Source organism: Eschscholzia californica, unplaced genomic scaffold (genome assembly GCF_041429995.1).
Source record: "Eschscholzia californica isolate CP2 unplaced genomic scaffold, dmEscCali1.0.p SCAF_3, whole genome shotgun sequence".
Lineage (NCBI taxonomy): Eukaryota > Viridiplantae > Streptophyta > Magnoliopsida > Ranunculales > Papaveraceae > Eschscholzia > Eschscholzia californica.
Window position 1 is genome coordinate 42,324,163 of NW_028238420.1, and position 60,948 is coordinate 42,385,110.

General features: G+C 37.0%; 4 protein-coding genes across 4 annotated transcripts in view; 1 reads left to right on the forward strand and 3 right to left on the reverse strand.

Moving 5' to 3' along the window:
* The window catches only part of LOC147550478 (putative protein phosphatase 2C 27), a 2,734-nt gene extending 1,769 nt beyond the window's left edge, over positions 1-965 (reverse strand). Inside the window, exon 1 of the mRNA XM_086670970.1 lies at positions 543-965. Within this exon, the coding sequence (XP_086527096.1) occupies positions 543-734 (192 nt within the window). The 5' untranslated portion in view covers positions 735-965. The remainder of the gene's footprint in view (positions 1-542) is intronic.
* A 10,531-nt stretch (positions 966-11,496) lies between these two features.
* Positions 11,497-12,694, reverse strand: LOC147550479 (uncharacterized). The gene is made up of 3 exons (XM_086669397.1): positions 12,362-12,694; positions 12,127-12,194; positions 11,497-12,043 (listed from the first exon to the last, which is right to left on the reverse strand). The coding sequence occupies exons 1-3, from the start codon at positions 12,525-12,527 to the stop codon at positions 11,834-11,836; spliced, it is 444 nt and encodes a 147-aa protein (XP_086525523.1). The 5' UTR covers positions 12,528-12,694; the 3' UTR covers positions 11,497-11,833.
* A 13,459-nt stretch (positions 12,695-26,153) lies between these two features.
* Positions 26,154-27,853, reverse strand: CRR6 (chlororespiratory reduction 6). The gene is made up of 4 exons (XM_086671650.1): positions 27,554-27,853; positions 27,270-27,401; positions 26,985-27,193; positions 26,154-26,619 (listed from the first exon to the last, which is right to left on the reverse strand). Exons 1-4 carry the CDS (start codon positions 27,753-27,755, stop codon positions 26,410-26,412), a joined length of 753 nt encoding a protein of 250 aa, XP_086527776.1. The 5' UTR covers positions 27,756-27,853; the 3' UTR covers positions 26,154-26,409.
* A 7,036-nt stretch (positions 27,854-34,889) lies between these two features.
* LOC147550481 (F-box protein At5g07610-like) lies at positions 34,890-36,683 on the forward strand. The gene is made up of 2 exons (XM_086672583.1): positions 34,890-35,132; positions 35,246-36,683. Exons 1-2 carry the CDS (start codon positions 35,048-35,050, stop codon positions 36,472-36,474), a joined length of 1,314 nt encoding a protein of 437 aa, XP_086528709.1. The 5' UTR covers positions 34,890-35,047; the 3' UTR covers positions 36,475-36,683.
* The last annotated feature ends 24,265 nt before the right edge of the window (positions 36,684-60,948 follow it).

The window sequence follows — 60,948 nt, forward strand, 5'->3', positions numbered from 1 at the left end:
ATTGAATATGATGATTTGCCAATACATCAAAACACAATCTCAAACTCAATCCAGCTATCAAGTTATTACTTCCCAATCTAAGCTATATATATCAAAGCATGGTTATATCTTGACCCAGTAAATTGGTTTCAGATCCTACCCTAATCAATTCATTTAAAACTAAAATACTAATAAAGTTACCACCACAAAAATCCCAAAAGGGAAAGAAGAACAATTTATGAACTTTCTAGATCATTATCCTAAAATAACAACAAAAAAATCAGAGATAGTAATCATAATTTCTAGATTAGGGGAAAACCATTAAGAGTTCTAAATTCAACTAGAAAGGTAAAATCCTAGACTACCCATATAAAAAGATCTAAACTTTAGTTAAATGATGTCCAATTGAAACTTTCAACAATCAACAAATTAAAAGAAAACTCATGAAATAACTATAAAATCATCAAACCCCCAGAAAAATTAACTTGAACAATCATTTCTCAGATACCCAAACTTCAATTTCTACAGAAAATTAGTTTCCAGATCAAAATTGAACTACTTACAGGAGATGAATTGTTGATAACTGGTTGATTTGGGGAAAAATTTAGACCTACAGGATCATTAGGCAAATTGATATCTAAATTTTTGAATTGGGTATTGAGGAATTCTGAATCTAAAGTCCATGGCTTTCCTTTCTCACTTAGACCCATTTCATTCATTGTTTCCCCAGCTTGTTCTGATTCTTTAATACACATAATTTCAAGAAGTTGTTTGAGTAATAAAACAGAAGATTCCCAGAATCTGTGAACCTTTTAGAAGATAGAAATGGAGATAAATACTTTTATTTATATAAGAGAGAGAGAGAGAGAGAGAGAGAGAGAGAGAGAGGGAGAGAAGATTACAAGTTGCAGTAGAAGTCTAGATATTTCTTGGGTGGTAACAATGTAACAGTTTTGTGGGGTTGTGACGTTGGGGGCTGTGACGTTACGGGCGATATTCTAAGAATACGGTTAAGTCGGTGAAGAGAAAAAGTCAGTTTTTTATTCCACAATTTCTCTGGACTGTCCGTTTAGGACTACTCCCTAGACTGTTTATCAAATGAGTGATTTTTGGTTGAATTTTTTTTTATACAATAGAATTAGTCAATTAGAGGAGTACAAAAGACAACAATATGCTCACTAACTATTGAGCTAGTTGGGTGTGCATCTATTCTATGATGTCAGAGTTTCGATTCTCAAAGGAGTTAGAATCTATCGTTCATACACACTAAAATATAAAAAAATTACTTTGCAGGTCATTGATTATACTTTTAGTAATTCGGTTGTAATCGGTCATGGGTTTCCAACTCTAATGAGAGTCGCATTTGTGATCTCTTGATTTGTCAAAATGTGTGTTGTTGAAACGTCAACGATTGTGAAAATGTGATTTTACTTCAGTCGAGTAAACCTCATTTAGCCTCTATATCATGATAATTTGTCATTTGGTCATTAACTAATAAATTGATCGAATCTACAACTAACAACTTAATAAATTTTATTGAGTGATTCTATTTGAGTATTGATACAATTTCATAACATTTATACAACAATTTTTCTTTGCGTCCTTCAAACTTTTTCTAACTTAACAAGTTTTAGAATTACAAAAACAATGAATTCTAACGAGTCGAAAACTACATCAATAGAAAAATTTGTGTTTTACAACTGTAATTTAAATTCACGGATATCTTTTTAATATTTGTTTGTAGATGTATTGATTTTCTTCTTACTTAAAGAAACAAATAAAAGGGGAGATGGGACAATGGAAAGAGCGAGAGAAATAGAGAGGTCTAACCTACCCGTTCTTAATTTTCAAACAATTAATCATTACGATCTTTTTAGTATGTAATTGTCCTTAATAAATGAAAGGACAATGACTAATGGTATAGGGGTTTATACGATGTCTCTTAAACCACGTAATAAAATGTAAATTATTTTTTATTTGATTTAAAAATTTTGAAACCCATATAATTACTGAGTGGAACTCTAAGGTGTTAAAATTTCAAAATTAATCTATGACTTCAAAAAAACACATAACAAAGGGTAAAACATATTTAAGATAGTAGCACTTTCTTAATTGAAGTATTAAGTTTAGATGTCAAATAATCTACTAGCTTAGTGCATCTCCGATGCAAAACTCATAAAAATCTCTATTCATCTTAGGTGGCCTTAATAGAGATCCTCAATTTTTTTTTGTCTCCAATGCAAAACTCTAAACTTATCTTATTTACTTATGTAGCATAGTTATTTTTGTCAATAAATAATTAGTTATTTTAGAAAATATAGATGACTCGATTTCTACTGGTTGAAAATCAAATTGATGAGTTGGACAATTAGAGATATCTCAAGAGGACACTCTATTTCTAGAGTGTCCTCTTGAGATATCTCTATTCCACCCGCGAAACGTCATCTTAGAGATCCAAATAGAGTGTTGCTTTGGAGAAGAGTTTTAAGAAAAAACTCTAAAAATCCTAGGTGACACTCAGAGTTTCTAAGATTGAGTGTTGCATTGGAGATGCTCTTAACTAAAGAGGTCATCTGAATGAGTGATTTATATGGGAATTATTGCTTTTACTAGACACATTTAAGAAAAATTTCATCTTCATGATTGATTGATTTTCCTCCATAGGTGAATATTTCTTCTTATTCATCGTACAAGATGCAGAGTTTGCAAGTATATCTCATTTCCTCTGGCTTAGTGTGGTAGGCAAGAGCATCTCTGTTGGTGGCAGCCCACTTAGGGACAGACGTGAAAACGTCCCTATTGTTATTCTACTAGGGACAGATGTAATAAATTGTCCGTATTACTGATTTATTAGGACATATGTGAAAATGTGTGTTCCTATTGAACGTTTTTTTTTTATAGTGATAGTAATTTCACGTGTGTCCCTGTTGAGCGTTTTTTATAGTGATAGTACGAAAGAATTCTATGGCGAGGAAATATTTTCCAATATGAGATCTATCAAGACATGAGTAACACTCTGTTAAGATTAACTAAACTACAAAATAGTAGAATAAGAATTTGTATTGAGAAAATAGTACACTACTTTAAGTGGTCCATCCATAGCTAAGAACCCAAATCAAACAAGAAAGAGGGTTGCTAAGTAGCACTAGTCAACCTGTTTGCATGTGTCCCTCCTTTTTCAAGTTTGTATTTTTATTTTTATTTTTTTTTGTGTTGAAGATTCAAGTTTATATCTGGAATCCTACTTTAGGCTTGAACGATCAACCATCTCAAGTCCTTGATACCTAGAATCTTACTATAAACCCTCAATTAGCTCAAGCCATTTATGTCTAAAATATTACTTCATGTCTCAATTGGTTCAAGTCAAATTTGCCGATTTTGATATGGATTAAATTTGAGTTGATATATTAAAAACATTTGAATAAAACATAAAATAAATCTGAAAAGACTATTTTGCTCTTTAACTAAACCATGTCAAGTTCAAACAATTAAGATTTATATAAAATCATACACAAACATATTACAAAAACCAAACATCACCTTAGGTCCTTAATTTCACACATGAATCATGCTAATTTTTTTGGTTGCATCAACTTGGAGAGCTACTTTTTAGCAACCATTCTTCTCACATAGTGGATCATCTTAGAGAAACTTTTTGGTGGGTTGAACACCAAATCACTCAAACTAAAATAATATGAATATAAAATTAACCCACTAGTGTAGTACCCACTAGTGCAGTGAATAAGTTTGTAGTGGCGACAAAGAAAATACACCACCCGTGAGAAGTTAGAGAGAGAGAGAGAGAGAGAGAGAGAGAGAGAGAGAGAGAGAGAGAACCCTATGAGGAGAGGAAGGATGGTCTTTTGAGTGGCTACAAAGATGGGCCATTTGGTGGCTAATGGTTACCCACGTAACTAAACCAGGGACCACCAAAAGAATGTGACTCTCCAACCATCTAAGACAATAACATCTTTAATTGGAAAATGACTATTTGGGATCAAAAAATTATCATATTAACCAAAAAAGCTTACATTCTTTTCTATTGACTAAAAGGTGTGCAAATATTATAATTAATGATACATAAAGTCTAAAATAATATTAGTAATTATGATTAAGGTCATTTTTTATATTTTTTGTTCCCAAAATACCCTACCCATTAAAATTCTCATTCTTTTCCAAACAAAACACACCCACGATTTCCTTTAGGGTTTCTCTCTCTTCAACTTCTTCATGCTTCGTTATCGACTGTTCTCCGAATCCTTCTTCTTCTTCGATGTTTCTTCTTCAACTCTTCTTCTTCTTTTCGAATCTTCTCCAAGATCTGTTTTCTTTAGCCATCAATAGACGTTTTTAAGGACATGCTTCATGAATTTGAAATCACAAGAAGCGATCCAGATGGTGACCGATTTACATCGTTTCATCTTCCTCTTAGTCGAACAAAATGTGATGGTACTTATAGACTTCCATTAGGACATCAGATGGATGCTTCATATTACTGTAAGTAAATTTTGAGTATTTATAATTTGGAAGGAGCATGTTAGCAAACTCAATAGTTCTTCATTGTTTTAGGATTTGAAACTGTATCGGAGATCAACTTGTGGCCATAACAATGTTATCACCTTGTTTTTTTCATAATATTGTACATCACTCAATTTAGAATTTTTAAGTTATAAAGGATCAAGAGGCATTTGATTGTTTCTTATTTGGTGGGTATTGAATCAAAGGTGAGAATAGTAATCAGTTAGGTCTTCATATTCATCCACTTAGTAGGATTTTCATTATTTGTGCAATCTAATACTTTGAGTTATAAATTCTGGTTTGTTAGAGATTTAGGATTTAAGGTTTTGTTACTTCTATAATTTTACACAAATTAGAGTTAGAGCTTCCATATTTGTGCAGGTCTGATACTTTTAGACTATGTTTTTTGGTTTTGTTACTGCTAGAACACTATATAAATAACAAAAAATTTAATAAGAATTGCTATACATGTTCAATCTACTGGTTTTGGATTGTAAATTCTTGTTACGTTAAGGGTTTAGGGTGTTGTTCGTGCTATATAGACTTATTAGATTGTATAACATTAGTGATTTATAGTACAATAAGATGAATTATATCATTGTTGATTATAGGAATGTCGAAGGGTTTGATATGGGCAACGGTGGAAGACATGGCGAGAACAGAGGAAGAATTCTTTCGTTATATCGGCAATTGCTTCGAACCCTTAAGTTCTTGTAACTGCCTCTGAATTTAGCAGCAAGATTGACAAAGAAAGGAGAAGTTCGTTTAGTCTTTATGCTTAGTGTGCTAGAGGAAGGGAATCATGCTATCAATACTTCATTTCGTTTTTATCTGTTATCTAGGTTATTTAGTATTCTGAAATATTTATGAACCAAAAGCGTATCAAAAGGATGACAACTATGTTCGTAATATACAACAGTTAATGTTGACCTTTTTTCTTCTTCTTCTTTTCTTGATGCAATAAAAGTTGTTCAATTTGATTGCATGAGAAACTCATCACAGTTCAACCAGGTATAAATAGTTGTTCAATTTTCAGTATTGGGTAAGTGTAGTTCATGTCGATTTTACTAAATTTTTTATATTGTTTAGATATGAAGATGAAACATCCTCTGCAGATAGTAGCATCATGTGCGGCTGAACGTTGTAACTCGATGGTTCAAGGTAGTTCAAAGTTTGACATTTCATCTCGAGAAGTATGTTCGTGGGCATATTCGTGGTGGTGGTTCTAGTGATGTAAACAAACCAACAATATCGTCCAAGGTTGTAAATTGGTTTCGTTATGAATGAAATAGGGTTATCCGAAAAAAGAAAACGAAAGATATTGAGTGTTCTTTTCTAATATATTGTGGTTTCAACTCTTGTATCACACTTGAATTTGGTTTTATGTAAAATTGTGTTCATTAAGAATTCAATGCATTTCTTATGATTTGTTAGAATAATGTGTTATATCTCATATTCTTCTTTACTTTTTGATGCAGTATAGATGTTTGATAAAATGATTGAGAGAGAAAAACAAGTTCAGGTTGGACTCATATTGGTTTTGATGGAAATATGGGACAATTAAGTTGGTTAAGGTGTGGATTGTGCTTCTAAGAGGGTTCTGAATTTGATGAACTTATTATTTTGACCTATTTAGTTATTGTCTCGATAATTTCAATTTACAAATCGAGTTTGCAAGATATGCAATTCAAGATTATGTTCTGCAAATTGCAAACATGTTTGCAATCTATATTTTGCAAACACAGTTTGCAGTTTACATTATGCAAACACATGGGTGCAGTTACAGATTGTTGCAAACACGTTTGCATAACAGATTGTTGCAAACACGTTTGAAGAACATAACAGATTGTTGCAAACACGTTTGAAGAACATAACAGATTGTTGCAAACACGTTTGCATAACAGATTGTTGCAAACACGTTTGAAGAACATAACAGATTGCTGCAAACACGTTTGCATAACAGATTGATGCAAACACGTTTGCATAACAGATTGCTGCAAACACGTTTGCATAACAGATTGCTGCAAACACGTTTGCATAACATATTGCTGCAAACAAGTTTGCAGAAAAACGTAAAGGCCGAAAAAACGCCGTTTTTTTCTGGGGTTTTTTTTTTTTAGAAAAAAAGTATTGAAAGTGGATCTTGTTAGAAAGCTAATGAAAAATCATTTCTAAATATATAATTTTTATAGAAATCCGACATCTCAAACAAAAGTTATATCGATTTAAAGTTTAAAGAAAAATAAAAGAATTTAGTTACACAAAATGACAAAAAGGGGTATTTTAGTATTTGCACACTTTTTGACCTGAATAATAATTTTCAAATGTTTTGTGCTTTTCTACTCATTTTCAATATTATTTTGACCTTTTTAGAAATTACCTCTTTTTAATTTATTTTTGTTTTATACGTCTTCTCGCCCTGTGTCACTTGGGTCGGTCCCATATTTTAAGCTGTAACAATTACTGATTTCATTTTCGTTTTAGTCATTCAGGACGAAACACAACTATACAACATTTTTCATGGCAAATTCTCAGTGAGCTTACTTGAAAAACATGGATTGTTTGTTATTGCTTACGTCAAAAAAGAAAATCCCAAATAATGTCAAATAATTGCATCTTTACTCTTGAGACAAATCTGTTTTTTGTTTCATTCTTGTGGCCTGGAAAAGTGTGAAGAGAAATTATTGTGAATGGAATCCTACTTAGGAATCCTGCAACCAAACACACCATTAGTGTATTTTCGCCCTTTTGAAGTTTGTGGGGTTGAACTAATTTCGGTTCACAAAATCAGTTTGTCTCCAAAGCTTCTAACTCCATCAACTTGGAGAAGTTTATGGACTTGAAATAGGTGTAGTTGACCCGATATTGTGAACGGTTGAAGAACTGTCATCTGATTTCAACCAAAAACTCAAATGAAAATCATTGAAATTACCTAATTTTGAACTTGTCCAGTGACGAGTTTAGAGAGAAACATTTTTCTAGAGGCTACCTCAACTTTATTGACTTCAAAGATTTTGTCGAATAGATAGTCAAATCATGAGAGAAATAAGGTTTGTGATTTTAGTGTTTGTTCTATAGAAAGCTGACAAGAAGAAAAGACCAAAGCATTTCGCGTGCCTTTTATAGTGTTAGTAAGACTAAGACTAAGACTAATCCGATTTTGTGACCCAAAATGCTTTCAAACTCATTGTTTTGGGTCAGACACAAGTGTGAGAGAGCTTATTTGGGGAGGATGCTTTTAGCCAGTTTCTAGAAACGGGAAGTGCCACTAGAAGGAGGCGCTTTTAACAAAAATGAGTGTTTTCAAAAACTCCCCTCATATGTTTGATGGCGATGGGCCTATATAAAGTCGCGTTAAAGCCCAAGCTTATATCTTCAAGCTTGACTATAGGTCATCTTAAGAATAAGATCCAAGCTCATAGTTTCAAGCTTTAAGTAGAAAATGGAAGTGCTCAAAGTTCACCTTCTCTCAAACTTCCTTGCTCTTACCAAAACAGTCAATGGACTCTAGTTTCTTAACAATTTTTATCTTTGCCAAAAGGGTAAGGTTCGCCTTCTCTTATCATTGTATATACAGTAGAGATTAGAAATATATGTTACCATTCAACTAAAATGAATTTAATAAATTAGAAAGGACCACTTTATGAGAGACCGAAATTGAATTAAAAGTTAATCTTATTATGTCTGGACGTGGTGATTAGTTTTGTCATATGATAAAACATTTTCTTTTCATAATAAACTTCGAGGAGAGATGGTGTGTGTATTGTTTTTTCCATTATTACGGTAACTATCCCAAATTACTTACGAGATACTTTTTCAAATATAGGTAATACGTCTTCGAAGAAATTACATTTTACTTATAAATTTTGCCGACAAATCATTTTTAGCCTTGGCTAGGACCCACAGTTTAATCGTCGGGTGCTCTGAAACTAAATAGACGTGACTCAATAGTTGAGCGTAGGGCTCAAGAAAAGAATAGACAAGTGAACGAAAATTAATTAAAAATGTACCCATACAAAAACACAATGGGCCCGTATATGGGTAGTCTGCCTGTGCCGGTGGACCACCTTACACAAAATATACACATAATGTGGGTTAGGTCACCTTAATGGAATTCTGTCTAGTTAGTTAGCTACTATATTTATGATTTGGCAATTCATTTATTTCCTTGTTTCCTAAGTGTTATTCCAACTTAAATTCTTAATTGGATTTTCTTCTACTTAGACAGAGTATTTAAACCTAAAAGTAGAAAGAAAAAGGGCAAAACTATTGCTTCCCAATTACATAATTAATACTCCGTCCGTCTCAAAATGAAAAGAGTTAATTCCTATATGGTCCCCTACTTTGTGACCAGCTTCTTTTATGTCCCCCAAATTTCTGTAAATTTAAATATGGCCCCCTATTTTCATGGAAATGTCATAACTACCCTTCCCAATTAATATATTTTCAAAATAAAATAAAAAAACAAAATCCTAAATTCCACCTCACTTCCCTCTCTACCACTCATCTCTCTCCACGTCACCTATCTCTCCAACTCACCTCTCTCTCTCTCTCCAAGTCAGCACTCTCATGAAGGTCGTCGACCGACAAATTTTCCGGCCGGCGACCTTCAAACTTAAAATTTTTTTTTTCACTCACCTCTCTCTCTCTCTCTCCAAGTCAGCACTAACAATTTTCCGGCCGGCGACCTTCAAACTTAAAATTTTTTTTTTTTTTTTTTCACTCATCTCTCTCTCTCTCTAAAAATTCCAGCGAAGGGGGTTTCCCTTCGCCAGAATCTGGTCTGTTGAAGAACAGACCAGATCGGCCTGTTCTTCAACAGACCAGTTCGGTCTGTTCTTCAACAGACCAGTTCGGTCTGTTCTTCAACAGACCAGTTCGGTCTGTTCTTCAACAGACCAGTTCGGTCTGTTCTTCAACAGACCAGTTCGGTCTGTTCTTCAACAGCCCAGATTCCTGCGAAGGGAAACCCCCTTCGCCGGAATTTTTAGAGAGAGAGAGATGAGTGAAAAAAAAAAAAAAATTTTTTTTTTTTTTTTTGAAGTTTGAAGGTCGCCGGCCGGAAAATTTTCTGGCCGGCGACCTTCATGTGAGTGCTGACTTGGAGAGAGAGAGAGGTGAGTGAAATTATTTATTTTTTTTTTTTTTAAGTTCGAAGGTCGCCAGCCGGAAAATTTTCCGGCCGGCGACCTTCATGAGAGTGCTGACTTGGAGAGAGAGAGAGAGGTGAGTTGGAGAGATAGGTGACGTGGAGAGAGATGAGTGGTGGAGAGGGAAGTGAGGTGGAATTTAGGATTTTGTTTTTAATTTTATTTTGAAAATATATTAATGGGAAGGGTAGTTATGACATTTCCATGAAAATAGGGGGCTATATTTGAATTTACAGAAATTTGGGGGCCATAAAGGAAGCAAGCTGGTCACAAAGTAGGGGGCCATATAGGAATTAACTCAAATGAAAATCTATTATTCTTTTTTTGGTTGTCTCGAAATAAAAGTCCCATACCATACATAACCTATAATATCCAATAAAATTAACTGGATTGAATGACAATAAATATTAGCATTCTTATTTAACAAGAACAATATGGGAACACACAAAACGGAAATAAATTGGGTGAGTTTCGATGGACTATCAATATGAGACGGATAGAGTATTACATTAAGACCGAAATAATTTTCTTTAAAACAGCAAACTCTGAAGGGTGAACGATTGTAATGATTATGTCTAAGGTCAATGGTTTGTGGAAATAAGAAAAAATTTCGGAGAATAAAATATCAAAGGGTGGAAAACTGAAAATCTTCCACCAAACACATTCTCTATTTTATGTCGCCGGTATAGTCGTCAATTGACAAAACTCGCCGGAATCTCATATTCTCTTTGTTCTATGTCTTCTCCCTCTATCTCTCTCTCACTCTCTAACTTCTCTCTCTACTCTATTTCCATCTCCATCTCTATCTCTATCTCCGACGAAGGGAGGAGCCCCTTCGCCGGAGCTCGTCTGGTTTTGAAACTAGATGTGATCTGGTTCGAGACCAAATCTCGGCTCCAGCTAAGGGGCTCCTCCCCTTCGGCGGAGAAGAGAGAGAAAGAAAGAGAGGAGAAAAAAAAAAGGGAAGATAAGAAAAGAATGAGAGTCGCCGAAGATGGTGGAGGGGTCATCGAAATTGGTGGTGGAGGTAGCCGGAGTTGATGGTGGTAGTGGGAAAGGAAGAAGAGGAAAAAAGCTGAAAAGTATATGGGTTCGGGTGTTCGGAAGAAACAAAAGGTTCAAAATTACTTTTGTTTCCACCCAAAACTTTGCACCGCGGAAAATTTCTTTATTTCCCCGCAACTCCAACCATGTCTAATTTTTTTTTTTTAGCAATCGACTACAATCAATATTAGTCGTTACATTAATACATCATTAATATGTGATAAGTATGACAACCTCCTAGGTTAAACCAATAATTAAAGAGGCCTAAAACCCGACAATAAAGAGCCCAAAGCCCGACAACATCTACTTTGTTTAGTGCCTAAATTACATGAGATAAATCTTGGTAATAAACTGCTTCCACCGAGACTCGATCCCAACACCTCACGGATTTGAGAGGGATGTCCAACTACTACACTAAAGAGTGGTGAACGACAATGTCTACTTATAGATACAAAGAGTGTGACATAAACGCGCTCTTAATGTTGTAAATACAAACTATGCACGCAACCGTTGGTACATGCATGAATATAGCATACATGCATGAATACGATCAAAATCAAGTCCAACATCTCTATCTCAATTTATATTTTTCCTTCACCATTTAGGTGAAAGTAATGTGGATTTTGGATTGACATGATATCATTGTCTACTTTGCCTTGAGATTCATAAATCGTACCCTAAACTAACTTTAAAGTATGAATCACGGAATAAAAGTAAAGTAGGTTATCTATCCATACACTAATATATAATAACAGTTATAAATCTTTCTATTTTTAACAAATCAAATCTAACTCTCTTCTTCCACCGTTATAAGAAGTTTATTTTTATTAGTGAAAATTAAAACACTACACATCTTTAAAAATGAACAACACTTTCATTTCTCTCCTTAGAGTACAAGCAATAGTAGTAAAGCTCCATATATGTATATAGTTTATCAAAAATTAATATCATTTACCAGAACATATCATATACTATTCTTAATTTACACAAGAATCAAACCCCAACCCTAAAAAAGCAGCAAATTTCCAGGCAATGCTATTCATATAACTTGTAATTTTTTTTTTCTCTTTCTATCTTTCTTTGGATATAAACCCTTTTGTGTTTATTTTATCAGATTAAGTATTTCTCCCCATGCATTAAATTCAATTATGAATTGGTGGTTTTCTACTTGCTGTAGTATAATCCATCCCCGCTATATCTATGATATCGTCAAACTGAGCTGAAACAACGTTCGCTTCTTGATGTTTAGCTACCTGTGATTTATTATTGGAAAACTTCGACTTGATATCTTTGCTTGAAACTTTCTTTGACATGGACTCATTATCTAATTTAGTCCTTCCAAACTCTCCATTCTGTAAAATTATCATAAAATGTTTTTAAAACATATTTCATCAACTAGTTTCCACAATCTTTTTTAAATAAAAAAGACACCAACCTTTTTGGTAGTAGTAGTTGGAGTAGTTTTAGTAGACGTTGATTCGGCTAGAAGTTTCCTACTTTTACCTGTATCAATATAGAGTAGAATCAATACGATACTAATTTATAAATACAAACTTATTGGAACAACAAAATTACAACAATTATATAATAAGATTCATTATTTAATTAATACGAGTAGTTTTTCACTTATAATTTTATAAGTTTAGAACTCTTGCGAACTATATTTGTACCTGATGATGAGCATTTCCCATTTCTACATAGATCCATCTGATCTTCATGAATATCATCTCCATTAATTCGTTGATTGAACTCTTTCTCCAAACGGATACCTTGAACATCAATTACGAAGAAGAAGAAGAATACAAAAAGAGATATCACTAGTAAACAAGATTTCATTTTGAAGAGGTTTGGAACTTTGGAAACAAAATTAAAAGATGTTTCTTTCTCTCTATAAAAAACTTTGAGGTATGTGAGGCTAGTCACTGAATTGTCTACCACATAGGGAGTCTTCTATATATATAGTATAGAAAGTTCAACTTTTTGTTCAACATAAAGATATCGGTGGAGTAAATGTTTTTTTTTAATTGAATCGCTTTTCATTCATTCTGAAATGGCCCATTCCTATTGACGGACGACGTTTCTGGACATGGGCTGATGGCCATATATCAATAGTTGTGGGCCCTTACAAAAATCCGTAAGGTTAAGAGTTCGATATTTGGCGAACACGGTTTGCTCCTCTAGTATTTCATATAATTATAGGAATCAATAAAGTAATTCAAGGTTAGTTTTGATGGCATTTCAAGGTTGGATTGAATGGTTATGCTCTCATTCTTATATGACACTATGTTTTTATTTATCTTTGGCCTATTTATGTCAAATCATGTAAAAATCATGAATATGATGAAATTATCAGGAAAAATGGTATTTCCCATCTGAAAAATGGTTGAAAATATGGGACTTTCATTAAGGTTGTGAAAACATCGGACTTTCATTAAGGTGGTGAGAAAATCAGAAACTAAAGACGAAAGTTGAAAACTTAAGTCACTAAGAGACTTCTTATATCGAAAGTATATAAGAGAGTTTTCAATTCCACGGAATATCAAATTACTTTGAATTGATTGTGCATAAGTAAATACACCCAAAATCTCTTGATTTTTCTTTCAACAAAAAAAATCTCTTGATTTTTAGAAGACATACACAACTATTGGACTACAAGCCTAGTTATATGTAATTATTTATGATATTTCTAGTCATATGGTTAGCAACAACTATCAAGAGATAAATTATTTGACTTTAGATTTGTGTTATGGGAAGAGAATGAACCATTCAAAGGGCCCAAACGAATAGGAGGATGAAGGTAGATTGTGGGGAGATGAGGAACAAATGCATGTGAGAATTATTTTGTCATATACTACAATGTGACTCTTCTCTTTTATTTTGTCATATCTTGCATGTCATATCACTAACTAAAGGAAATGATAGAGTGCCCAATTAGAATGTCCACTAAAATGTCCAAATTTTCTCATTTAAAAATAAAAGCGGTTTCCACCGTAGTTAAATTTTGAAAAAACCTTGTCTTTGAGAAGAGTTACATTATCACCATCTCATGTGGGCACTCTAGCATTCCCTGTCACAATATCACCATCTCACAAAAAGTTGAAAAAGAGAGAAAAACAATGAGAAATAGCAAATTAAGAAGAGAATAAGATGGTATTGAGGACAATCATGTCTAAGTTTTGAGAAGAGTAACTCCGATTGACTTATTTTTTCTGCAATCATCTTATCATATACTACATCGACTCATAATTTCTAATAAGGTCTATTGGTTTGTGCCCTAAGTGCCTCTTTTACTCAGCCTTGTTTCTTATACTTTTATTAGACTCTAATTTGACTTACACATTTTCATATTTAAGACTCTATTTATAGAGTTACAATACTACTAGTTTCTAACTTTACTAGTTTCTAATATTTTACTAGTTTCTTAATAGTTTATACTAATATATTTACTAGTTCCTAATTTTTACTAGTTTCTAATATTTTATATTTCCTAATATCTATTATATGGGATATCTTAATATATAGAAAGATATTTCAACACTCCCCCTCAAGTTGGTGCATAGATATCGCACATGCCCAACTTGTCTACCATTTTCGAAAATATTCGACTTGAAACTGCTTGGGTAAGAACATCAGCCAACTGATCTTCAGATCGTACCTTTGGTAACTCTACAATGTTATCTTCCAACTTTTCTTTAATAAAACATCGATCCACCTCAACATGCTTTGTGCGGTCGTGCTGGACTGGATTGTGAGCAATATCAGATGCTGCTTTATTGTCACAATATAATTGAATTGGTCTTTCAGAAGGATATCCTAAATCATCCAACAGGAGTCTTAACCATAACGCTTCACATATGCCATCAGCCATTCCTCTAAATTCAGACTCTGCACTTGAAAGTGCAACAACATTCTGTTTCTTACTTCTCCATGTAACAAGATTTCCACCAACAAAGGTAAAATATCCTGCAGTTGATCGCCTACCATTTACTTCACCGGCCCAATCTGCATCAGTATATACATCAATAGTTCGACAACTCGAATTTTTAGTAAACAAAATACCTTTTCCAGGAGCCGCCTTCAAATATCTCAAAATGCGTAAAACAACATTCATGTGTTTTTCACCGGGATTGTGCATAAATTGACTAACAATACTTAACGCATATGCAAGATCTGGTCTCGTGTGCGCCAAGTACATCAACCTTCCAACCAGTTGTTGATATCTTCCTTTATCAACCGGTATCTGATTAGGCTCCACTGACAACTTTAATCCTTCTTCGACAGGTGTATCAATCGGCTCACACGCTGACATACCCACCTCATGTAACAAATCTAAAGTATACTTTCTTTGGGATAAGAAAATTCCAATACTAGATCGAGATACTTCAATTCCAAGAAAGTATTTCAATGGACCAAGGTCTTTCATCTCAAACTCTTTAGATAAGTAATTCTGTAAAGCCTTTCGTTCTTCAGGATCATCCCCAGTAACCACCATGTCATCAACATATACAATAAGTGCTGTGAGTTTTCCTTTCTGCCTTTTTGTAAATAAGGTATGGTCAGAATTGCTTTGGTGATAACCGAATTCCTTCATAGCCTTTGTAAAACCTTCCAAACCACGCTCTTGGTGATTGTTTTAATCCATACAATGACTTTTTCAATCTACATACCTTCTGGTTATGTATTTGTGGTATCTTGCATCCCGGTGGAAGGTCCATATAGACTTCTTCTAATAGTTTCCCATGCAAAAAAGCATTCTTTACATCAAATTGTTGTAGTGGCCAATCTAAATTTGCTGCTAACGATAACAAGACGCGAACAGTGTTGATTTTTGCAACTAGAGCGAATGTCTCTGTGTAATCGACTCCATAAGTTTGAGTGTAGCCTTTTGCCACTAGTCTCGCTTTGTAACGTTCAATTGTACCATCTGCTTTATACTTCACTGAATAAATCCACCGACATCCCACTGGATTTTTATCTTCTGGACGATCAACTAGCTCCCAAGTGTCATTCTTGTAAGGATTTCATCTTCTCATTCATACCTGCTTTCCATTTTGAATCAGATAAGGCTTCCTGTACATTGTTAGGAATATATACAGTAGATAATTGATTTACAAACGACTTATTTGATTCTGACAACCGATGATCTGACACATACTGACTCATAGGATATTTGACTCTACTAGACAGCTCAGGTTCATATGTCGGTTTAGGAATACCTCTGGTTTGACGCGACGGTAACATTTTCCTAGGTGGTTCGGAAGGTGCTTCAGGAACATCCTCGACAACTGATTGGTTTGGTGTATTACTAACCCTTGGTTCAACGACTTCAGTTGGAGGTGAATCCACAATTTGTTCAACGATTTCATTAGCACTTTCTTCCATTACCGATTCAGGTGTTGGTAATTCTGGAATTTCAATTTCAGCTCTACTTATTTCTTCAGGAATCAAATTTACTTCAATATTAGATCCAATTTTGTTCTCTTCTACATGATTATCCGTTTCTTCATAATCAAGAGTCAGAACTTCCTGCTTAGTTTTCTCCCCCTGAAGTTCAGACTCAGGTGAAAAATACTTAGAATCTTCATGAAAGATAACATCCGATGTAACAAACATTCGTTTAGTTGGAGGATGATAACATCTGTACCCTTTCTGATTTGCACCGTACCCTACAAATACACATCTTAATGCCGTTGGAGTTGATTTTGTACGTTGGTGCTCATGAAGATGAACAAATGCTACACACCCAAAGACACAGGGAGGTAAATTTAAAACTGTCGGAGAAGTTGTAGCATCCGATAGAGCTTGAAAAGGAGTCTTAAAATCAATAGTACTAGATGGTACTCTATTAATTAAATAGGTTGCAGCAAGAAGAGCTTCTCCCCAATAAGATAATGGCATATGTGCTTCGATCAACATAGCCCTGATAACTTCTAACAAGTGACGATTCTTTCTTTCAGCGACCCCATTTTGTTGAGGGGTGTTTGGGCAAGTAGTTTGATGAACAATACCATGAGAAACCAAATAAGTTTGAAGTTCATGATCCATATACTCTCCTCCGTTGTCACTACGAAGTATCTGAACATTTGTGTTGTACTGAGTACTAAACAGTTTATGAACCTTCTGAAACAATAACTTTACCTCACTTTTTGATTTCATCAAACACACCTAAGTCATCCTAGTACAATCATCAATAAAGGTAACAATCCACCGAGCCCCACCCAAAGTAGGAACCTTAGATGGACCCCAGACATCGGAATGTAAGATCATAAAAGGAGTTGGACTTTTATTTAAATTTAACGGAAACGATGCACGATGACTTTTTGCAAGTGCACAAACATCACATTGAAAACTTGAAACATCGCATTTAATAAATAGCGATGGAAATAACTTCTTAAGGTAACCAAAGGAGGCGTGCCCCAGACGGCGAGGCCATAACCATATTTCATCTTTATTTTTTATTTCAGAATTGTTCACTACTAATGCCTGACGCAATTTATTAGAGCTTTCAGATACTAAATCCAAGTAATACAACTTTCCTCGCCTAACACCATAACCAATTGTTTGCCTTGTCCGGATGTCCTTAAAGACACAAAATTCAGGCCAAAAGATGACAACACAAAATAGAGTGGCTGTTATTTGAGACACTGATAATAAATTATGATCTAAAAATGGGACAACCAAAACAGAGTCTAAGTTCAATGTGTTCGTTAGAGTTATAGGTCCTTCCCCTACAACAGGGGTTAAGGTGTCATTGGCAGTAGAGACATATTTATGTGAAGATTCGTTTATGGTTGAGACCTGTCTAGAATCAAAAGTCATATGATCTGTAGCACCAGAATCAATTATCCAAGTACTATTCGAAAATTGTGTAGACATATTTAAAGTCTTGCCTACATTACCTGTAGTGGCTATCGTCGATGAAGCTTGCTTAACAGTTGGATCTACAAGGGTCTTCTTAGAGTTTTTCTTTCGATTATGATCCCACCATTCTGGATAGCCTAATAGTTCATAACAATGATTTTTGGTATGACCAATTTTGTTGCAGTGTGTACACTTATAAGTAATTTTGTCAGATTGACCAACAACTTTAGCAAAATTTGAATTTGCCTTATTGAGAGTCATTATTGCGGAAGCATCAGTTGCCCTTCACTTTAGCTAAATCAGAAAAACAAGATGAAGATGAAAGACTCTTCTCTTCCAATCAATATAAATTCCCAAACACAAATTTAAGATTTTTGGCTCTGGTACCAAGTTGAAATTGATCAAAGAAATTGTTTTATTCCTTGATGAATTACAAAAGAAATATAAGACTCTATTTATAGAGTTACAATACTACTAGTTTCTAACTTTACTAGTTTCTAATATTTTACTAGTTTCTTAATAGTTTATACTAATATATTTACTAGTTCCTAATTCTTACTAGTTTCTAATATTTGATATTTCCTAATATCTATTATATGGGATATCTTAATATATAGAAAGATATTTCAACACTAAGTGCCTCTTTTACTCGGCCTTGTTTCTTATACTTTTATTAGACTCTAATTTGACTTACACATTTTCATATTTAAGTGTTTGTCTTTACAAAAGCTTTTTTTGTTGCGGAGATTTACATGTTTTTGAGGGATGCAGAAACTCAAGCATCCCGAACTTCTAATTTGAAAGTTATTACCATAACTACTCCCGTACTTGATCACTCCAGCAGTCGACTCGTCTTGTTCAGTGGTCACCAGCTACTACTTGAATGAGACAAAGGAGAAATCAATGTGCCACGTGGACAAGGACAGATCCCTACCCATTTTGCCATGTGTCAATTTTGTCCAATAAATCCAACCATCAAATTGTTCCCCTATCGCCGTTTAGTGACATAAACAAAAATGTCGACCTCACCTAATAAATGTGGAGGCAAGTCCACGTTATCCTTCGATTTCTATGTTCCTTGGAGTGGCCAACTCTGTCGGGGCAACTGATTTAAGTGTAGGGGCCATACTTTTGCTCTTCCACTTTTGTTCTATAATCATCTATCTAACATTGATCAATTAGTGTTTAATTTCTCTTAAAACAAATGAAGTTTAATTTTTTTCTTTTTTTAATTTGCTAGTCATATAGATTGACCGTATAAACCATTTAATTTAGGTCTTTGTCACAAAGATTAAAACTTTATTCAAAACCGCATTTAATGAAGTTATATTTAAAAAGAAAAGGTTTATAAAGTTGCAAAAAAAAAAATCTGTATCATTTTTGCAAATTTTTGATGCTACCTCATAGTCGTTGAAGTTTTTTTTTGTTGAAAAGTCATAATTATTAAAGTTGTTAGAGAAAAGAGAGAAAAGAAGATATGATTAATGAGCTCGAATTCAAATTACTCATTTTTATCCATGTAAGTGATCTTGATTTTTCATGTGTCGTTGTTGATTGTGGTAACTTTTTATGAAAATTTATGACGGATTAACTTGAGGTCAAACAATGATGTTTGCAGGTTAGAGTTTATGAAATGGTGGAAGGAAAAGATGATTTTCCTTAAACACTCTCTTTGAAGTCATTAGTAAAAAAAGTTTGTTGCTCCTTTGAGTGTAAGAAATCGAAGAAACATGAACCTAAATCGACTTTATTAATCTTGTAGATATGATTCATATGTATTCAATAACCAAACATGGGTCAAGCTTCATTGTCTACAAACATTATGGGCAAACACATCTAGGAATCACATGATATGCTTAGGAACTATAAACATAAAAAACCAACCCATTTGAAACCAAACATTTTCATTTGTAGGTTTGGTCTTTGTTTCATCAAATTGACATTCTCTTGTGTTTGTAAACTTAAAAAAGTATACCTAAATTTTAAATATCATTTTGGTGTTTCCTAAAACGGACTTTCTTTCTAAATTCTAATAAAGTAGTATCATATCACATACAGTCATATTAGAATTGTCTAGTTTAAACTTAGTTGTACAGAAAATCACGATGCAAATAACTAAATCTATGAGAAAGTGGCAAAATCTCAATAATCAACCTCACATTTTTTTCGTTTCAGATAATGTCGGATTTGCACCTCAAAAAGTGATGAATATTTTTCAGATATTAATACAAATCAGGTTAGTATAATATTTGGTTGTAAAGTATGCGGTTGACATTAAAGTATGGTGGGGGCTAGATATAGAGGGGGTCCTCTTGCTTGGTGTAATATAGCCAATATATTTAGTTCAAAATGTAGATTAATTCAAGTTTTGTGTCGACTAATCAATCAAAAATGGCTTTTTAGACAAGAAAGATGAGAGTTCAAACTTTATTGTTGTTTGGACATATTCCCGTGAGGTGTTTGGTTATTTAATTATTTCTCTATTTAATATAGTTAAAGAAAACAAAAAGTATACTCAACCCTCTCTTCCGATTCTCACTTGAGCCAGATGTGAGGGAAACAAGAATTTCTCTCTCCTCTCACATGTTCAGTCACGTGGAGAGAAATCCTTATGTTTCTCACCTGCGGTCAAGTGGGAGTCCCAGAAGGCGGCTTGTGTAGCTTCGTTGTAAAGAAAATGATCTAGCCACTTGTGGACGGTAGAAAATCACACAATTAGTAGATCGTCGATTGGTGGGCCACCAACAACTTGGGCTTTAGACCTCGAGATGGACGAAGTTCCGGTTGGACCTTTAGACAGATAAAAACAAGTAAAACCGTGAAGTCTTGGGGACACCGGGATGGTGTCTTGCCAAGGGCACTCCGACGGTCAAGTCAGCAAACTATAAAAGATAAGTATTTAAACGATTGAATGCTGAGGGTGTCACCGTGTTGTATCGTCGGAGGGTGGCTAGACTCGTAGAGTGGCCGGAGCTTCGACTCTACGGGATAGTTGGTCGGATTGATCTCCTGGAGCAGGTCGAGAGGTCGTCTCGATCGGAGATTCTGGATAAGGAAGAAGTGGGATATAACAGGAACTTGAAAAGGACTTCGAGGGTGATGGAGCTTGAAGATGTAATCTCGCCGTCTAGAGCACTGATCAGAAGATATTGAATGTGTCAGAGAGAGAGAAGAATGTTCTGTAGTTTTCTAGTCGGTATTCGATGCCTTTGGAATCTGAGTCTCCTCCTATTTATAGGCGACTGATGGACTCGTGGAGTCTGTTAGATCCGGGATAATTGGGTTTGAGGGTGACCCCAAACCCTAAGGGAGACTTGTTCTTGGCCGTCGATCTGTCACCTGGAGTAACTCGATCGTACGATTATGCCGCCTCGACTTTAGGCTCTTCGTAGTCTGAGATCGCCTAACGGTACTTAAGGCGACGTGGGGTTTTAGAGCGACTTCGTCAAATGAGTACGTGGCGAGGTCTCCGGAGTTGAGGTTGACTCGGTAACCGGCAGGCTCGGTTGAGGGCGACCAAGGGGTGCTTGGAGCATTATAACTTTTAATGGGTTATTGTTCGTCTAGATGGACGTTCACAAGGGCTTAGAGCCGTTTGGACCTTTAGTTGGCCGAATTCCACGTTGGAGAGTGTCCAACTAGTAGGCAAGTGGGTCGGACCCAAATGATATTTGTTCGAAGTAGGCTCGGTCTAGGCGACCTTTAGACGAAGTGGGCCCAACACGATTTTTTACCACTACACCACTCGATGTCCGTGCAAATTTATATAGGAGGGAAACTCGAATCAACGACCCAACTTGATTTGTCAACTTTATCTAAATTTGTATTCTAGAAATAAAAAAAAATCCGTTCTTTGATTCAGATTCCCTCCCAAATCAGTGGTTGTATAGTTAACTTTTTCTTTTTTTTGTTGAAAGCAAATGCATTAAACTTAATAGTCTATAGATCCAAATTAGAAAAACATACATAACCGTAAACAAAGTAAAACAACAAAATTACAGAATTAAGGACTTGCATAATATCGCTTCAATTAGTGGAGCTTCCTTCATTCTGTAGCTTATAATCCTGCCAACTCTGAAGAGGATGATATGTAATGTGGTCTTGAGAGTCCTTCCGGTAGATGGACAGATGAAACTAGTACCGAACTTCCTGTAACATTGAAGATGGGTTAAACAGACACCCAAAGTTTCTGAACGAAACGAGAATGTCTGTAAGGTGGAACCAAATGAAGATTCCAGTTATCCCCTCAGTATTCTCCATATACAGAGACCATATCCGCTCGAGTTCCACAAAGTAGAATCTGATCAGACACCTGGTAAATGGGATCGTCGTTGTAGCCCGAGTATAAATACCCTGCTAATCCGACAAATATTCGCAAATGAATTGCGAAGAGGGGTGGAAGTGAACATGTTAAGGAATTAGGATAAGTAGGTAAATCTATGCGTAAATCAACCACAAAGGTAATCGACAGAGATTGAGCTGAGAGATGAGAAACAAAAGGTGGGCTATGAAGATGGACATAACTATGTGAATCGTAGTGCCTTCCTGGGTCGAAAGGTAAGTTAATACTAATATTAAACCTTTTATAAGACAATCGATACGAACACATTAGCCACAAAGTTAATCTATGGATCCAAATAAACATAATTTGATCCCTGGCGTTAAAAGCATTCTTAGTGCAGTCATGAAAGATGGTAAGTGAAGATCCAAGGATTAAGTTGTGTTCAATAGAGATGGAAGAGATGGTCGCACCGAGGGTTTGGTCAACGATTAACTGAAAAGAGATAAAACCAACCACCATATGACGAGCTCTAAGCTCGACCTCTATAGATGCAAGGCTAATCACCAAGTGAAGTAGTAAATTAGCCATGCAAAACTAAATATTGACTGTCTAACAAATTCCTAACCTATCATGGAAATTAGAACCTGGACCCAGAGCTGTTAGGCAGCATCTTAAATAAAACCAAAAGCCCTAGATCAGGTGCTAATATGAGAAGAAGATCAACTAAAAGGTTAATAATATTAAGAATCAACTAATGAAAATAGAGATTACTGCCCTGATTATAGAAAGAAGCCTTGCTTTTGTACGATTTGAGCAAAAATCCACTTTCTCGGCTACCTCCACTTGACTAATTTACTATCTTCTAATCGCCGATTCAGGGAGAAACCATCATGTAGAGCATTTTCCATGGATTTCTTTGAACAATTACTTCACGTGAAGCTTCCTATCTCACGCGACGATCCGTGAGATGATCTCTCCAAGACCTTTGCGAAGTTCTTTCTGGTTCATCACAAAAAACTAAGATTTATGGTTTGAGTGATTTATAGAAGAGGGTTTTAGTTGTTTGGTTGAAAGGGTAACCAGGAAAAACAAGAAGTTTAAGCTGATTTCTATAGAAGATTAGGTGGTTAGTAGTTGATTTGATGAGCTGATGTTGAAATTGGTATGTGTTGGGGTGGTTTTTGATGGTATGTTAGTGAGAAAATAAGTTGCATGTGTGATTAAGTGATTTATGATGGTGAATTGAGTGGTGGCTTCTCGTGGATTAGGGTTCAGATAGGGGGAAAAGGAGAGGGAAGAGTTGGGTGCTTTCTGACGTCAGACCACTCTCTCTCTCTCTCCTCAAAAACCCGAAAGAGAGATGTGTCGCCAACTCACCTTCTTGGTAATCGTATAGTTAACTTAGAAAATGAAGTATGCTTACAACAAACAAATATGAAGTTATGTAAGAGTCTCGATAATGACTTTAGGAATATTGTCTCTGCTTACGCACAAGCCCAATCCCATTAGCCTGAGTAGTTATTAATAGGGTGCTTCTAAAGGCTCCGGGCTAAATGGCTGTAAGTGGGCGGCTCTATAAGCACCGGTCCCAACAGCTAGATATTGTTATAGGTGCCGAGAAATCTGTAGGCACCCGGCGCCCTAATTTTTATCTCTCTAAAACCCGCTAGGCTCTAACGCCAACGCTAACTCACCGCACCTTTCATAAAAAAAAAACATTATGAAGTTGAGAATTAGGGATCTTAGTGATAAACCCAAATGTCTGAAATGTCCAATCCTCAATCAGTTGAAGCTCTGTACTTCCCTCTGTTGATGCCGAAAAGCCCACATACATAAACTCTTTAAAATGTTTAGAAATATCAATCCCCATTGAAAGAATTGGTTTTTCTGGTTTAGAATTATTTTAACTCAACCAAAGATTCAAACTTTTCTGATCATTCACAAATAATACTACCAGAGCTTGAAGAAGGAACATTAAGTTCTCTGGTTAGTCCAATTACACCATTTATAAGATAAGAATCAACAAAGTTAGATTTCTTAAACTAAAAGAAGTAAAATCAAATCTCACATTATCTGCACTTGTTGTTGAAGGAACCATGAAGAAGTTGTAGAGATAGAGAAGCAGGAGAAGGTCTCTTCTTCTTGGAGATGAATTTTTCATGTTAATTAGCAAGAATTCTATTAAAGAAGTAAAGGGGAAGTCATCAAGAACATAAAAGATGTTCAATTTTTTTTTTGGAAGGTGACTACTATCTACGTACGTCGTGATATTTGACATTTGATACATCATAGATGTGATAAGCTCGATAAACGCCCACTCAAACACTAACAAGACCGGGCCTATAGCCCAACAAGACAATGACCTGAAGCCCAACAACATTATTTATACCTTCATAATTCGAATTCAAATAATCAAAGATTCCACTTGACACCTTCTTTGGGATTTGAACCTGGGACCTCCAGGGCTTTCTGGAATTTATGTCAACACCTTGGAACCACTTGGTCTACCACTTGAGAAAGAGAGTTAGGAGGTGGGAATTGGATCATACCTGGTGCTTACATAGAACCTGGTCAATGATCATTGACCCGAGTCCATGACATGGCCGCCCGCTTACAACCATTTGGCCCGGTGCTTATAGAAGCGCCCTTATTAATATTGTCTCTACTTTTGCTGTAAGACCGAAGCTCAATGGGTACACGAATTTCAAAAAAAAAATGGGTACTCGAATTTAGTCTTGAAGAATGCTCCACGAGCCCATCTGAAAAACTAAGAGCATCTCCAATGGGACACTTAACAAACACTCTAAAAATCCTAAGTGTCAAGGGTCAAAAGTAAATCTCTAAAGTGTCTCTTTCCTATGTGGGCATTTAGAGACACTCTAATGAAAACCCTTCTCCAACGTAACACTCTAAAGGGTCCTAATTTTACTATGTGGCAGTTATTATAACTAATAAATATATTCATTTTAAAGTTGAAAAAATAAAGAAGACACAGGGAGAAAGCTAACATGAAACTAAACTCTACCATTGTACTCTATGTTATTCCACACAATAGAAATCAGAGGAAATTGAAGTTGGACCAACTCAATTTAGGTCAATTGAAAACCCTTAAACCCAATTTTAATCTTATTGTTGAATTTTCATCACAATCAAACCACCATAGTTTAAACTTAATCATAATCAAACCCTAGATTGGAAGATAACTATTCTTTAAATAAGAATTAAAAGGCAAACTTACAGCATAAACTAGGTCAAAAGATCCCAAGATTCAACCAAATTTGCACGAAGGGGATAGTGCGAGAAGGAGAAATTGTTGGGAAAGAAATTGTTAATCCTCCAAAAGGAACAATGGCAGAATCAATGTGGTAGAGTTTGTGGCGAGAGAACTTGATGGGGGAAGGAATCGGTTTGTGCCTTTGTGGTGAGGTATTCTTTTTTATTTAATTTAGTTTTTTTATTTTTAATATAAAATATTCTAAAGTAAATGGCTGAGGTGGCAGTGAGAGAAACTTAAGTAGACACTCTCATTTTAGAGTTTCTCTCTCTAGACACTCTATAATAACTGTGTCCACCTCATATTAGAGAGTCTAACTAAGTGTTCCATTGGAGATGGTTTTTTAACAAAAACTCCTAAAAAATCTATGTGGCACTCTAAGTGTTAGAGATTGAGTGTCCCATTGGAGATGCTCTAAGAGCATCTCCAATGGGACACTCAATCTCTAACACTTAGAGTGCCACATAGATTTTTTTGAGTTTTTGTTAAAAAATCATCTCCAATGGAACACTTTATTAGACACTCTAATATGAGGTGGACACATTTATTATAAAGTGTCTAGAGAGAGAAACTCTAAAATGAGAGTGTCTACTTGAGACTCTCTAAGTGTTACTTTTAAATTTCAACCAATAGAAAATCTTGCTTTTCAACTACTTTTTATCTATTGAATTGAAGAAGGACATGTGTATTAAGTATAGACACTTTAGAGATCTCCATTGGAGACCAACAAAAATTAGAGTGTCTCTATATTGACATTTAGGAAAGAGAATCTCTATTGGCCCTTGACAACTAGGACGTTTAGAGTGTTTGTTAGAGTGTCCCATTGGAGATGCTCTAAGGTCATACTAATAAACTTGAGCTTGACAGGTTGTACGTTTAACCCACGTCCAAGACTCACTCTTAACTGACGTGAGAGTTCATACTAGCATCCCATTTTTATCAACCGAAAAAACAAAAGAAACACAAAGAAGTTTGAAGATGAGTAAATCAAAGAGAACACATTATAGAATGAAGATTATAACCCTAAGAACCAGAAAAGGAACTCTTTGTTGTCTTTCTTAGAACCAATTACATTAAACAAAACTGATACATAATTTACAAAGTCCAGTCTTTATGTCACTCATTCAAATTCATTCTCCTAATCTTTTGAAAAGGATTGTATTCCCTTCTTCCCTGCAGAAGTTGAATCAAATTCAACCTTCAACTATATGATCATTTTTTACAAGTATATGAATTTTACTTCAAATTCTTGACGAGCGTTTATTCATGGTTTTACTTAAGACTCCAATGATATAATATGTTTATGATGGGTCATGAAGAGAGTGTGAATCGATTAGATCGAATAGTTCGTCTCCTATACTGTACCCAAGCATTTTAGCCATATCACTTGTCTTCAACTTGGGTTTTGGAACTTTTTGTTGCTTTAACCATGAATAAACAATAAAAACTTTCTTCATCATAAACAACTCCAATGCCTCTGGATTAAACACAACACCCATTCTCATGCTCATCTGCCAATAATATAACCCAGAAAAAAAATTAAAACCCATCAACTAGAGAGCCTTGTTTTCTTTATCTTGGGCTGTGTTTTCCTTGTAAGCGGGATTTCAAGGAGAGTTAGGCCCAATGGGCTCTAACACGATATTAAAGCTAGTGTTTCAGGGATCAGCCAAGACTATCTAACCTTAGCCCTGCGTGGAGGGGAGTGTCAAGTGATTCCAGCCCAGTGTTGAGGGCTAATCTCCGAATTCCCTATGCATTAGACTGTTGTGAAGTAGATAAATCCTGGGTAATTCTTTCGCTTGGGTCGGTGCTCAAGGAGAGTTAGGCCCAATGGGGCTCTGACAAGAAGATCGTACGTGTATATGTTACGTACCTGGTGAGGAACTAACATAGCTGCGTATCGGGCAAGCTCCCCTGCACGCCAATCCAACACGACAGGCAACCATGGATAAGAAGCATCAAGTCTCACAAACCATAGTCTTATATCGGGAAATTCCGACAGTTCTCGAGGATCATATGGGTCTTCTCTTGTATAGTTAATTGTAAACCCAATTGTACGTTCTAAAAGTTCTTTTGGATTAGCTGTGACAAACATACACATGACATCACTTAAAAATACATGTAATCAGTATAATAAGAGATGGCAAAGACAAATTACCTTCTGAAAGTGATTTGATTCCACTAATGTTAGTAACGGGCGATAGGTCTAGACTCCGAATATTATCAGTATCGATAACTATCTCGAATCGCCCTTGTGTGGGAGGCATTGGTGGTGCAACTTTTGATGTATCTGTTAAACCAAACAGAGTCGAAAGTCCGAAAAGAAACTAAAACTCCTTAATTTGTAAGCATAACAGCATTAATGAAAACAAACCATTTGAGATAGAAATGACATTGTGACTAAAGATTAATGAAAATTGAGAAAGATGTTTGATTGATTACCTTGTTCTTCGTCGTGAAGAGAGAGATCGAAATTTCCAGAAGGATTGAATGAAACTGAGGCAGTAACATCGGGACGGTGAGAAATGAGAAGAGAAGGGTTTGAAGTTGAAACGGGTTTAGAGGAAGTCCATGAATTAAGGGAAAGAATGGGTTTCTGGTTCAGAGAAGATAGAAAAGGAATGAAGATTGTTGAAGTAGCCATTAGGAAGCTCAATCTATCTGTTTGAAGCTTCTTTAATGGTTTGTTTGTTTTCTTCTCTTTTCAATTTACAGTTTTGTTCATCTAATTCTAGACCTTGTGTTCTAGTTCTCCTATCCGTTAAAGTTACCTTAAGAGATTGCCTAAACTGCCCTTTACCTGATACACCCACCATATTTATCTATTTTACTTAATGCCCCTATTTTCCAATTCCCAATCAACAAGTAAGCAAGTAACAGAGAGTATAAGAGTAGAATTAGAGGATATCACCAGTATCAATCTGGTTTAATACGGAATAAAACTCTACGATCCAATTCATATTTCTCATTTGGATCTTCAAATGTATTGCACTCACGGGATAACGTGACGGATCGAGAAAAAGAAGATCTGACGATCAATAAGAATTCAAGATATTTGAAGCTATTCCAAAATATTTAAAGATCTAGAAGATTGAGTTTCATGTATTTAGAATATCTCTTTTGATTACCTAATATTATTATTACATAAATATAATGAAATTATGAAAACTATAGTTACAAAATGTCAATAAGAATTGGAAAGTTTAACAAAAAATAGAAACCAAATGAGAAACCCGATCACAAACACAACTTGAATCAAAGGCCGGACATAAATTGGGTCACAAATCACAATAGCTAGATCACAAATTGGAGCCAAACCCAATTAATTAGGTCGATTTGCCCTTCTGCCCGCACTTGAATGGCAAAATGGTTTTGAAACGTAGCACTAGTAGCCGCAGTGGGAGAAGGAACGTAACAAGTCAATCAGGTAAGTACTCATCCTTCTCTATATACCGAATTGGGAATTGTTTTTTTCGCTTCTGAATTCTTTTAATGATTCCATTTCTGCAGATTACTGTTGTACGCCAGCAACTGTGGTGGACAAACTTGACGACGACCTTCTTGGTGAGATTCTGATACGACTGCCTGTAAAAACTGTAGTTGGATTTAAAGTTATCAACAAAAGATGGTATTCCTGCATATCTGATCCCCACTTTGCATATAAACTTACTAGTCATCAAACCAACCCAGATATTTGTATTTTTTTTTCGCATTGTTCAACTCTTGGAAGTATCTTTAGGAGATCTTTCGATCGCTCTTCACCCAATCTCCTTAGTGAAACCACCATATCTCTCGGCTTACCTGAAGCGTTTGCGAAAAATAGGGGGGCACTCATCTCAGCTAGTTGTCATGGCCTTCTTGTGGTTTTGCTTCGAAACTACAACATTCGCGTTTTCAACACTTTCACAAAGGAATATGAATTTAGTCCATCTCCTCCCGATCTCATTTGCATTTTCAATCCTTTAACGAAGAAAAAACAACTTATTCCATGTCCTCCTAACGAACGATGGCGTTGTCGTAGTTTTGGATTAGTATTTGGACCAACTTCTTCCTCCCAATATTATCATAACAACTACAATGTAGTTTGCTTGGATGCTGGGAGGGGGAGTTTTAACTTCAAGGTTTTCAATCCAGAGAAAGAGCGTTGGATAGAATCCAAAAAGACTACAAGGATAAACTATGGTAGTAATGGCTTGGAGAAGTCATCGGTAAATTTATTGTCTGATCCTGTTTGCTTTCGAGGGGTTATACTTTGGTTATGCAGAAATGGAGTTATTATTGCATTCAATGCGGATAAAGATGAGAGCAAGATAATTCAAATACCTTCGAGTGTATCTGAAATACTGGAAACCCAACCAACAACATGGAGTAGGGTTCGACCATTGAAGAGGTATCTTTGGCTTGGAGTCGTAAAAGATGAAATTAATCTTGTGTTTTGTACCCCAGAAAATGAAGTCTTCATTTGGGTACTAAATGACTATGAAAACAACAAATGGAAGCTCAAGAGAAAGGATGTGATAAAAGGAGAAATTAATCCTCACATAGGTTACATGAAACCCATTTTCTTTGATGGTGAGAGATTAGTTGTAGACTACCCTATGAACTCTAAACCTTATCGGCAAGAACACAATATCCAAGCTGGTACTTCTATATCCTTATGTTTTTCGGGAATAACACTGGGTTTTCATTATGAAAGCACTCTAACTGAGGTTTCAAAGAGGAACCAAGGCAACTAAAGCTTGATCTGAAAACTAGCTAGTATGTCTAAAGTAGTTATTCTTGGTTATAAAATTGTGGGATTTTAGTTTTTTATCATACTCAGATATGTTATGAATTGCATTGTAATTTGCTATTGAATTCTAGTAGCTTGTTTTGACCTTTAACTTTTCTCAAGAGTCATTGTGAACTACTAGCTAGTAATTTGGGTATTCCATTTGGTTTTAAATGTTTGAATCCCTGCAGCCGCAAGATGGACAGTGGGAAAATAATTGGCAAGAAAATGACATTTGAGCGGGCGTTTCAAGACCTTTATTTCGAACCGTAATGTTTAATCATGTTATCACATAAACACTCTAACTGAGGATGGTGATAGCAAATAACAAAGATGAAGCGAAATAGTCAAAGCTCTCGGAGAAAAATTTTGTTTCGTTGGTAAAAAGTGATCCATCGAATTTTTTTTTTTTTTTGTGGCATTTTGCTAAATACATCTCAAAATTAAAATTTCTTCCGTTCAAGTGAGTCCCAAGGTTTTCACAGTCACCGTTATCACTAGGAGGAAAGAAACACCCAACATGCAAATTATTGGACTATAGGCATTCGGAGCAAGAAGATAGAACTGATTCAAGCTTAACATGCAATAGGGCCAACAATCATTGATCCATAATCACGATAATTTGGTCTGTGGCTTAGTTGATTGCATCAGCTCTTAAGCCTATGAGTTTTCGGGTTTGGACCTAGGTGGAAATACATTATTCCTAAGATTCATCTCAGTAGTTATATGCAATAAATAATGTAAAGGGTAGTGTAAATGGGACTTCGGATGGCATTTAGCTTTAAGGGGGTTAATATGTGAAATTACTAGCCAAGTGCTATGCAATGATCAGAGGATTGTTGAAAGGTGGTCTCCTTAACATGGAGTTATGTCTGCCGGTATGTTATAATATCTATTCTCGTATCGTTATAATATCTATTCTCGTATCGTGAAATATATAGACATAAAACACAGAGAGATCAATTCTCAATCAACAAACGAAAGGAGTAGACCAATGGCTTTGATTTAGTTCTTCCTTACATTTGGTGTTTCTGGACATAGTGAAGATAATTACGAAAGACAGTGATTGTCTTAACAATCTAGGCACTACCTCAGGTACCTGCTAGGATACGACCACAAATGGACACTGATGAGACAAGAAAATGTCTCATCTGAGTCTCTTAACTCGGACTAGTTAGTCCAATTCGAGTAGTTACTCTGATGAATTGTGTGTTTCTTTTGTCCAGGTGTCTTCTACGGAATTGAGCTCGAATGCACAGTATTACCGTGTACCTAAGCATAACTAGCAGATCGAACGACTGAAGTTCTTCTCGCTCACATGGCTGCATCTTGGCTCATGCCGCATCTTCCTTTCCTTTCCCGCGATGTACATTATCACCGCCTCATGACTCCAACAATCTAGCGTAAGTTGTTCAACATAATTGCTTAGGAATAATACTCTCTTTATTCTCTCATTCCATTTAGAGATAGAGAGAGAATCTTCTTTAACAAGAAGGAAAAAGATCTTAAAATAGAGAAAGTATTCTCTCTTGATTTAGGATTGATGATCTTTACAGAGAAAGAAGAGTTGGGTATTGTTAGAAGAGATTTTAATGAAGGTAAGAAAGATTTCAAGTGGAGAAATTTATTCTCTGGATTGGAATTTGATTAAATCTTAAGAGAGAGAGAGAGAGAGAGGGGTGCGATGGTTGATTATAGTAGATTGATGGAGAGGTGAAGATATTCTTCCAAGGGTGCTTCTAAAGGCACCGGGTCAAAAGGCTGTTAACATCCATCTCTATTAGCACCAGGCTCAAGTGCTCCTTTTCTCTGTTACCACCGTACAATTATGTAGACACCGGCCACAGCCAACTTAACCCTGACACCTCCATCCGTTTATCACAAAATCAAACAAAATCTATCGGACGAACAGAACCAGTCCGAGCCTTAAGAGAACCAAAGAGATCAGCTGATCCGGGACCTAAGAGGACCACTGATCAGCTGATCCGGGACCTAAGAGGACCAAACGGATCATCTGATCCGGGGCTTAAAAAACATCCCAATCCTCATTCTCTTTCTCGTGAACTCGACATGAGCAGTTCTTTTGCTACTTCTCGTAAGGTTTTTTTCATCTTTCTCTCTCTAAAAACCCTTATTCTCATCTTTCTCTCTCTACCTTTCTGATAAATCTATTGTCTTTATTGTATATTATAGGCTCTGAGCAAGATCGCTTGCAATTGCCTACAAAAGGAGCTACTTGAATGGCAGGTTAATCCTCCATGTGGATTCAAACACAAAGTCACTTGATAATTTCAAAGGTATAATTTTTCTATTTGGGTTTCATTGTTTTTCATAATCTTTTCTAGGGTTTCTTTCAAGTCTTTGTTTTTATCCTGGTCTAATAGAATAATTGGTACTTTTTATTTTCTATTTGGCGGGTGATCAATAAATGATAAATAATAGGTGGGGGTGATCAACAAATGATAAACAATAGGTGGGAGTGATCAACAGAAGGATGGATTGGTGGATCAATGAAGTGATCAAATGTGAAGGAAGAGGAGAGAAAATGAGTTTATTTTGTGGATGAAGTTTGGTGAAGAAGGAAGAAGAGAGTGGACCCATTCTTTTCAATTTTGTATATTTACTAACAGGAGAATAGAAAGTAATAAGAAAAAATGGAAGATTTTTTAGAGTTTTAAGCTAAAATATAGGTTTTTAGAGTTTCTCGTGTTGCATTGGAGAAAGTTTTGCAATAGAGTGTCTCTAAATGGCCAAATAGGAAAGAGACCATTTAGAGATCCATTTTTCGCACTTGACACGTAGGATTTTTAGAGTTTATCTTGAGTCTTGCATTGGAGATGCTCTAATGCAACACTCAATCTTAGAAAATCTGAGTGGCACATATGATTTTTAAAGTTTTTTTCTTAAAAACTCTCTCCAATGCAACACTCTATTTGGATCTCTAAGATGACGTGTCGAGGGTGGAATAGAGATATCTCAAGAGGACACTCTAGAAATTGAGTGTCCTCTTGAGATATCTCTAATTGTCGAACTCATCAGTATTTCATTTTCAACCAATAGAATCGAATCTTCTGTTTTCTAAATAACTAATTGTGTAGTGGGTTAATTCCGTTTTGGGCCCACATATTATCAACTCACCGTTTTGGCCCCCCCAATTATGTCCGGCAATTCGTTTTGTCCCCAAAAGGCCAAATTTTTTACCAAATTATCTTCGGGGATCAAAATGGAATTATTTGTGAAAAAATGATAAAGACACAAAAGCCACATCACCTATTTCTTTCTCCTCCACTTCACCTAATCTCTCCTCCATCACACCACCTCCTCTCCACCTCACCTTCTTCTCCGGAAATTGGTCGCCAGCCACCTTTAAGCCAAAAAAAAAAAAATATTATTCTGGTCGGCCGGAATTTTTTTATTCCGGCAGGCGACCAATTGCCGGAGAAGAAAGGTGAGGTGGAGAGGAGGTGGTGTGATGGAGGAGAGATAAGGTGAAGTGGAGGAGAGATAAGGTGAAGTGGTGGAGAGATAAGGTGAAGTGGAGGAGAAAGAAATAGGTGATGTGGCTTTTGTTTCTTTATCCTTTTTTCCGTTTTGGCCCTCGGGGATAATTTGGTCAAAAATTTAGCATTTGGGGGCAAAACGAACTGCCGGACACAATTGGGGGGCCAAAATGGTGAATTGGTCACAATATCGGGGCCAAAACAGAATTAACGCTTATTTATTTATCAAAAAAAACTATGACATAGAAGTAAATAACATAAGTTTCGAGTTTTATATTGGAGACATTGAGAAGTTGAGGATCTATATTTTTGTCACCTAGTTGTGAGAATCTTAATTGGAACTTGACAAAGAAGATAAATAGAGATTTTTTGAGTTTTGTATTGGAGATGCTCTTAGACACTAATCTAAAACAAATTATATTTATTTACATAGAAAATAGATAAATATAAAGAAAATTATAGTTACAAAACGTAAGAAAGAATAGGAGAGCTTAACAAACAAACAAAAAAAGAAAGGGTTAATTCTATTTTGGCCCCCGATTTGTGACCAACTGGCCGTTTTGGCCCCGAATTGTGTTCGGCAGTTCGTTTTGGCCCCAAAAAATTCCTAAATGACCCCAAATTTTTTCAACCTCCCAATTCTACCCCCATGGCATTTCTGTAATTATTTTTTTTTTCTTTTTCTTTGTCCACCTCATCTAACAATTACCACATCACTCTGTCCACCTCACCCTTCTTCTCCGGCGAAAAGTTGCCGGCCGGAATAAAAAATTCCGGCCGGCCACCTTTACCAAAAAAAAAAAAAAACTTCATCTTCTTCATTTCTCTCTCTTCTTCTTCTTTCTTTACCTCTCTCTCTCTAACCCCTCTCTCTCTCTCTATAATCCGGCGAAGGGGCGGAGCCCTTCGCCGGAAACCAGACCTTCAAGGTCTGGTCGGAAACCAGACCTTCAAGGTCTGGTCGGAAACCAGACCTTCAAGGTCTGGTCGGAAACCAGACCTTCAAGGTCTGGTCGGAAACCAGACCGAGATCTTGTTTCCGGCGAAGGGGCGGAGCCCCTTCGCAGGATTATAGAGAGAGAAAGAGGGGGTTAGAGAGAGAGAGGTAAAGAAAGAGAAAAAAAGGAGATGAAGAAGAGAGAGAAATGAAGAAGATGAAGATTTTTTTTTTTTTGGTAAAGGTGGCCGGCCGGAATTTTTTATTCCGGCCGGCGACTTTTCACCGGAGAAGAAGGGTGAGGTGGACAGAGTGATGTGGTAATTGTTAGATGAGGTGGACAAAGAAAAAGAAAAAAAAATAATTACAAAAATGCCATGGGGGTAGAATTGGGAGGTTGAAAAAATTTGGGGCCATTTAGGAATTTTTTGGGGCCAAAACGAACTGCCGGACACAATTCGGGGTCAAAACGGCCAGTTGGTCACAAATCGGGGGCTAAAACGGAATTAACCCAAAAAGAAAATAGAAACCAAATCACAAGTCCGAACACAAACACAACTGGAATCGAAGGCCGGATATAAAATTAAGGTTATAATAGCTAGAATAACAAATTGAAGCCAAAACCGAATTAAAATCTCTCTTCTCTCCTGTTAAGCGGTCATCTTCACACCCACCACCAGGCCACCATCTTTCTACTCCGGTATCACCAAGCACAGTTCACCGGCATAATGGTTTTGAAACGCAACAATAGTAACCCTAGTGGGAGGAGGAGGAGGAGGAGGAGGAGGAACGTGAAAAGTCGATTAGATAAAGGTACTCATAATTCTCTCTATCTAGCTCTATATAACCAATCAATCAGTTATTCTTTTGGTTATTCCTATTTCTTCAGATGGTTTCTAACTCTCTCTCTTTCTCTCTGTGAGCAGATTACTGTAGTACGCCGGCAACAGTCGTGGATAAACTTCACGACGACCTTCTTGGTGAAATTCTGATACGACTGCCTTTAAAAACTGTAATTGGATTTAAAGTTATCAACAAAAGATGGTATTCCTTCATCTCTGATCCTCACTTTACTAATAAACTTACTAGTCGTCAAACCAATCCAGATATTTCTACTTTTTTTTCGGAATGTTCAACTCGTGGAAGTATCGTCCGAAGAACTATAGATCGCTCTTCAGCTGATGTCCTTAGTGAAACCATCATCTCTCTCGATTTACCTGAAGCGTTTGCACAAAATAGAGGGGCAATCATCTCAGCTAGTTGTCATGGCCTTCTTGTGGTTTTGCTTCGAAACTACGACATTAGCTTTTTCAATTTTTTCACAAAGGAATATGATTTTAGTCCATCTCCTCCCGACTACATTTGCATTTTCAACCCTTTAACGAAGAAAAAACAACTTATTCCATGTCCTCCTAACAAACTATGGCAATGTTGTAGTTTTGGATTAGTCTTTGGACCAATAACTTCTTCCTCCCCATATTACCATAACCACTACAATGTAGTTTGCTTGTATGGAGGAAGGGAGAGTTTTAGCTTCAAGGTTTTCAATCCAAAGAAAGGGTGTTGGATAGATTCAGACAAGAGTACGAGGATAAACTATGGTAGTAATGGCTTAAAGCAGCACTGGGTAAATTTATCTTCCAATACTGTTTTCCTTCGAGGGATTGTACTTTGGTTATGCAATAATGGAGTTATTATTGCATTCAATGCGGATAAAGATGAGAGCAAGATTATTCAAATACCATCCATTGTATCTGAAATAGTGGTAGCCCAAACAACAACAGCGAATTGGCTCCTGCTATTGAAAAGCTTTCTTTGGCTTGGAGTTGTAGAAGATGAAGTTAATCTTGTATTTTGTACCCCAAAAAATGAAGTGTTCATTTGGGTACTGGATGATTACGAAACCAACAAATGGAAGCTCAAGAGAAATGATGTGATCAATAGAGAAATAAAACCTCTCTTGAGTTACATGAAACCCATTTTCTTTGACGGTGAGAGATTAGTTGTAGCCCACCCCATGAGCTATAAATCTTGTCGGGAAGAACACAATATCCGGACTGGTATTTCAAGATCTCTATGTGTTCCGGATGGACCACTGGGTTTTCATTATGTAAGCACTCTAACTGAGGTTTCAAGGATCGACCAAGGCAACTAAAGGTTTCAAGGAGCGACTAAAGGTTGACCTGAAAACTACTATCTCTAGAGTAGTTATTGTGTGGAGTAGTTATTGTTGGTTATGGGATTTTAGTTTTGTTTGATCATTCTGAGATATATTATGAATTGCATAGTAGTTTGGTATTGAATTCTTGTAGTTTATTTTTTACCTTCAACTTTTCTCGAGATATATTATGAATTGCATAGTAATTTGGGTTTTCTCCATTTGGTTTTAAATGTCCTAATACCCTGCAAGATGGACAGTAGAAAAATAATTGGCTACAAAACGACATTCGAGCGGATGTTTCATGACCTTTATTTTCCAATGGTCATGTCTAATCATGTTATCATATAAGCACTCTAACTGAGGTTGCTGATAGCAACTAACGAAACTCAATTGGTCAAAACTCCCTGAGAAAAACTTTCTTTGGTTGGTAAAAAATGATTCTCACCAATTCCTTTCTCTTCTTTTCTGTGGTGTTCTGTTAAATACATCTCAAAATTAAAGTTTCTCTCGTTGCTTCCAGAAGGAGATGGAGACTAATGATGCACTCGGTTCGGTTGGGACACTCAAGTGAGTCCCAAGGTTTTCACCTTCACTACTATCACTATTACAAGACTTAGTAGAACGAAAGAAACAACCAACGTACAAATAACTGGACTACAAGCATGGCGAGCAAGAATAAAGTAAAGAGACAAATTAGATTCATTAAAGCCCTTGCAAAGACAAGGCTTGTGGGTAGAGACTATTTCTTTTAGCAGATAATTTAAAGCAGGTGAACAGGCAAGGCAATAGGGTCAGTTGTTGTCGATCCATACATCATAATACTATAGTTTAGTCTGTGGCTCAGTCGGTTGCATCCTCCTCTCAAGTCTGTTAGGTTTCGGATTTAAAGGATAGTCTAAGTGGGATTTAGGATCGCATTTAGATTTAAGGGTGTTAGTATGTGAAATTAATGGCCTAGTGCTATGCAATGATCAGAGGAGGCAGGTTTGGGTCAGGCGTTTTTTACAAGTATATGGAGGTTCATTCCGTTGGTTGCATTGACCAATGATGATGTGATCTCCTTAACATGGAGTTATGTGTGTTGGTATGTTATAATACATTTTCTTGTATCTGCAAATAATTACAAACATGTAACACACAGAAAAACCAATTTTCATTCAACAAAAGAAAGGAGAAGGAGTAGACTAATAGCTTTGATTTAGTTCTTCCTTAATTACCTTTGGTATTTCTCGACATAGTGAAGAAATTACGTCGAACAATGATTGTCCTAACCATCTAGGCACTGTCTCAGGTACCTGTTAAGATATGACCTCAAATGGAAACTGTCCACGTAAATGGACATTTTCTTGTCGATATAAGTACCTCCCAACTAACCAGGGCAATCATCAAGTAATAATAGAAGCTACTCTTTCAACAAACAAAAAAAAAAAGAAATAGAAGCTACTATCTAGAATACGGAATAAAAATTTTAGGAGCCGTCTAATATACTCATGAATTTTGACAAGGAATGATAAAAGTTTGTGAAGGAACTGAAGTATGATTTAGATTGAGCCAAAATTGGATCCAGATATATTGCAGTCATCTTTGATGATATACGTGAATAACGTGACGGGTCGAGAAGGCGAAGATCTAATGATCAACAAAAAGTCAAGATATTTTAATATCCAAAAGATTGAATTTCACCATATCTCTTGTAATTATCTAATATTACTCCATACTATTAGACAGATATAATCTACTTTCCTAGATTAATCAGATATTTCGGAAACTAATCTAGGAATAAATTAGGTCGATTAGGCCTTTACCGTGCCTCTCTCTCTCTCTCTCGTTGAGACGTATCTTCACACCCACGCAGAATGGTTTTTACTCGCAGCACGGGGAGGAGAAACGTGACGAGTCAAACAGGTACGAAGTCATGATTCTCTCCCTCAATACCCAATTTCTTCCTAGAGATGGTTTTTAACTCTCTCTCTCTCTCTCTCTCTCTCTCTCTCTCTATATATATATATATATATAAGCACATTACTGTTGTACGCCAGCAAATGCGGTGGACAAACTTAACGACGACCTTCTTGGTGAAATTCTGATACGACTGCCTTTAAAAACTGTAATTGGATATAAAGTTATCAACAAAAGATGGTATTCCTTCATCTCCCATCCTCACTTTGCATATAAACTTACTAGTCGTCATACCAATCCAGATATTTATACTTTTTTTTTTCGGAATGTTCAACTCGTGGAAGTATCGTCCGAAGAACTATAGATCGCTCTTCAGCTGATGTCCTTAGTGAAACCATCATCTCTCTCGATTTACCTGAAGCGTTTGCACAAAATAGAGGGGCAATCATCTCAGCTAGTTGTCATGGCCTTCTTGTGGTTTTGCTTCGAAACTACGACATTAGCTTTTTCAACTTTTTCACAAAGGAATATGATTTTAGTCCATCTCCTCCCGACTACATTTGCATTTTCAACCCTTTAACGAAGAAAAAACAACTTATTCCATGTCCTCCTAACAAACGAAGTCGCAATCGTAGTTTTGGATTAGTCTTTGGACCAATAACTTCTTCCTCCCCATATTACCATAACCACTACAATGTAGTTTGCTTGTATGGAGGAAGGGAGAGTTTTAAATTCAAGGTCTTTAATCCAGAGAAAGGGCGTTGGATAGATTCAGACAAGAGTACGAGGATAAACTATGGTTGTAATGGCTTGAAGCAGCACCGGGTAAATTTCTGTTCCAATACTGTTTGCTTTCGAGGGATTATACTTTGGTTATCCGAAAATGGAGTTATTATTGCATTCAATGCGGATAAAGATGAGAGCAAGATAATTCAAATACCATCCAGTGTATCTGAAATAGTGATAGCCCAAGCAACATCAGTGAATTGGCTTCCCCTCTTGAGAGGGTTTCCTTGGCTTGGAGTTGTAGAAGATGAAGTTAATCTTGTATTTTGTACCCCAAAAAATGAAGTGTTCATTTGGGTACTCGATGATTATGAAAACAACAAATGGAAGCTCAAGAGAAAGGATGTGAGCAAAAGAGAAATGAACAGAAACATGGATTATATGAAACCCATTTTCTTTGATGGCGAGAGATTAATTTTAGAGCAACTCATGAGAAATAAACCTTATCGCCAAGAACACAATATCCAAACTGGTATTTCAAGATCTCTATGTACTTGGGGTGGACCACTGGGTTTTCATTATGTAAGCACTCTAACTGAGGTTTCAAGGAGCAAACAAGGTAACTAAAGCTTGATCTGAAAACTAGTATGTCGAGAGTATTGGTTATAAAATTATGGGATTTTAGTTTTGTTTGATCATTCTGAGATATATTATGAATTGCATACTTGTTTGGTATTGAATTCTAGTAGTTTATGTTTTACCTTTAAATTTTCTCAAGCGTCATTGTGAAATAGTAATTTGGGTACAAAATTTTCAACTAATCAGAATGGTTCGTTATTAGACTATGGTATTTGATTCGCAAATACATCAACATCACTATTGTATACCCTTTTGTATGTATGGCGCAACCCAATCCTTGTTTTTCAAGTTTCCAATCTCTTACATTTTTTGAATCTAAATACCTCAATAATAAGAAATTCGCTCTTGACAGTGCTATATGTTGTATACATAAATCCTAGATGTAAAACTATCCGGACTCCATTTGGTTTTAAATGTATGAATCCTCTGCAAGATGGACAGTGGAAAAATAATTGGTAAGAAAACGACATTCGAGCGGATGTTTCGGGACCTTTATTTGCTAATGGTCATGTCTAATCATGTTATCATATAAGCACTCTAACTGCGGTTGCTAATAGCAACTAACGAAACTCAAGCGAATTGGTCAAAACTCCCTCAAAAAACTTCCTTTGGTTGGTAAAAATGATTCACCAAATTTTTTTCTCTTCTTTTCTGTGGTGTTTTGTTAAATACATGTCAAAGTTAAAATATCTCTCATTTCTTCGAGAAGGAAATGGACAGTAATGATGCATTCGGTTGGGTTGGGACACTCAAGTGAGTCCCAAGGTTTTCACCGTCACTGTTATCACTATTACAAGACTTAGTAGAACGAATGAAACGCCCAACATACAAATAATTAACTAGACTACAAGCATATCGAGCAAGAAATAAAATAAAGAGACAAATTAGATTCATGAAACTAGTGCTAATAAAACGAAAAAAATAATAGAATAGCCCTTGCAAAGACAAGGCTTGTGGGTAGAGACAATTCCATTTAGCAGATAATTTATAGGAGGTGAACAGGCAAGGCAATAGGGTTAGTTGTTGTCAATCCATACATCATAATACAGTACCATAATTTGGTATGTGGCTCAGTCGGTTGCATCCTCCTCTCAAGCCTATGAGGTTTCGGTTTTGGGCCTTGGTGGAAATACATTATTCCTAAGATTTATCTCATGTAATAATATGCAATAAATAATGTAAAGGATAGTCTAAATGGGATTTAGGATGGCATTTAGCTTTAAGGGTGTTCATATGTGAAAATATTAGCCAAGTGGTATGCAATGATCAGAGGAGCGGGTTCGGGTAGGGCGTTTTACAAGTATATGGAGGTTCATTCCGTTATGAATTTTCTTAGTTGCATTGACCAATGATGATGTGATCTCCTTAACATGGAGTTATGTGTGCGGATATGTTATAAACATTTTCTCGTATCTGCAAATAGTTACAAACATGTAACACACAGAGATAAATTTTCAATCAACAAACGAAAGGAGGAGTAAACTAATCTCTTTGATCTAGTTCTTCCTTAATTACCTTTGGTATTTCTTGACATAGTGAAGAAATTACGTCGAACAATGATTGTCCTAACCATCTAGGCACTGTCTCAGGTACCTGTTAAGATATGACCTCAAATGGAAACTGTCCACGTAAATGGACATTTTCTTGTCGATATAAGTACCTCCCAACTAACCAGGGCAATCATCAAGTAATAGAAGCTACTCTTTCAACAAAAAAAGAAATAGAAGCTACTATCTAGAATACGGAATAAAACTTGTAGGAGCGATCTAATATACTCATGAATTTTGACAAGGAGTGATAAAAGTTTGTGATGGAATTGAAGTATGATTTAGATTGAGCCAAAATTGGATCCAGCTAGAGCTAGTTCTTTAGACAAGTCAGACTTGATAGGTTAGTATAAGGATCAGATTTGAACAAGTACAACTATAGAAAGCATGTCCTAATTGATGAAAATATCTTAGTGTATAATTTCGAGTAGTACGCTTGCACATAAACATATCAATTCATCAATGTAGAATGCAGATTGAAATCCTAAATTCATTATAAAAACAGATTATGTCAAGTTCTTTATTTACGGAAGAGTTGCTTCAAAAATGCCTTTTAGTCTAAAACAGGAGGGAGAAGGATGCGCGTAAGATAAAATATCGGAAGTGTGAATTATAAGATTCAACTAAAGAGATTACAGTGATAGGATTCAAATCTGTTCTGCCATGATTGAAGATCTTGTACGATGAAACTTAGAAACTGTAACCGCTTTCTGAAAAATTACAGCAAAATCTGCTGATCACTGAGGAATACATTGTCGTAAATCTTGTATATTGGTTTATCGTCCTATTTTAAACAACGATAATTCCCTTCCGAAACCAATTCAGAGATAGACAGATATAAAAATCTTTGTGTAAAACAGATTGTTCGTACTCTGTTTTTTAAATTCCAAATAATAATGATATTTTAAATAAGAAAAGAGGTAGAGAACATAAAATAGTTCAATTAGAACCGAAGTGAGGGATCTCTTTCCTTAAGACAATAATTCGCCTTGTTTAATGTACGAACAGTATAGGCGATTTGTCTCCCAGGATACAACAGATTACCTTTTTGGATCAGAGGTACTTGGATCTAAAAATCTTTCGAACGTCTAAGTAGTGAAAACTCTTGAATGCCTTAAACTCTCTTAATTCGAAGTGAACCTTGAAGTATGATTTCATGACTTAATTATTTAAAGGTTAGAGGTGACTGTTAACAAACAACCACGTTTGGAGGGAACAATCACAACCCTCTTGAAGAAAGGAAGTACTGATCCACATGTTTAATCTGGTCACGCAAAGCGTTAGACCTTTATCTCATTAATACTATAGTAAGAAAGAACAACTTATTATAAACCCTTCATCTTCCTTTAACTTACCCGATATAGGATTTTCCTTAAATATTTCACATCTTTCCATACTTAAACCCAAAACTTCGAAAATTAATGTCTTATTCATATGTGAAATTCAAGCTCTCGACGAGACGAATGCAACGGTACGTTATTTGAGTTGTTTCGACAATGAAAACCTGATCAAAAAGGCAAAAAACGCTCCTGCTGGATTGTCGATTCCGACAATCCCCCACATGAATAAATATTTATCTTTCGAATATACTGTTAGCATTAATAAAGTTCTCAAACGGAAGTTTGCTGCATTGGAGAGTAGTTTTTGGCTTTGAATCTTCCGTAGTGAATAGTTGGCGAGTTTGCAAAGACTTTAGTGAACATATGTCTCCCTGAGATCTCTGGTTATTCTGGCGGTGAACATCCTCTGTTTACACGAAGCGATTTGAACATCTGGATCGGAGGTTCCATCGTAAATCCTCATGTTGAGAAATGAAAACTTCTTAGGATTTTCTACCAAGGCAGTTGATGTTGGGTTTTGTGTGTATCTAATACGACTATCTAGTGTTCTACGCGGAATCTTAAACATCTATATGTTAACACTAGATTACCAGAATCATACAGCAAGAACTAATCAATGAACTAAAAGAGGAATAATTACCTTTATCGCGTTTTTCCCTCGAACCTTTCCAATCGCATGTGAAGATCCAAAGCTTCAAGTGTAGCTCCTCTACTTGAGACACCGAGTAGGTTAACTTGATCTCCCTTCCTTAATGTCTTCTAGGACTTAATGGAAAGTTGAGAAGAACCCTTCTTCTTGACTAGATTGATAGAACGGAAGCTTTTTCTCTACAATCTTCTCTCTCTCCACTACCTGTATATTGAGAGAAAGAGATGTATAATTTTTTCTCTAAGAAAAATCCACACCTTTTCTGTTCTCTAATGACCCTTATATAGAGAAACCGTAATTAGAATCATATTCAAATTAGGCTTTCTATTTTCTGGGTCATAGAAAAGATAATACCCCAAATACCCTTTTGGGTATTTAGGGTTTCACCCTTTAGTGTGGGCGGCCAAAGCAGCCCATCATGGGCTTTATGTGGCCGACCCACTTCCCTTGGTTGGCCATCACATGGCCGACCCTTAGAGCCTTGCTCAGGGTACCCTCTTTTGGCCCGGTTCTTTCTATGTTGTTCTGAATCGTCATTCGAACCCTTTCGACCTATTTAGTTGGATATAATCCATCTTTAGCCTAGTCTCGTCTAGTCAAATCTCTCCGATCAAGTTATCACTCTTATGTGTAACCCGTTGTAGGATCCGGTCTATGTTAGTTGCGAATCACCGAAGTGATCCGACGATCGTAAGCGGCTTCTAGCAAAGCATTACAACCCCTAATTGGACCGGACTGGATGATCTTCAGGATGAGTTCATCGTTATCCTAGCTGACAAATTGATCGCATTTCTATCTTGGTCGAAGAACACTCCTTTGGAAGGACATCTCTTTCAGACCGAACGAACATATCTTTCAGTCTCCCACTTGTACGTAGAACAAGTGCAATGCTCGATTCCCATGTCTCTCTGTTACTCATCTGATACGTCATTCCTTTCAGACTTTCTTGATTTGGAGAACAACTGTCAAAGCAAATGATTAATAACTAATCCATTTGAGTGTGACCACACATTTTCCAGTTGCTTCTCCTCAAGTGGTCCGGAGATACTAATCCTAACTTAATAGGAGGACATTCCTTACATAAGATGAGTGGAGTACTCATGTTTAAGGAATCTCTCCAATCTTGCCTATGAGTGTTCATGACGTTTTTCGACATTTGAAGAACTCCCATGTTTGAGTTATCCAGTGTATATTCCCCAATCATACACTCATGTAATTGACTTGGATACTATATTCCTATAGCCCATGAAACTACGCTATCAGTCAATCTCACATGCTAGTCTTCATTAGTCATTGTTGTCCATGCAATGACATGAACTAGGGATTTAATAATGAATCTATTCCAAGTTCACTTAGTAGGGATTCATTTACCAGATCACGAATCTGTAAACCTACTTGGAACGCTTCACTATTTTGGACCGTCGATTAAATACTAAACCATGATTTAACGACGAAATAATTAACTTAATTCTGATAATAAGAGTTTATAATATTGAGCCTTCTCGTGTAACTCTTACACCCTCAATCTTATTAGTCTAAGCTTAAAGCTTAATGCTTATGACCCTAGTATTATTTCCATACTTAGTCTAAGGTGACAGTTTAGTTAATAGATTAAATCTATATGGATTTTTCTTGTCATCATCCCTATGATAATCTTCAGTATTTCCATACTGAATTAAAACTTTCAAGCTTTAACTACTTTCTTTTATTTGTAAAGTTTGAAACAGTCTCTGCCTGGAACCTTTCCAACTTACTGTTCTTCCAAGTCAAAATTGTCATCTTATTCTGGAAGTTTGCAACATATGACTTTTCAACCTTTTATTTTCCTACCGGGAATTCACAAGTTCTTCTTAAGTACATTGTGCGATCTAGATCAGCTTATCTGGACTTGATTGATGACGATCATAGATACTCCAAGTATTTTGGGACGTCGAGGTGAATGTTAATCATGTCCCACATGACCGATCTCATGCCTTCAGCATAACCATCTTTCTCATGCGTGCTTGCTCATCAGAATCTGAAGGATTCTGAATCTTGCTAAACTGTGTGTCATGAGACTTGGGTAGAAATACTCCTTCTGAATCTTGCTAAACTGTGTGCCATGAGACTGGGTCACTACCACTAACCTTCTTGGACTTCTTGAATTCAAGATTCTTCTTCATTCCGAAAGAACCCAACTCTTGATTACTTTACTGAATCGAAGATTCCAACTCCTACTTGTCTGCTTTAATCCCTCGATGGATTTTGAAGCTTGCGTTTTCACCAGCCTTAGAAGAGTTAACTTCCTCCGGAATGTGTCAAGTACACATTCTTTTGCTAGTGATTTGATCATTATGGTATTAAGCATCGTGACATGAGGGATGGTCTTTTCATGGTCCAAACCACGAATTTTGTGACCTTTAGTCATGCTCTGGGAAATACCGATGTTTCAATCCTTGCCTGTTTTCTTCTTTGAAAAACCTATTTGTACTTAACAGGAACCATTCCTTTAAGAAAAATAGACCAAGTTCCAAACTTGATTTCAGACATGGATTCCATTTTGATCTTATGGCTCCAAGCCATATTTCGGAGTGATTCCGTCATAGCTTTAACTAGCTAGCTTATTTTCTTCTTCAGCAGGATCTCCATCCTCTGAGACAGATTTATGAGCTTTCAAGGTCTATAAGGGGTTTGAACAACTTTTAAATGCTCTCAACTCCTTGGGGGCTCTCCTGCGATCTAATTTGCCATGTGCGGGAGGATCTTCGAGATTCTTTCCATGTCTATTGGCTCTGAATAGACAGGAACTGCAATTACTGACATTCGTACATCACTGTTAGTTTGTTGCTCAGATCAAAGTTCTTCGATATCTAATATTTCTCCCACTTGTCTTCTTGAAATAACTCTTATTTCAATGAAGACACCACCACGAGCAACAACCATCTTGTTCTCTGATTGCTTGTGGAAGAATCCCTAATATTTCTTTATCCCATAAAGAATTATTTCGTGTGATATGCAAACATGGTTCTCGGAAACCATTTACGTTAGTTTCATATCTATAGACCTCAAGAAAAGGCCACTTTGGAACCATTCAAAACCCATACTCTTATGGTGCCTTTTCAGCTTTAGACGGAATATGGTTAGCTAAGAAGAACGACCGTGTTTGAGAATATATCCCAGAAAGTATTTGGAAGATTGGATTTTACCCATCATCGATCGACTCATGTCTAAGATGTTCGATTACTCCTACTGGACTCATCACCCATATGATGTGTTTGTGGAGCAAGGTGAGAAACTATTTCTCAACTTCTTTGATGGTCATCAAATTTTGACTCAAATATTACCATCTCGATCCAATCGAACGATTGATATTTAGTCAAGTGGATTCAGGTTGACTCTAGTTAGTGTACCAATAGTTTTACATATATCCGTATGTATGAAGGATATTAGTTCACTAGCCATTTCTCCTTTTCTAAAAGGTGACTTTGTCAAGTGTCTATTTTGAACATTATTCACATGTGTCTTATGATACTAAATCATTTAGACTCAGAAGTCCATTCAATTGGATCTTCCTCACGTGTCTTATGTCAATTTGACGTAATGACAAAACCAGAGCTGACCGGTTTGAATCCTTTGATTGTAGCCTATAATTTCATTGTTAACGCTCTTAATTCTCTAAGAACCTTTTGTCAATTTAGCACTATTTTAAAACATTTGATGTTTCTAGAAGAACATAATAACACTTATTTAAATCTACCTAGATTAGTGTCTAAAAGAAGACTTTGATCCCTTTCAGCATCCTTAGCAACTCTTTGCTTCTGCTCCCTCTTGGATCTTTCTCCTTTTAGTCAAGTAAGTAATTCTCTTGAGCTCCCACTGAACCGCACATCCGGTCTTAAACACCTAATGGAGGGAGTCTACAATACATGCTAGATTAACTTAGTTAACAAAGCTACAAGAATCGGAATTCGCAATTCCGTTTCTTTTGTCTTCCACGTACTTAGGGTAGTTTCCTTGAATGACCTAGCCATTGCTTTATAAACCTTTACGTCGACCCTTTAACCTATTGAATCATAAGAACTCTTCTTATATTCTTTTGGTAATAGAATCTTAAGAACATGCTTCTTATTTCAATGTTCCTCAATGTTCTTTTCAAGACGACTTTCTTAGAGGTACCAACTTCTCCATTCACGAAATCTAGTGAAACTTTTCCTCAAGTTGTCGAATGGTTGTGTAAGCATCCATATCATTAATCTCCAGGAGAGAGAAGAATTTTATGGATGTTCACAAAAGACTTTGTGGATAATCATATCCTAAGTCGTTTGAAGTGGTAGTGAACATCGGGAATGAGATATTCTCGGATGTTTCCTTTGTTTCGAATACGAGAACGTTTCTCGGACTCTTTTCCAATCATAAAATTAATTTTCGTTTAATTCCTTATGAAGGAATGAACAAAGGTTGGAAAACTATTTTCTAATAATCATATAAACAATACAGTGAAAGAAAAAAAATCCTAAAACTTATTATCATTGCAAAAACAGTTTTTGCCACATTATTCAAAATCGTCCCCGGTTGAATAATGCTATTACAAGACCTCATTCCTACGAAGTTAAGCGTACTTTGGCACTCTCCTTAACTCCGCCCTCCTCGGTGAGTAAACTCTTTGCTGATCATATTCCTATGACTCTTGGTTGATGAATAACACTTACGTGTTTAATTCATCCTTTTGCTTCGAAATCCAAAACCCTTTTGCTGGCTCATTGAGAATAACCATTTAGACGCGTAGACCTCTTCATAGATCTACCCGTATTGTCCCGAGATAAAAGATGGCACCCTGCTTTGGCAGAACCTATCATCGATGAACAAGGGCGCAACAGGTGTCTTAATCTGGGTAGGCTTTACTCAAAATTCTTTTTGGGGACTTTTACGTTTTTATCATGCTCGCATTACTGTGAACTCTAACATAATCATACACGACATAAAACGTAAAAAAAATAAAAAAGTAAATGTGCGCGAGGAAATAAATAAAGCAGACATGATCCTAGTATGGCCCCTAACCTAAAAGATCTAATCTTCTTAGGTATTTGCTTGCTTCGCCTTTGTTCTCCTGGATCTACATCCTCGAACTTACTGTGAACTCTAACATAATCATACACGACATAAAACGTAAAAAAAATAAAAAAGTAAATGTGCGTGAGGAAATAAATAAAGCAGACATGATCCTAGTATGGCCCCTAACCTAAAAGATCTAATCTTCTTAGGTATTTGCTTGCTTCGCCTTTGTTCTCCTGGATCTACATCCTCGAACTTACTGGAGACGCGTCTGGGATCCTGGGTGTCTTGGACTAGCGTCCTGGCTCCGGCCAGGACGAGATCAGGCCTATTGGCCTCGGCTCGGACATGCCGGCCCTATGGGCCGTGCCATATCCGGACCTTGTCCAAATCCTTTTGTGGGCTTGGGCCGGGACTTGTCTAGGACTTGTCCCGGATCTTTTCAAGGCTTTTCGGACCACGAAAAGGGACCACTATTCGAGTGGGACTTTTATCCAAATTTTCTCCCAAATTCCAATCCAAATATTTCCGAAGTTAACCCGGGCCATTCAAAGCCCAAACGGAATTTCTCTTTAAAATCAGATTTTAAAATCAAACCAAGACGCACCATTAGTCTAATCCTTTGATGTAGACTTAAGGTACGTGATGTGACACTAAAATGTCACATTTGGAGAGCCTAACTTAGACTAATTATTCCTTTTCGAGTGTTATCAATAATATTTTATGTGTTTTTCATGTTAGGTACCTATTTTGGAGATAGACATGAAAATCGGAATAAAGGGAACGAATTGTCACTATCATTTCATGTGCCGAAAATGAGAGAAAATGACTTCAAGCAAATCAAATTACAAATGGAGGCAATGATGAGTCCGACGGTGAAAACGGAAGTCAATTCCGAGTTCGGACGGAAAAGATATGAAAGAAAGAAGCCAAGGTCTTTATTTGAAGGCACTCTCCTTTGTTTCTAATTTGAAGTCAAGTCAAGCCCAAAGACAAGTCAAAAGCCCACAAAGAAAAAGAAGAAGAAAGAAAGATGTAGAGATTTTATGGGCACCTTTCTTTATGGTCCAAGTCAAAATAGCCTTATGGGTTTGACTAAGTCAAGGGACCCTAGGGTTTGAGTAGTAAACACAAGTTGGGAGACACTATTCATCATCTTCTTCACCAAGCAAGAGAGGGAGAAAGGGGTTCTAGGGTTTTTTGTTCTTTAAGTGATAGTTTGATAGAGAGAGCAAGAGAGGAAGAAGGAGGCAGCCGGCCAAGCTTGGCCGGCCAGCACTAGGCCGGCCAAGCAAGGCCGGCTCGGTTCGGTTGGAACAAGCATGGGAGCAGCTGCGATCTAGCACCACTCGGACGGCCATGGAAGCTGCTCGGGACAGCTTCATCAGCAGCTGCAGACGCGACCAGCTACACAGGACTTCAAGGACGCGGCTAGCAGCAACTCCGGCAGCAGCTTCTCTCCAGCTCGAGGCGCCTCCACGGGATGCGGCTGCAGCTCGGACTTGCATGGGAAGCGCGCACGGGGATCGGGACAAGCTAGGGAAGGCCGGACAACACCTCATTTGGCCGGATCTTACCATTTGGCCGGATTTCTTCTTGTCTTTGGCCGGATTCTTCTATGGTTTCCGGCCACTTTCTCGGCCGGAAACCTTAGGGCTTTTGCTCCCCATCATCTTGGCTAGCTTCCCATGTAGTTTGATTTGGTTTTGGGCTAGAAATTGCTAGAGAGAGAAAGCTAGGGTTTAGCTTTAATGGAGGTTTGTGATGAATGGAGAAGATGATGGTGGTCGCTATGGGGAACCCAGAAAATTACTAAGGGGAGATCGGCTGCACCTTAAAGACTCATATTTTCCGACGATCTTAGCCTCGAACCACATCGGAAAAGGGGGATTCTCTCATCATTTTCTCTCCATTTCTTATTCAATCACCATGTTAGCTAACTTTAGTGTGTCGATTATATGAGATGAAATGTGATGAATTCTTGATTATGTTTAATATGATTTAATGTTTTGGTAATAAATTGATGTTCTCTTATTTTGATTACTTGTTTCAATCGTTTTTCATGTGTCTTATCAAGTACTTCGCATAGTTAATCGATTAGGCAAAGTGATCGATATCGATCGTAGTCTAGATTCAAATTTCATGTGTCTTGTCATGCAGTTCACATAGTTAGGCGACTAGACGACATTTTCGATGATTCGGTTTTAATCGTTTAGGAAGTTTGTTTGACTAAGTATTATCTCCGGACATACGTAGTGCTTATGAACGTCCACCTTAGGAATCGAGACTAGATTTACCTCAATCCATTCAATTGGACCATACATAGTTATAGGTTTATTATCATAGATTCCCGCACTTCGACACCTCGCTCACTTATTTGTTTCCTGACTTTTATTGTTTCCCGACTCTTGTTCCTTCGACTCTTCTCTCGAATCTCTCTCGCCCGTTTACATTGATAATTTAGTTTGTTTTACTTCCTTTATTTTCTTAGTGCTTATTCGTTTAAAAACCTTTCATTATCTTCATTTACTTGCGCTTTTGTCTAAGTAAGACTTTGATATCTGAACCGACGAATAAGACCATTCGATATCCAAACTACATTCCTATCCTTGGATCGATCCCGGCTTTGCCGGATTACTACTTGATACCTCCGCTTGGGTGTGCAACCTTTTCGGGTGCATCAGTACGTACATGACATATGGATGTCGACAAAAGTATCTCCCGGATATACATGCATATATAATTGTTAGCCTTGAAATATATTATATGATTGCATGTGATGTGAATGCGGAAACTAGTATGGCCATAGAATTTAATTCTTATTCTTGTTTTAAGCACAGATGGGTGCATTATTTGTAACAATTTTAATTTCAAGTTTACACGATCTGCGAATCGTTTGAGTCTTGTAATTAGAGTTTAGGGTTTATGAGTCCATTGATGAAACTCAAGGAGGAAATCCAAAGGCGAGTGGGAGAAATCAATGGAGGTTCAAAGATGGAGATCTAGACGAACTAAAAGGCGAAACAAGAAGCAAACCAAAGGAGATTAGATCTTCTAGGTTAGGGGCCATACTAGGATCCATATGTGCTTGATTTACTTTCTTGCGCGCATTTACTTACCTTTTACGCCTTATGTCGTGGATGTTAGTTAGGCTAATTAGTTCACTAAAACGAACACCAGACTAGCGTAAAAGTCCCTAAAAGTAATTTTGAGTACAGTGCCTATCCAAATTAAGACACTCCTTGCGCCCTTGTTCGAGGAAGGTGGGTCGGCCTTCGCAGAGTACCTCCTCTACCTTGGGACATTGCGGGTAGGTCTATAGAAGAGGCCTACATGTCTAAATGGTTCTACTCAACGAGATCAGCAAGAGAGTCTTGGATACTAGAGGCAAAAGGATGGATTTTACACTAAGCATGTAATCCATCAACCGAGAATCATATGGTATGATCAGTGAAAGTGTTCGCTCACCTAAATCAATGGGAATTAAGGGCAGGGCCCTAGTCCGCTTAATCCTTGAGAGATGGGATCTCGGAATCGCATTATTCATTTAGGGACACGTTTTCTTGAATAATGTGGCAAAAACTTAGAACTTTTTGCAAAAATTATCGAATGTAATACTTAGCAAAATCCTTTTTCTGTTTCATGTAGTTTTACTATGGCAAAAATCAATCTTTTCAACCTATGTTCAATCCTTGATGATGGGCCTAAAAGGTTACCCTAAATAGGTCTACACCCGCAAGTGCACGGGTGTCAAGTTGTAATAATTTCCGGTAAGTCCGGTTCGTTCCTCAGAGACTAAGTGAAACCTATTCTAAGACTTGGAAGTAAGACGGTTTTTGATTTTTATGAGGTTTTGGTAATAAATTAAAATATATAAAATATTAAAACAAATAAAAAGATGAACTCAAATGGGGGGAGAAGTCTAGGGGTTTCGGAATCTACCACATAAAATCATCTTTAGAACAAATAGTTAAATAATCAATTCTCTTTCTTTTTATAACTCGGAATTTCAGATAATGAACTATCTTAATTCCGGAAGATGTTTTCGTTTAAAAGCAATAATCTATAACAATGTAATTGTTTATTTCGAAAAAAACAAATCTCTAAACTATTGTTTATCAATCAATAAGCATATACCATCAAAGAATCTAATCTAAGCATGATATATCAAATTTAAAAGTATAAACAATGAAAAGAAAATCAATTCTACTAATTTAAACAATTTCAACTTTAAATCACAATCAAGAAAATTAACAAAATAAAAATATGTCTCTAAAGGTTCAAGTATGGGTTTCATCCTAAAACCCTAGATAGAAAAATTAGTTACTCATAGGCATTATGTAAAAAGAATTGGAAAATAAAGTAAAGAATCGGAGAGAAAACACCTTTTTTCGCTTTTTTTTTTCCTTCTGCGCAGCCAAACAGAACCTTAGGGAAAGGATTTCCTACTGATTTTCCACTGTTTCTGCCAAACGCACCCTCCGGGAAAACGATTTTCTCGTCTTCCCGGAAATATTTTCCCTGTGAGAAAATAATTCTCTCACCTGTTTTCTCACCTTCTCCAATTCTCTTTCTCTCTCTAAACTTTCTGTTTTCTCTCTCTCTCTACAATCTCCTTCTCTGTAAACTCTCTATCTCTCTGTAATCTTTCTATCTCTCACAAATAGAAAACCACAACCAAGAAATCAAAGGAAAACAAAGAAAACAGAAATTTAAACCTCTCGGTTTCCCTCTTTCTCTCTCTACTTTTCTTCTCTCAAAACCGAGCTGATATCTCTCTTAATCTCTCTGTCTCTCTCTCTCTCTCTCTCTTGTATTTCTCTGGGTTGGTGAGCTTGAGAGAGGATGATTTGACCTCCAATCCGAGATACCTCCATACTCTTTGTTTTTCTTCTTTTATAGCCGACCCCCAAAAGCAGTCAGTTCCCTCTTTTATCACCACTCTCTCTCCAATCTTCTTCACATAAGAGAAGATGATATCACACCATAAACAACTCAAGATTTCTTTCTAAAACCTTCTCATTATTTCTCCTTAAACCGACGGAATTTAATCCCTCACTGGAATCCAATCAAAGGAGATAAATCTCTTATCTCTTACTGTCAAATTGATAATGAGAGAAAGAGAATGGTTCAAATAATATCCACTTACCTCCTCTGTAAATTCAGAAACCTCCTCTCTTCATATATCTAAGAAAGAGAACAAAATCTCCTACTATATCAAATACTCAAAGAGAATATCCATTAAGTAATCTTGAAAGAAACCAATTAGTTGCTTTCCTTTTCTATCGAAATCTCCAATACCATCTCCATCATCCTCCTTCCATCTTGATAAAAATCTTCAATCTTCAAAGAATGTCCATGAGTTTCTCTCTCTAAAAGATTTTAATAACTTTCTATCTCCACTTCTTGCCTTTCTCTCCATCTTTCTAATTTCCTTAATTCCTTTCATCTCACTGTTGCTTTCTCACTAAAGCATTAGAGAAGAGAAAGTTTCCTTCTCTCTCTAGATAATCTTTAAATAGCCGAGAATCCTCTCCTTCTCTGATTTCCTTGCTGGTTATTTTCATTTAGAAATGGGAAAGAATCCCACAAATTTGGAAATATGGTTGCTGCATGTGAAGTGGGACATAGATGACGAAATGTTACTGTACTTTGCGGGAGAAATAAACCTATGCGGCCCCACCTCTTTTGATTCGAACACGTGTACGGAGAGTAAAAAGACCGTTGGATCAACTTGGACTACTACACTATCTTGCAGCGCGTTACACTGAGTAAGACTGCAATTAAATCCCGAGCGCCGTCCCGCAAATGCCCAACTGTGTACCGAAAATTTCATCTTGCGTCAGATTGCACGCCACGTGTACTTAATTGATTTGGTTAATCGTCTTTGACTCGAACTTTGACCTCGCCTAAATTGCTCGTCCGGACTCCGATTTGACTTCCGTTTTCACCCACAGGCTCGTCTTGGATTTTACTTCTCGCTCGATCATCAACATCGACCAAATTACCAGAATATCCAAATGACCAAATTGCCCTTTTGTGCGTCTTTATCTCGTTTTTCACACTTAGCCCTGTAAAGATACCTGAAACAGAAAAACAAGCAATTTATCAGAGTAATGGCTCGAATTGTACTAACTGACCTAAATTAAGAGATTCAGATGAGGCATTTTCATGACTCATCACTTGATGAGGACAAATTGAACATGGATAACTTCCTTGATTGGGAAAAGAGATTGAGAAGTGTTCTCAAGTCTACAAACAAAGAAAGCATAATGGATACCCCTATTCCAAGGATAACTGCGAACTCAAAGGTTGAAGAACAAAAGCAGGCCAAAAGTATCCGGATGAAATCAATTTCAGTAACTTGCCTTATGTTGGCAACCATGGAGCCTAATCTTCAAAAGAGATTCAGGAAAATGGATGCGCACACAATCATCCGTCGATTAAGGGACATGTCCCGAAACAAATCACGGTTGAGGAAGTACGGGACTTCCAAGGCAATCCGGAGAGGCATTGGAATGTCTGAATCAAATAAAGAACTTCAACTGATTCAGAAGAACAAAAGGAAAAAGGAAGGAACTCACGATTCCGACCAAGGTATCTATGTTATCGAAGTTAACTTAGCAAATACATTTGATTCTCAATCCTGGGTATTCGATACCGGATGTGGTGCTCATATCATTTATGATGTGCAGGGTCTTAAGGGAATCTAGTATTTATCTGGAAGGGAGCTTGTCCTACGAGTAGCAAATAGAGCAACGGTTGCTGCGAAAGCTGTAGGAACATTCAGTCTACCTTTAGAAACTGGTCTAGTTTTAGAACTTCATAATTGCTATTATGTACCCTCTATTTCTAGAAACATTATCTCTGTCTCAGAATTAGACAAAGAGGGATATCACCTATTAATAAAAAACCAGCGTTGTTCTTTATACAAAGGTGAAATGTTTTATACCAGTGCTAAGCTATACAACGGTCTCTATATTACGAATATTGAGAACGAAGTCTTCAACATAGAAACCAATAGGCTACGGTCAGATGATTCAAATCCAAGTTACCTTTGGCATTGTCGTTTGGGTCACATTAACATGACACGCATGAAGAAGCTCCATGAGCATGGACTTCTAGGTTCGTATAATTTAGAATCATATGACACATGCGAATCATGTTTAATGGGTAAAATGACGAGGTCTTCTTTTAAAGGAAAAGGAGACCGAGCCAAAGAACCCTTGGAACTCATACATACGGATGTATGCGGACCAATGAGTACTCCGGCGAGAGGTAACTATGGCTACTTCATCACGTTCACGGATGACTTCACTCGTTATGGTTACATATATTTGATGAGGCATAAGTCCGAATCGTTTGACATGTTCAAACAATTTCAGAACGAAGTAGAGAATCAACTTGGCAAGAAAATAAAAGCCATTCGATCCGATCGAGGTGGTGAATATTTGAGTCAAGAATTTGACGATCATCTTAGGAGTTGTGGTATAGTATCTCAACTCACTCCGCCAGGAACACCCCAGATGAATGGTGTTTCTGAAAGGAGAAATTGCACCTTGTTAGACATGGTTCGATCTATGATGAGTTTAGCAAATCTTCCAAACACGTTCTGGGGATATGCTCTAGAAACGGCTGCTTTCACACTTAACCGAGCTCCGTCAAAAGCTGTAGAAAAGACGCCATATGAGTTATGGTTTGGAAAGGTTCCAAAGCTGTCTTTTCTCAAAGTCTGGGGATGCGAAGTTTATGTAAAACGTTTACAAGGAGACAAACTCGCACCTAAATCAGACAAATGTCTCTATGTGGGCTATCCAAAAGAGACAAGGGGTTACTACTTCTACCACGAATCTGAGAACAAAGTGTTTGTTGCTCGAGATGGTGTCTTCCTTGAAAAGGAATTCCTTTCCAAACAGACAAGTGGGAGAAATGTAGATATCGATGAAATTCGATATGAGCAACAAATAAACACAGATATAGAGATATCAAGAGGTTTAGCGGCTCCTATCTATACACAAAGTATGGAAGAGGAGAATGAGGTCGAGAGAGTACCTCCCGCTCAAGTCGAATTAAATTCGCAGGAGACATCTCAACTAGTTGAGAACACTCCAAAAGTTGCTCAGGCCCCTCGTAGATCTCAAAGGCTCCAGGAATTATCTTAGAAAACAGATATCCTACTGTTAGAAGATAATGAGCCGAGTACCTACAACCAAGCTATGACGAGCCCCGACTCCGAAAAATGGCTAAAGGCCATGAGATCGGAAATGGATTCCATGTCAGAAAATCAAGTATGGAACTTGATCGATTTGCCCGATGGAGCAACACCAATCGGATGCAAATGGGTTTTCAAAGTAAAAACTGACAAGGATGGAAACGTTAGCGTTTTCAAAGCTAGACTCGTGGCAAAAGGATACAAACAAATTCATGGCATAGACTATGATGAAACCTTTTCACCTGTCGCAATGCTTAAATCCATTCGGATCATTCTAGCAATTGCAGCTCATTATGATTATGAGATTTGGCAAATGGATGTCAAAACCGCCTTCCTGAACGGACACTTGGAAGAGGATGTGTACATGACACAACCCGAAGGTTTTGTAGATTCCAAAAATGCTGGAAAAGTTTGCAAACTTAAGAAATCCATTTATGGACTCAAGCAAGCAAGCCGGAGTTGGAATCTTCGATTCGACGAGAAAATCAAAGAATTTGGATTTCTCAAGAATGCAGAAGAATCTTGTATTTACAAGAAGGTTAGTGGGAGCGACCTAGTTTTCTTAGTCCTTTATGTCGATGACATATTAATCATAGGAAACAAGATTCCGATGTTGGAATCAGTTAAAGACTGGCTTCAGAAATGCTTCTCTATGAAGGACCTAGGGGAAGCAGAATACATATTGGGAATCAAGATCTATAGAGATAGATCAAAGAGGATGATCGGACTTAGTCAAGAAACTTATATAGATAAGATTCTTCAACGGTTCGAGATGACAAACTCCAAAAGAGGATTCCTTCCCATGTCACATGGTATGGTGCTTAGCAAAGATCAGTGTCCTAAGAGTCCTGATGAGCTAGCACACATGATGAAAGTACCCTATGCTTCGGCAATAGGATCAATCATGTACGCCATGATCTGCACTCGCCCAGACGTCTCATATGCTTTGAGCATGTGTAGCCGTTACCAATCAAATCCAGGCCAAGCGCACTGGCACGCCGCCAAGAATATCCTAAAGTACCTGAAAAGGACTAAGGATCATTTCCTGGTATATGGCGGGGAAGATACACTAAAAGTTGTAGGCCATGTGGATGCAAGCTTTCAAACGGATAGAGACGACTTCAAATCACAATCTGGGTTCGTCTACTGTCTGAATGGAGGAGCGGTATGTTGGAAAAGTTCCAAGCAGAGCACAGTTGCAGACTCTACCACTGAAGCAGAATACCTAGCGGCCTCGGAAGCTGCAAAGGAAGGAGTTTGGATCAAGAAGTTCATGATAGAACTTGGTGTCGTACCTGGCATAGAAGAGGGCGTAACTCTCTATTGTGACAACAACGGAGCAATAGCCCAAGCCAAGGAACCAAGAGTGCACCAAAAATCCAAACATATCCAAAGGAAGTACCACTTGATTAGAGAAATCATAGAAAGAAAAGATGTGGTAATTTGCAAGGTTCATACGGATGATAACGTTGCAGATCCGTTGACCAAACCGTTACCTCAGCCCAAACATGATTCACACATGAGGGACATTGGTATAAAGCGCATTGGGGAATGGCAACAAATGTAATTTGGATTCATAAAAGAGTTTATGTGCCTAATTACTTACATTCGATAAATAAAATAAAAGAAATTTTATTTTGTCCTTAAAATTTGGTTTGGTATTTTAAGAGATAGTCCACACGATAAAGAAAACGCTCCGAGTAGGCTTGTCAGATACGTGATCTGATGAATGAAACCCTACTAAGTGAACTTGGAGTGATTCATTATCAATTCCCTAGTCCAGGTCATTGCATGGACAACAATGACTCACGAAAACTAGTACGGGAGTCGATGGGATAGCGCAGTTTCATGGGCTATAGGAATAGTGTATTCGATTCGACTACGTGAGTGCATAATAAGGATTATACGCTGGAATAACCCTCAACATGAGAAGTTCATCCAAAGAATGATGAAATCGTCAAACTTCTCATAAAGACAAGATTGAAGAGATTCCTCAAAACATGAGTGCTCAGCTCATCTTATGTAAGGAATGTCTGACTTTGGTTCCGTTAAACGCCGCGCCGTAAAAGGAGGTTATAAAAGCGGATACTGGGAAGGACAGGATAGACATGAAGTTGAGTGGGAGCGCAAGAATGGATTATGTCCTCCTAACCATGTTAGGATGCAGTGTCCTCGGGCCACTTGACGAGCAACAACTGAAAATGCATGGTCGTGCTCAAATGGATTAAAAGTTAATCATTTGTTTTGACAGTTGTACTCGAGATCAAGAAAATCTGAATGACGTGACGTATCAGATGGGATACTAAGTGACATGGGAATCAAGCATTGTACTTGTTCTAAGTCCAAGTGGGAGTCTGAAGGAGTTGAAGGAGATGTCCTTCGACCAAGGTGACAATGCGAACAATTTGTCGGATAGGACAATTGATGCGGAAGATCATCAAGTCCGATTGATTTAGGGATCGTAGAGTTGTAGCTAGAGACCAACTACGATCGTCGAATTACGAAGTAATTCGCGGCTAACTTCGATCGGATCCTACAACGGGTTACACATAAGAGTGAAAAATTGATCTAGGATATGACTAGTGGGAGTGAGATATAATCATGGGAGTGTCCCATAAACATATCTCATAGGCCTAAAAAGGAATTAGGCAAAGATAGTACAAAAAGGCCAAAAACAGGGTTTTTGGGCCTAGACCGGTTCGGGTACTTCTAGGACTCGGATTGGGCTGAATTTTGGAGGGTTAATTTCTGATATAATAAACATTATATCTGCCAATTTTCGTGGTGTTTGGACACCTCCTCCTTAGGGAATTGAGAAAATATCAATAGTTGCTATTTTCGACTATTTCCCTAAATCTTATTCTAAAGGGTGTTTTAGGAAACCTAAAAGGAGGTGGATTCTTATTAGGGTTCTATATAAACACTCTTAGGGCAAAGAATAAGGTGTGGAATTTCTCTCTAAGCTTTCTTACTCTACCACATCAAGTAGAGAGGAGAAAGTGAGCTAATTCCCATTAACTATCTATCTAGTCAAGGAGAAAGGAGTTCTTCTTCCAACCACCATTGGTGTGCTAGCTATACAACAAGGTGGGAGATCAAATTGATTGCTCGTGTCCCAAGTAGAGGAGCTACACTTGAAGCTCTTGATCTTCTCATAAGCAATTGGAAAGGTTCGAGGGAAAACTAGCGAATAAGGTATTTATCTTTCTACTTTTAATTAATGATTATCATAGGCTTATGCATGTGATCCTGGGAATACTAGTGTAGACATTAGATGTCTTAATTCCGCTATAAACACTAGTAGAAGGGTGTAAAACCCAACAGTTGAATGGTCGGAGCTCGGTTCTAGGGAGTGATGAGTCGGGGTAGCTTCTAGATTACTTCGTTGATAGAGTAGACTTCGAGTTACGGAAGAGTAGAGTTCGGGTTACGGAAGAGTAGACTTCTGATTACGGAAGAGTAGACTTCTGGTTACGGAAGAGTAGACTTTTGGTTATGGAAGAATAGACTTCTGGTTATGGATGGGCAGGCTAGCAAGATATAAGAGGAACAGAAAGCCTCTAGCAAGATCTGATGAGGTATAGTAGACACTTTTGGTCGGATTCTCCTCCTTAGACTAGCTTAGATTAGATATTGTCGGAGTAAGTGACTTCTAGTCGGAGCTTAGTAGAGAATGAGTGAAGTAATCGGAGTAGATAGCTTCTAGAATGCCAATAGAGAGTGAGTAAGTGATTTCGAGTGAGAGTTTGATGCTTTCCAAGAGTGAGGCTTCCTCTATTTATAGAGTTTAGAGGAGAGCAACTACCCTTGGGGCGTAGATTTGTTAGGTCTGTAACGGTAAGATCCCACTAGAGTGCCTTCGTAATCGTCGATCTCTTGAGAGGGCATCTCAGCCCTACAATGTCTGCCACCTTAGTATGCTCGTCGCCAGTAGAAGTGGTATACTACTCCTTTAAAGTAGCGCAAGACTCGGTTGATTCCAACGTATAACGAAATGTTAGGATTGGGTTGACTCAACCTCTAACGGTCTTGCCACGTGGCCGCAACCAACTAGAGTACGAGGGGGATGGCATGGCAGACCAAGTCTAGCATGGAAAAAGTGTGGGCTTGAACAAGCACGCTAGACTTTCTGGGCTTACGAGGCGTGTTGGGCTTGCAAGATGAAGGGCTTCCGATGGGCTTATTTGTTAGGCCAGCAAGGCTACTGAAGGCACACCTCTCATGTTGTGTTTGGCCCACTTACTAGTTTTTGCCAATACACATTTCAAGTGCTCTTTTTAACTGAAGTAAACAAAATTTATTTTAAGTTTATATTATGAAGTGAAAAGATAGAAATAAATGAATTAAAAGTTTAAATAATTATTCGGTCATAATCGTTTTCCCTGCTTTTTGGAACTTTATTTACAAGCCTCAAAGTAGAGATAT

Coding starts and splice junctions, on each gene's coding strand:
- LOC147550479 (XM_086669397.1), bottom strand. CDS start 12,527: ATGAAATCTTGTTTACTAGTGATATCTCTTTTTGTATTCTTCTTCTTC. Junction 12,195..12,361: donor TGGGAAATGCTCATCATCAG/GTACAAATATAG, acceptor ATATTGATACAG/GTAAAAGTAGGAAACTTCTA. Junction 12,044..12,126: donor CAACTACTACTACCAAAAAG/GTTGGTGTCTTT, acceptor ATAATTTTACAG/AATGGAGAGTTTGGAAGGAC.
- CRR6 (XM_086671650.1), bottom strand. CDS start 27,755: ATGGCTACTTCAACAATCTTCATTCCTTTTCTATCTTCTCTGAACCAG. Junction 27,194..27,269: donor AATCAAATCACTTTCAGAAG/GTAATTTGTCTT, acceptor TGTTTGTCACAG/CTAATCCAAAAGAACTTTTA. Junction 26,620..26,984: donor CTATGTTAGTTCCTCACCAG/GTACGTAACATA, acceptor TATTATTGGCAG/ATGAGCATGAGAATGGGTGT.
- LOC147550481 (XM_086672583.1), top strand. CDS start 35,048: ATGGTTTTGAAACGCAACAATAGTAACCCTAGTGGGAGGAGGAGGAGG. Junction 35,133..35,245: donor GAAAAGTCGATTAGATAAAG/GTACTCATAATT, acceptor CTCTGTGAGCAG/ATTACTGTAGTACGCCGGCA.